Below are 71885 nucleotides of genomic sequence, written 5' to 3'. Positions count from 1 at the left end.
AGCTCTTTGAATCAACAATGTGAGGTTTACTAAAAGTTTGTAATAGGACTTAATCAATTCTTGATTCTTTAACAATACGGTACTAATCCGTAAAGTTTCTTATCAGATTTAACAGTATTTCTATCTCAATAACAAGACTAGCGCATAGTAGTAAACGGATGCCAATACTACAAAATTAATACAAAATACTACTCAGACTATGTTTATGATAATTAGTTCATGTTTTAATCTAATTACTAATGAACTCCCACTTAATACAACATCCCTCATAGTTGTTAAGTGGTACACGATCTAAATCCACTACACCAAAACCGATCATCACGTGAGATGATGTAGCTTCAATGGTGAACATCAACATGTTGATCATATCATCCATATGACTCGTGTTCAACCTTTCGGTTTCCGTTGTCTCGAGGCCATGTCTGTACATGCTAGGCTCGTCAAGCAAACCCAAGTATTCCGCGTGTGCAACATTGCTTACACCCGTTGTATGTGAACGTTGAGTCTATCACATCCGATCATCACGAGATGCTTCGAAACGACGAACTGTACAACGGTGCATACGAGGGGAGAACACTTTATTACCTTGATATTAATGTGAGGGATCATCTTATAATGCTACCGTCACGATCTAAGCAAAATAAGATGCATAAAGGATTAACATCACATGCAATTCATATGTGATATGATATGGCCTTTTAGTCTTTGTGCCTTCGATCTTCATCTTCAAAGCACGGACATGATCTCCATCATCAATGGGCATGATCTCCATCATCGTTGGCGTAGCGTCAAGGTTCATGGCGCCGTCTTCATGGTTGTTCACCTCATGTAGCAACTATTACAACTACTTTGAAATACTACTCAACATGAAATTTAAAGACAACCATAAGGCTCCTGCCGGTTGCCACAATACAATAATGATCATCTCATACATATTCATCATCACATTATGGCCATATCACATCACCAAACCCTGCAAAAACAAGTTAGACGTCTCTAATTTGGTTTGCATATTTTACGTGGTTTAGGGTTTTCGAGAGAGATCTAATCTACCTACGAACATGAACCACAACGGTGATACTAGTGTTGTCAATAGAAGAGTAAATTGAATCTTCACTATAGTAGGAGAGACAGACACCCGCAAAGCCACTTATGCAATACAAGTTGCATGTCGAGCGTGGAGCAAATCTCATGAACGCGGTCATGTAAAGTTAGCCCGAGCCGCTTCATCCCACTATGCCACAAAGATGCAAAGTACTCAAACTAAAGATAACATAAGCATCAACGCCCACAAACCATTGTGTTCTACTCGTGCAACCATCTATGCATAGACACGGCTCTGATACCACTGATGGATAACGTTGCATAGAAAACAAAAATTTTCCTACCGCGAACACGAAATCCAAGCCAAGATGCAATCTAGAAGACGGTAGCAACGAGGGGATTATCGAGTCTCACCCTTGAAGAGATTCCAAAGCCTACAAGAGGAGGCTCTTGTTGCTGCGGTAGATGTTCACTTGCCGCTTGCAAAAGCGCGTAGAAGATCTTGATCACTATCGGTTCCGGCGCCACGAACGGGCAGCACCTCCGTACTCGGTCACACGTTCGGTTGTTGATGAAGACGACGTCCACCTCCCCGTTCCAGCGGGCAGCGGAAGTAGTAGCTCCTCTTGAATCCGACAGCACGACGGCGTGGTGTCGGTGGTGGTGGAGAAATCCGGCGGAGCTTCGCTAAAGCTACGCGGAAGATATAGAGGAGAAGGGGGCGGCTAGGGTTTGGGAGGGGGTGGCTGGCCACTTCAATGGGGCGGCCAGCTTGTGGTCTTGGGGTGGTCGGCCCCCTCCCCTTGGCCCCTCATTATATAGGTGGATCCCCAAGAGTTGGTCTCCAAGTCTTCGAATAAGACCCGAACCAAAAACCTTCCATATGGTGGGGAAACCTAGCCAAGCTAGGACTCCCACCAAAGGTGGGATTTCCACCTCCCATATGGGGGGGTGGCCGGCCCCCTAAGGGGGAGTCCACTTGGGACTCCTCCCCCACTAGGGTTGGCCGGCCATGGAGGTGGAGTCCCATGTGGACTCCACCTTCCTTGGTGGTTTCTTCCGGACTTTTCTAGAACCTTCTAGAACCTTCCATAGAACCTTCCGCGACATTTTAATTTACATAAAATGACATCCTATATATGAATCTTATTCTCCGGACCATTCCGGAACTCCTCGTGATGTCCGGGATCTCATCCGGGACTCCGAACAAATATTCGAACTCCATTCCATATTCAAGTTCTACCATTTCAACATCCAACTTTAAGTGTGTCACCCTACGGTTCGTGAACTATGCGGACATGGTTGAGTACTCACTCCGACCAATAACCAATAGCGGGATCTGGAGATCCATTACCAACCTTCTTCAAATCTCCGGCCAAATATTCGCGTGGTGGTGTTGGTGTGGGGGGGGGATGCAGGGTCGGGGCTCGCGCATTGGGTCACGCTTAAGGTCCTTAGCCATTTTCGAGGGCCGAATTATTAGTCGTTTTTTGAGGGCTAAGGCAGATAATCTGGCCCAATCTTCACCCAGATAATCCGGCCTCGAGCTTCATTCTCAACCCTTTTTCACCAGCATCGTAGGATTCCACAATTTTTTGGGTTTGATGCTGACAAACCAAACTTTATACAATTATCCTGCACTGAACATATCGTTAGATCATCACTAATGTTGTTACCTAATACACAAAACCATAACAGTGGGGAAATGTTCTTTCACCAGTGGAGTTTCGTTGAACCCACGCAGGAACATGCACGCTCCATAAATTCCGATAAGCTTTAGTTAAAAATCATACATTGTACGCTTGCAAATTAACTCAAATATCTCCTGTGCGGTGTATATATCAAACATAGCAAAGAGGGAATATCCATTAGTGCATAATGAAATTCCGTAGCTCCCCGCCTCTGACGTGGTTGAAGTCAAATTATTTTGGACCCCAATACGACACGGTGATTCAAGGCGTGATCCAGCGGTCGTAACTCGCCATGTGGTAAGATCAAGGAAAAAAATAGCGCGCTATAACAAAATAGCGTGGGTCTAAAAATACGCTATTAGCATGTTATAGCGTGCTATTAACGCGAATAGCACGCTATAGCGCCGTAATAGCGTAGCGTCCGCTCTCCAGATATGCTATAGCGTGCTATTAGCGTTGGAATAGCGCGCTATTTTTTTCCATGGGTAAGATCAAAATTCAAAATTTCCATCTACCCGTTGGTAGCATGGAGTTTCGTCGCACCCACGATGGAATCGTGCACGCTCCATAAATTCCGATAATTTCCAATTACAAAATGCATACATTGAAGGATTACAAATTAACTCACATATCTTCCTATCTGGTGTACAATACTGCTAAGTTGAGCCCTAGAAAATTAAGACGTCTTGCTACTCAACACTAGTATACACTATATATGCATATCTCTACATCTCCAGGCTCTTTAGGATCATGGGAAGCCCAAACTTGGGGCGCAGCGTGATCACGTCCATGGGGGCATGGACGTACTTAGGGGACAGGGAGAAGGAGAACCTCTGAAGAATCACGGCGATCACGGCCTTGGCTTCTATCATGGCGAAGTTCTGCCCTATGCACGACCTCGGCCCACTGGAGAAAGACAGCAATGCATTGGGGTGCTTCGCAGCCATGGTGACGCCTTTCTCAAACCTCAAAGGCTTGAACTCATGGGCATCCTCACCCCAGACCTCCTCGTCACGATGTATCGTCGCGATGGGGATCGTCAGGACCGTGCCTTGGGGCACCTTGATGCCGCCGACCTCGAGATCCGAACCAGCCTTCCTCTGAATGACCGCTACAGGGGCGTATAACCTGAGAGTCTCCAGCAGGAACATGTTGACGAGCTTGAGTTTGTTGAGCATGTCGCCGGTGGGAACCTCGTTGCCGCACTCCGTCAGCACCTCCTCCCTGAGCTTCTCCTGCCACTCCGGGTGCGTGCTCAGCAGGAACATGGTCCAGGTGAGCAGGTGCGAGCTGGTGTCGTGCCCGGCGAAGAAGAAGGTCTTGCACTCGTCGATGATCTCGTCCATGCTCAGAATCGGGTTCTCCCCGTGCTCCGGCGCGCAGGCCTCGAGCATAAGCCCGAGCAGGTCGTGTCCGTAGCCCATGGTGTCTTTAGCGGCCAGGCGGCTCTTGATGATGTTCATGAGCATTGTCCTCACCTCCTTATCGAGCTTGGATATCTTCAGGTTCTTTTTGGTTGGAAGGTACCTGAATAATTTGATCAACACGGGCTGGTTAATTTTCTGCTGTGTGAAACTGTTTATGTATTTTTGAGTACATTTGAACTGTCAATGGTGAAAATGCAGGGAGTGAGTGAGTGACTAATTTTCCCAAAGCTGCTTGGAAAGGTATTGAGAATTACCTAAATCCTGGAATTTGGACGTTGAACACGGTGGAGAAGGCAAGAAACTGAAGCTCCCTCTGCGCGAGGAAGACCTTCTTCCCCTCCGTGTAGCTGCTCCCGAACGCCGTGTGTGAGATGACATCCGCGGTTAGCTCCTCAAACTGGCTGCTCAGCTCGATCTCCACCTCGCCGCCCTTCTCCAGCTTCGCCTTCCATTCCGACATCATTGACCCGGCGCAGTCGGACATGGTCACCGTCATCATCTGTACAGCCAATAGTCAACACACAATCCATCAGCGACAGTGACACTCCTAATTGTGTACTTAAGACGACTTTTAAAAAACTAGTTTACTTAAGAAATGCAAAACAAACACGTAGGCCTAAACCCCAATTGTCAATGCACAAAACATCAGCGAAAGAGACACGCCTAATTGTGTACTTAGTACTAAAAAAAATTACTCCCTTCGTCTAAAAATAGGTGTCTCAATTTTATCTTGATACAGATATATCACTAACTAAAATGCATCTAGATACATCTGTAACTTGACAAAAATGAGACACATATTTTTGGATGGAGCTATTACAAAACAATTGAACAGGTCAACGTAGGAGTGCTGCTAGATCTGCACACAAGCTAGTCTCATACCTTGAGCTTGTCCATGTTGAATGCGGGGTAGACGACCTTGCGGTGGCGCTTCCAGTCGTCGCCGTCGGTGAGCACGAGGCCGTTGCCGAGGAGGCGGGCGATGTGCGGGTTGCCGATGTTCTTGGGGTAGAGCCCGTTGCGGTCGAAGAGCACCTGCTTCACCATGTTCACGTCGGCGACGCACAGCGTCGGCCTCGCGCCGAACCAGTACAGGAACGTGCGGCCTGCAGATCGAGCAAGGAACCATTCACGTCAGAACAGGAGAATCATAGACGGCGTCGAATTATCGAAGGTCGAATTTGCAGGGTCGGTTTCGTACCGTGGATGGGGATCCATTTGCGGAAGTGGGGCTGCACCAAGGGGACGAAGTCGTGGGAGCCGACGTCCAGGGCGGCGTCGGCGGTGTCGGCGCGGAGCTGCTTGATCTCGGCGAGGTTGCCGGCGAAGAACTTGTAGCCCGGCCCGCCGACGCCCTGCGCGCGGAGCTGCCTGGTGATGGCGCGCGGCCGCAACACGAGGTACACCAGCGCGTTGAACGCCCACGACGCCAGCACCGCCGCCACGGCCGCGGCCACCATCCAGACGAGTCCTATGGTCATGGTGGTCGCCGAGGAGTCGCTGATCAAGGTCGGCTCGGAGACTCTTGGGGTACGGTGGCGGAGGAAATACCAGCGACCTGACTGTATGGCTGTGCTTTCGGTACGAATGGCTGGTTTGGGTTCTGCTTGTCAGTCGAGATTGGAAATGTGATGGATTCTGTCTGAGATTCGTCGATGAGGGTGATACTTATACGGGTTTGACCATCGCCGGCGTGTAGGTTGGATTGCTGGTGGCCATGCGCGTCTCCTCGCGGTGACATCAGCTGTGATGCACGCTCCTTGCTTGCAGCAAAAGGATGGTCTCCAGCTCGTGGGAACGTGTGTGGTTTTGGAGTTTGGTGGCCAAGGGCCGTTGGAGCTACGCAAATTGTCATTTTCACATGTGTATCACCACGTGCTCTTCTAGAGAAACTAGCTACCAGCCAATTTGCCGAGCGCGTCATTTTATTGGGCACCCGGACATCATGAATCTCGTTTTAAAAAAAACTTTGAGAAAAAAATTAAATAGTTTGCACGCTCGTAGTATACATAGTTGATTACATCCAGGTAGTATTTGTTTTGGATATCTTTCAAAACTTTGAAGTCAAGTTTTCAATTTATTTTCCTCATTTTTTTAAAAAAGAAGAAGGCTCCATGGAAAACTGCTGCTACTTGATTGCTCGGCTTCTAGAGCAAGAAAAGCAGACGTGAACAATTTTCACTTGTTGACACGATCCGGTGGCCACACGGAAGAAATGAAGACAGCTCCAGGGTCTACCACTTCATTTGTTTTCACGATTGACTTCTCTTCTTCGTTAGAATCCAATTTTCTTGTCAAACAAGCTCCTTGCCTGACAGGATAATACAGTAATAATAATGCACGCATACAAGTACAACGCGCTTGTGCCGTTCCAGTTAGTGCAGATTTAACTATTCGCGTAGTAAGAGTTAAGGCAGGTAATGGTGGGAGTACTGTAATGAGTTGCGGGAATGCCCAAAAATGCCTAACCACTGATCTTCTTCATCTCCTCGCGAAACATGTTATAAATGCGACAAGTAAATAACGAAGAACGATAAAAGAAAACGCAGCGGAAACACGAGATTTAACGTGGAAAATCTCTTCCAACACAGAAGGCGAAAAATTCACGGGCGCCAGCCAGCAAAACTTAACTATATCGGGAAGTGATTACAAACGCCGTGGGTTATCTTCTAATCTGATAAACCCTAGCCGGCGGCTTACAAGATGTATATATAGGCGGTGGCAACCATCCGTACCGCCCCTTCGCAGGCGTCCCTACAGGGCTTATACCAAATGCATATAATTTGGAAATATTTTTCATGAATGTTCTTAAAATATTAAAAAAATTATATATTTTTATTAATATACATGGTTAAACTTTAAAAGTTTGACTTTGACCAAACTTAATATGCAACTTATTTTGGGCAGGAGGGAGTATCTCACTGTCCAACAAGCCTTACACAATAATGCATGGATCCATAAATTCCTAGTAAATGACGATTTCTTATGGCATCGGGCTCAACAATTTATCGACCTTTGGGTCTAACTACAACATGTTTAATGATAAAGCCATTTGGACCTTCTTGAAGAGTGGTCAATACCTAGCAAAGTTCGTCTATAAGGCCCAACTTTTTTGGGTTACTCTCCCCAAGATGAAGATGACTCTTTTTCTTTTGAAAGGAATAAGACCTTACAGTAATTTTTATTGGAAATAATAAGAGATCTAAATCTGCGTCCCTAGGGACTTGAATCTGAGCGGCTGGGTTGTACATCTACTTCGCTAACCAAGTGAGCTAGGCTCACTTCTCGGAAGGTTTTAAATAGGCTATGGATGGTTAGTTGATACGAAAAAATAGGTTGGCCAAATTATAGTGTTTTCCCCCTCTGCAAGAGGCATACGAGTGACCTGCCTCCTAATAAGTTGTCAGTTCACCACTAGGCTCCGGAACCCTCTTAAAAGATTGGATTGGCCTACCCGCGCATGATCTTGACCTTTGGCCACATATGCCCAATGATGCAACACTAAACCGCAAAGATATGGACTCACCTCACAACTTGGGAGATTTGGAATGAAATGAATGCCCAGGTCTTCCATAATAACACTAGTAGGAAAAGCCTCATCAGTGGCGCACGAAAAATGGATTCTGAAACGTCGCCACAAAAATAAGGTTTCTGTGGCGCACCTGCCCATGCGCCACAGAACTAAGGTTTCTGTGGCGCACTTGTTCTTAGGTGCGCCACAGAAAAGGGTGCGCCACAGAATTGGTTCTAAGTGCGCCACAGAATTTGCTTGTATTATACACGATTTTGTGCTGCCTGCTATACATATGCAGTTTATACACAGCAATACAGATACACAATACAGATACACAGGTTATATACAGCAACATTCAGATATAATATAAATATCATGTACATTGCACAGATATAACATAGACATCATCATCACATTACTTAGAGCCCGATCGAGATACATATATAGTGGCAAGTGTCAAATGTTTTGCATACAACTCTTAATTCATACAAAATTCACAATTTCGAGATACAAAGTAGTCTTCATCCGGTTCCTCCTTTGCTCCGTCATCTCTACCCACCAGGCTCGCTTGCATCGGGGTCCTTCATCCAGTTCCTACTATGATGAAAATGGAAGAAAGTGAGACCAACAAGTCCGATGCACAAGAGAAATGGAATAAATGCCTCATACATTGTTGGTCAACACAAATATTAACATTCAGGGACGGTGTAAGTGAGACCAAGTCCGATGCACAAGAGATTGATATTTGTGCTATCTTACCAGACTCACTTACGCCGCCCCCGAGTGTACGGTGACCAAACATTTTAATCATCGGCATTTTGAAAATCTCAAAGCAAATGGAATGACAAAATGGAATAAGTGCCTCATACATTGTTGGTCAACACAAATATTAACATTTAGGGATGGCGTCAGTGAGGCCAAGTCCGATGCACAAGAGATTGATATTTGTGCTATCTTACCAGGCTCACTTACGCCACCCCCAAGTGTACGGTGACCAAACATTTTAATCATCGGCATTTTGAAAATCTCAAAGCAAATGGAATGATAAAATGGAATAAGTGCCTCATACATTGTTGGTCAACACAAATATTAACATTTAGAGATGGCGTCAGTGAGGCCAAGTCCGATGCACAAGAGATTGATATTTGTGCTATCTTACCAGGCTCACTTACGCGACCCCCAAGTGTACGGTGACCAAACATTTTAATCATCGGCATTTTGAAAATCTCAAAGCAAATGGAATGACAAAATGGAATAAGTGCCTCATACATTGTTGGTCAACACAAATATTAACATTTAGGGATGGTGTAAGCGAGGCCATGTAGGATGCACAAGAGATTGATATTTGTGCTATCTTACCAGGCTCACTTACGCCACCCCCAAGTGTACGGTGACCAAACATTTTAATCATCGGTATTTTGAAAATCTCAAAGCAAATGGAATGACAAAATAGAATATGTGCCTCATACATTGTTGGTCAACACAAATACTATGGTCAGAAACCATAGTTGCAGTATACACCGCCGTATACTTTGCAGAAGGGCCCCCTTTCCCCGGTCGGCGTTCCGTCAACGGGTGCTTGACGACACAACAACGCCGATCTGCATCTCCGGCGCAGAACCACGCCAGTCCCTCGCTGTCCAGTGAACGAGTCCTTGATGCAAAGACCGTGCCGGCCAGCCCAGCATTATGCCGGGCCGTGTTGCCGCGCTTCAAGCCGTGTGTCCCGCGCCCTGCAGGAGAGTGCAGGGCGCGTGATCGACACGGCACGAAGCGCGACAACGAGGTCGGCATGATGCTAGGGAGGCTGGCACCGTCTTGGCATTAAGGACTCGTTCACGTACTGGACGGCGAGAGAAGAAAAGTGGTGCTGCGCCGGAGAGGCATGTCGGCGTTGTTGTCTCGTCAAGGACTCGTTCACGGAACGGTGGCCAGGGAAAGGGGGGCTCGTCTACAAAGTATATTGCGGCGTATAGGTGACCAAACATTCTAATCATCGGCACTAAAATGGAAGAAAGAGCTAATGGAAATCAAGAACTAGTCTTGATCTCCAAATGGTGATTAGAGGGAATTTATTCATCTTAAGCAACATTAGGGACAAATGAGATCATGCAAGGGACTTGGGTCATTTGGATCATAAGGCATCAATTAAGGAGGCAACCAGGGACAAAGGGAAACATTTGATGATCCATTATCATAGGCAACAAAGCAGCAACTTTTTCCCCTCTAATCTAGCTAGAGTCCTTAAAAGAAATCCATCATAAGCATGGTCAAATACACATATATAGCATTTGGAGAGCAAACAAGCAGTAGCCATATCACTCAATCCAATAATATAGTAATTTGGATCATAAGGCATCAATTAAGGAGGCAACCAGGGACAAATTAAGGGAAACATTTGATGATCCAGTAAGTGCATGACACTTTGAGCTACCCAAGAATAAAGGCCAACAGTGGATAAACATCTGCTCAACCATTTCTTGCACTAGAGGAAAAGTAACCAACATTGAAACTTGAATAGTCAAGTGACACTACAAGCAGCTCACACACACATGCAAACACATGTGTTGACAGTAACTAATGGATATCAAGAACTAGTCTTGATCTCCAAATGGTGATTAGAGGGAATTTATTCATCTTAAGCAACATTAGGGACAAATGGGATCATGCAAGGGACTTGGATCATTTGGATCATAAGGCATCAATTAAGGAGGCAACCAGGGACAAAGGGAAACATTTGATGATCCATTATCATAGGGACATAAGTCAAGATGCTCAAACACACATAGCATGCATGGAGCAGATGCTCCAAAGGGATTATTCATCACTTGGTATATAGACCAAGTGATGCTGGCAAAAGAGAGGCCAATCAAGAACCAGTAAATCCAGTAAGTGATAGATATGCCTAAACAAGCAACAACACATAGCATATCCCAGCTAACCAGATGAGACAAGTCTTGGTAGCCAACTGAATCACCTAGCACCACCTAGCCTTTTAAAACCATCAGAAACAGTCCTTTTTCTTCAAAGGATACCACAGTGGCATTCATTTACATGATCCCCTACGTGGATATCTCTATTTTCATCAAAGCCAACACAAGAAATAGAAATTTATCATTACTCGGTTGAGTTCAAAACAAAGCTGGGGTACCATAAGGGATTATTCATCACTTGGTAGTAACCATCATAAGCATTCCATTTAAATCACACATTTTAGTATATGTTCTTATCCAAGTTTTTGCCTCGGCCTTTGCATCATTGGCTGAGCTAAGACATCAAGCTTCCGGCCGTGGAGCATTCTTTATTTTTAGGGAACTATATGAACTATATGCACATGATCCAAGTAAGCATCCCCACTAATCAGAGCATTATAAGCATACCATAAGCTCACAAGAATCCATCAAGTAAATCATCAGGGTCCAAAAACTTGGGGTCCGTAAAACTAATCCCAACGAGAGAATTACTTGGGGTCCAGAAAACTAATCCCGTGCCAACCAAGAGCAACTATAAATATGTATGTATACAAGCCCACCGTAGCATTTCATGCATTTAAATTCCTATGAACCAGTTAACCTCACTGAGCACAACAAGCATTTAAATGAACAGTAGCATCAAATTCCTATGAACCCATCAAGAAAATTGTTAACAGTTAACCTCACTGAGCACAACAAATGAACCAGTAGTAATAAGCCATCAAGATTAACGAGTTAACCTCACCGAGCACAACAAATGAACCGAGTAGCATCAAATGAACCAACCGAGCAGCAATGCATCACTAGCAAGAATGCATCCAGAGCCAACAAATGAACCGGTAGCATCAAGATTAACAGCTAAGCATCACTAGCAGCAATGCATCCGAGCCAACCGAGCGAGCATTTCGTCGAGCACGTTGTGCTCGCGCGGGAGGAAGAGGGAGGGGAGGGGAGGGAGCTCACCGACGATTTGGAGAGTCGTGGAGGAGCTCACCGACGACGACGGCAGGGGTGGAGGTCGCGGCGGCTCCTCCACCTTGACGCGGCGGCGGCTCCTCCACCTTGACGCCGCGCCGGCCCCTCCTCCTCCACGCCGCAGCGGCTTGTGCTGCTGGTGGCGGGGATGGGTGGAGCGTGGCGGCATCCGGCCCTCGCGGAGGAAGGCGGCGGCGGCGGCGACAGCGACGGCAGCGCTCGCCATGGAAGGCGGCGGCACGGGGAGAGAGGGGAGAGAGGGGAGAGGAACTGTGGCGAGGGAGGGGTACGGCCTTGATATAGGACACGTTATTTCTGTGGCGCACCGAGACAAGTGCGCCACAGAAAACATTATTTCTGTGGCGCACCGAGGCCAGTGCGCCACAGAATACGTTATTTCTGTGGCGCACCAGGTGCAGTGCGCCGTAGAAAAGGTAAGACCAATGGTTGGGCGTGACAGGATGTGGGCCCCACCAAGTTTTTGTGGCGCAGCGTTTCATAGTGCGCCACAAAATTAAGCTATTTCTGTGGCGCACCCAGAATGGTGCGCCACAAAATAATATTCTGTGGCGCATTTTTAGTGGTGCGCCACAAAACTAAGCTTTGCCTATAAGGGTTTTCCTACTAGTGTAAGCATGACACACCTCTTGTTCTACTTGCTAAGATTAAGGATGAGACGAAACTTTGGATGCTAGCTGGTGTCAAGCGGGTTTAGGTAAAATAATGCTGTTAGAATAGTCCGGTTGTATCACATCTTTACATTCTTCTAAACACTCTTGCTTCGGTACACCCCACCCTCCCCAAACTCAAACGCATCAAGAGCTAAGATTTCTTTATACCCAATGATTATGTCATCATGGAGTGGACCGCCATATCACATGGAGCTAATCCAATGGAGATATAGTAGAAGAAAATTTACCATCTCCAGAATTTTTTAGAGGTTGGGAAATAAATCGAAGTAGCCTCAATAAAAAGGAGAAACTACGATTGCTTGACATTATTGATAGTCTAGATATAAAAGAAGAATGCACACCTCTTAGTGTTCAATGTGTTAAATACGGTCTGTATAGGTGTATTTATACATGTATTGTAACCTGTTGATGTCTATATAAATAAAGCTGATCACGTGGTGGAGACACACCACGAAACCCTAAACCTATTCTCAAACTTGGTATCAGAGCCGAGCCGATCTCGGCCCTCTCGCTCCCGCCGCCGCCGCCGCCATGAGCTCCTCCGCTCAAACCTCCAAGGCCCTCGGCCCTCTCCTCGCACCGCCCAGTGCCACCACCACCGCCGCCGTCACCACCTCCGTTCCACCACCGGCGGTGCGTCTCAATCGGAGCAATTTCATGCTGTGGCGCACTCTCTCGCTCCCAAATCTCTCCGGGGCGGGACTTCACGGCTATCTTGATGGAACTACGGCCGCGCCGGCGAAGACCATCGTCGAAGGCACTGGTGATGCTGCAGTCACCGTGGCAAACCCCGCCTACGCCACATGGTGGACACAGGACCAGCGTGTCCTAGGGCTACTCCTCTCGTCCATGGACGAAGACATCGCCTGCCAGATGATCGGCAGGACTACGGCCGCCGCGGTGTGGGAAGCAGTCCACGCCATGTTTGGTGCCCAGAACCGTGCCAATATTCGGCACATCCGTCGGCAGATCCAATCTCTGCGGAAGAACGACATGACCGCCGGCGAGTACATGAACAAGGTCAAGGTTCTGGCAGACACCATGGCCGCCACCGGATCACCACTCAAGGACGACGAGATCATTGACTACATGATCACAGGATTGGGCTCCGACTTCAACCCCCTTGCGGCCTCCATGATCCGCGACAACCGCGCTGACTCCCTCGCGGACTTCTACTCGCACGTGCTCAGTTTTGAGTCCCTGTGTGCGGGTCAGACCCAGACCGATGACTGGTCCTCCTCTGCAAACGCAGTATCCCGGCCTGGCTCTTTCCCCATCGCCGGCCAGCCGTCGCAGCACCGCCCCTACGACAACAACTCTGGGCGCCCCGGCACCGGTCAAGGCGCTGGTGGTGATCGTCGCCAGAACAACGGCGGCAGCAACAACTACGGTGGGGGCGGCAACTACGGTGGGGGCGGCGGCAACGGCCGCTCCAACGACGGTGGCGGCGATCGCCGTCAGTACAACGGCGGCGGCAACAGCCGAAACAGCCGCAAGAAGCAGCGGCCACAGTGCCAGTTGTGCAACTACTGGGGGCATGAGGCGAGCGACTGCCGCAACCGCTTCAACCCTGAGTTTGTGCCCCCACGCCAGCGCTCCGACAACTCGGCGTCCACCAGCTCCAATGACTCCCACTGGCACATGGACACGGGGGCGACGGACCACCTGACGAGTCATCTCGAGCGCCTCCACATGGCCGAACGATACGGCGGGAAGGATCACGTGCAAGTAGCCAATGGTGCAGGTTTGTCAATTTCTCACATTGGTCATTCAACTTTAGCCGGTTCCTCCCTCCGCTTAAAAAATATCCTGCATGTTCCAAATATCCACAAAGATCTTCTTTCTGTATATCGTCTCGTTTCCGATAATTATGTCTTTGTGGAATTTCACCGTGATTTTTTCTGTGTCAAGGACAAGGCCACGAGGAAACTTCTTCTTCTCGGTAGAAGCAAGGGCGGTCTCTACCCTGTTCCTTTTAGTCGAGCCTCGTCATCATTGTTTCGCCATGCCCTCTCCAGCACCAAGACCACATCCGCGCAATGGCATCAGCGTTTAGGTCATCCTACAAATAAAATAGTTCAAACTCTTGTTAGGAACAATAATTTATCTTGTTCGTCGTCAGACAATATTGTGTTAGTTTGTGATGCTTGCCAGCGTGCAAAGAGTCACCAATTATCTTATACTGCATCTCATCGTGTTTCCACTATGCCTCTTGAGTTGATCCACTCTGATGTTTGGGGTCCTGCTATTGCCTCCTCCGGAGGTTTTAAGTACTATGTTAGTTTTATTGATGACTACTCACGGTTTTGCTGGATTTATCTTCTCAAACACAAGTCTGATGTTGAGCAGGTCTTCTACACCTTCCAGGCACACGTCCAACGCCTTTTGAGCACCAAAATCAAGGCAGTTCAGTCCGACTGGGGGGGCGAGTATCACAAGCTCCATCGGTATTTTCAGCGCACGGGCATCTCCCACCGTGTGTCCTGCCCTCATACGTCCCAACAAAATGGTGTTGCGGAACGTAATCACCGCCACCTCATCGAGACGGGCCTTGCCCTGCTCGCTCATGCCTCCGTCCCTCTATGGTACTGGGATGAAGCCTTCTTAACGGCGTGTTATCTTATCAATCGCATGCCTACCTCTGTGCTTAACAACGACACTCCTGTGCAGCGCCTCCTCAACATAAACCCCGACTATTCCTTCTTAAGCATCTTTGGATGTGCTTGTTGGCCCAGTCTTCGCAAATACAATTCCCACAAGCTCTCTTTTCGTTCCAAAATGTGTGTTTTTCTGGGATATAGTCCTATGCATAAGGGGTACAAGTGCCTGGATAGGTCCACCGGGCGCATTTACATTTCTCGTGACGTCGTGTTCGACGAGTCCGTGTTCCCTTATGCGACCCCCGGTGTTACCGTTGATATCTCCACCCTAGCCGAGTCCATCATCACTTTTCCTTCCACCGAACCGGCTATGAGTGCCCATGTGAGAAATTATGACCTGTCCTATTTGTCTACTGACCATGTTGTTCCAGATGATGTGTTCCCTGTGCAGGTCTGACATGGGCATACCCTTCGGGTACCCATTATTAGTATACCCGGCTCGGCCCAATATGGAGAAGACCCAATATGGAGAAGGCCCAACAAGGCAACCCGAAGAAGTAGTCGACTAGGACTCTTGTAAAACCCTAGGCTGGTTGCATATATAAAGCTAGCCAGGGCACCCGAAATAAAGAGGACAACATATAGACATAGAGATAGACAACATAGCTCCGCCGATGGCGACACCATGTAAACATACTGTGATCATATAGTGGATTGCTAGCAGCACGTAGGGATCCTCCACCGAGGGGACCCGAAGCTGGGTACGTCGTGTGCCTAATCTCGTCCCCGGAATCTCCATCGTCGCTCTTCCCGAAAACCCTAGTCTACAATATGTAGGCATTGCCGAGGTATTCCCTCGTCAATTGGCGCCGTCTGTGGGAAACGCGATGACTGGATTTTGTGATCCGGGCGGGATCCGTCAAGTTCGTCATCAACAATGTCTAGATCGCGCCTCGGAAAACAGTGTACTTCAAACCTCACGGATTCATCATCAACAATGAAAACAGCTTCCTCACCAACTCGATCAGAAGAGAGCGCCTTGGCTCCGATCTCTACAATCTTCCGTACCCGAGGAACATGGCAGCAAATTGTCCAAGAAGTTTCTGAGACCAATCTCGATTCGTTCGTTCTGCGGAACCCAATCCAAGGTGATCAGCGACTTGGACCACAAATTTCCATCAAGAAACAACGTACGGCGGCAGGAACAGGAGCTGCCTAGACTGACTTTCCAATCCAAGACAATTCCAGATCGGTTTGTATAAACGGATAGTATGGCGTGGTTCTCTCCAATCCATGTAAAAAGCAAGTCCCAAAGAAAGGCAGCAGCCACGTGACCCAATCCACGTAAAAAGCAAGTCCCAAAGAAAGGCAGCAGCCACGTGACCTTGTCTCTGCAATGGAAAATAAAATCCAATCAGACTTAGGTCGATCGGATCAGCTTTCATGAATCAGGATTGAAAATCAGTCCACGCACGGAATTCTCCAGGAAGAAAAAGCAAATCGGCACCCAAGTCTCATACATGGCGTATACAAGCTTCATGCAAAGCCGACGACGACAACAAGCCGTAAGATACCGCGTCGAAAAATCATCAGCACCGACTCCGTCCGTACCAACTCGCCATCCGACACATCAGGTGCTATATTTCCAGTTAATTATTGTTTGTAAAACTTATTTCGATGAAATATTTTTTCGGCTCCTGTTATTATTTGCGTGAAGATTTTTGCACTTCAATATAACATCAGATCGAAATAAGTTTCGATTACTTTGTTCTACCGACCCCGTTCACCAACGCGCATCCGCCATCCACGCTTGGGGGCTCATATGTCGAGGATCCGCCACATCTACTACGTCCACCGCTTCGACTGCATCTGCCGGACGACCTACTTCCACGTCGACTCCGCTGCACCCGATAAAACGCTAAGTCTTTCTCTTCCTCGAAGATTCAATCATTTATTACTTTCGCCACACCCGAATATTCGAATACTCGGGTGTTGCACCATTACGTTATTATAGCAAATTCACCCAAACACTGGCGGCTGCGCCATTACTTCATTACCACAAATATACTCGGTTACTTGGTGAATTTCTTTTCTTCGGCTCTGGATATATCTTCTTCGGCTCAGTGAAATTATTTTCTTCGGCTCAGTGGAATTATTTTCTTCGACCTAGTGGCTTTATATTCTCCGGCTCAGTGGATTTAATTTCTTCGGATTACTGGATTGGTTTTCTTTGGTTAATAATTGGTTCACTTATACAATATTACCCGATGCTTTTCCGGGTCAATGGATTCATCTTCTATGGTTATTACTGGATTCTTCGGATCAATGGATTCATCCTCTATGATATCAGCGGATTCATCTTCTATGAACTATTTTCTTCGGATCAATGGATTCATCTTTATGATATCAGCGGATTCATCTTCTATGATTATTACTGGATTCTTCGGGTCAATGGATTCATCCTCTATGATATCGATGGATTTATCTTCAATATATGCTCTATATTTAATGGCGTAATCCTCAATATGGACTCATCTCAAATACTTCATCTGGGATTCATCTTCATATATTATTGTCTATGGCTTCATCTTAAATGGTGTCACCTTATATGACGTCGCGATTCCATCAACTTATTTCGACATCACGCCTAACACTCGGGGGCTCGACAACGATTTCACCTCGGGTCACGACTGCGACACAACAATCATGACATCACCTCAGCAACGCTCGGGGGCTCGACTATTTCTTCACCAACAATTTCGCGGCATCCACTTTTGCTATTTGGTGGTTTCTACTTTGGCTAGATTTCTTATCTACACTCGAAGACTTCATCATGCATCGACTTCGTCGTGTCCAAAAAGCTAAGTGTTCTTTTATTTTGCACAAAGTTGATTACCGTTTACTTTCGCCGCACCCAACACTTGGGGGCTGCGCGGCATATATTCACTTTACATATCATCGAATCTGAGCATCTGACACCGCATGCGAAAAAGAGAGTCAAGGGAAAGATAGAAAAAGTTTGTTTATTTATGCAGGAGAAAGACGACGAAATTTTCTACAAAAGAGAACCCGACGAAATTGTCAAAGAGAGAACTCGACGAAATTGTCTTCAAGAAAGAACAGGACCCGAAAAATTATCTTCAAGGAGGTGCCGAAGAATTATCCTCAAGGAGGTGCCGAAGAATTATCCTCAAGGAGTTGCCGAAGAATTATCCTAAAGGAGGTGCCGAAGAATTATCCTCAAGGAGTTGCCGAAGAATTATCCTCAAGGAGTTGCCGAAGAATTATCCTCAAGGAGTTGCCGAAAAATTATCTTCAAGGGGGTGCCGAAAAATTATCTTCAAGGAGGTGCCGAAAAAATATCTTCAAGGAGGTCCCGAAGAATTATCTTCAAAGAGAACCCGAAGAATTGTCCTCAAATAGGACCCGAAGAAATTTTCCTGAAGGAGGAACCCGAAGAATTGTCCTCAAATAGGACCCGAAGAAATTTTCCTGAAGGAGGAACCCGAAGAATTGTCCTCAAATAGGACCCGAAGAAATTTTCCTGAAGGAGGACCCGAAGAATTGTCCTCAGGGAGAACCCGAAGAATTGTCCTCAAGGAGGACCCGAAGAAATTTTCGTGAGAGAAGAACTCGACGAAATTTTCATCAAGGAGAAACAAAAAAAAAGAGGAAAAAAAAGAGGACGGACAAATCTTCGGGTCCATTGACTCGTCATTTGTTCTGAGCAAGAGTATCGGCGATGTGCCTGACGACAATATAGAAGAACCAATATATTCGGCTGTCTCATAAAGCCCGAGAGAAAAATATAGAAGAACCCGCAAAATGGGTCATTGCATCAGCCGAACAAGGCACTCGACAATATATTCTCAGAACGCCAAAGTTGCGATCAATTTCTGAATGCCGCAAATTTGCGAAGGTAAGACCCCAGATCCGTTCTGCTGGGCGTGGCATCGCCAAAGACTGCGCTCTGCTACTTTTATCCGTATCAACAGATACGAAGAAAAATCCTAACGGACGCGTTAGGTACCCGATAAACATGACTGGGACTCGACAGAATGGTAAGACCTTAAGCGGCACCTGTCGAGTTAACACCAGTATCCCGAGATCATGTCCGGGGACGTGATCTTGAAGTAGGTTTTTGCGGATTGCCACTAGAGCAGTTAACTAGTACCTGATCCGTCAGATGAACTAGCCCCAACTACCATTATCCCTGTACAATATAGATATGGATGTCAAATAAAAATAGCAACGGCTTGGAGTCGATAAAAAGAGGGGCTGCGCCAAGTTCTTTATTGAGTAGTACAACTTGAGCCTATGCTAGGTGCAAGCACCTGTTCATAGGCTCGGGGGCTACTCTTATCGAGAGCATTGTTTACCCTCTCGATAAGATACAAGAAAGAGAAAAATTGTGGAGTCGATTAAAAGCAATTTGAGCCTACACCCAAGTGCAAACACTTGGCTGTAGCCTCGGGGGCTACTCCCATCGGGAGCACTGGTCGCGCACCCGATAGAAAAGTAACTTCGACAGCATCTACAATGATCAAGGTTTGTAGACTCAACTCGATTCTATGACTCGAGTGGAGCCTACTCCCATCGGGAGCACATGGATTTCATCAAGTCTTCCAGAAATATAGTTAAGTTCTTCATTGAGTAGTACAACTTGAGTCTATGCCCAAGTGCAAGCACTTGCCCATAGACTCGGGGGCTACTCCCATCGGGAGCGCTGCCGCGCACCCGATAATTTCAAGAATCGTCGACATCATCTACGCTACACATGATCTACGACATGGACCTCGCCTTGTATTTCTTCGACTTCAGAGATGGTTATGCTTGGAGTTTCTACGCAAGTCTTCGACTTCCCTATAAACTCGGGGGCTACTGACATGGGCATACCCTTCGGGTACCCATTATTAGTATACCCGGCTCGGCCCAATATGGAGAAGACCCAATATGGAGAAGGCCCAACAAGGCAACCCGAAGAAGTAGTCGACTAGGACTCTTGTAAAACCCTAGGCTGGTTGCATATATAAAGCTAGCCAGGGCACCCGAAATAAAGAGGACAACATATAGACATAGAGATAGACAACATAGCTCCGCCGATGGCGACACCATGTAAACATACTGTGATCATATAGTGGATTGCTAGCAGCACGTAGGGATCCTCCACCGAGGGGACCCGAAGCTGGGTACGTCGTGTGCCTAATCTCGTCCCCGGAATCTCCATCGTCGCTCTTCCCGAAAACCCTAGTCTACAATATGTAGGCATTGCCGAGGTATTCCCTCGTCAAGGTCCTCGTGCCAGCCTCGTCACCGTCGCCCGCTCATCCGATCGACGTGCATGTGCATGGGGAGACTCCCGAGGTCTCCCATGCAGCTCCGTCGGACGCGCCCTCCGCGCCTTCGTCGCCTGCCCCTGCTGGGCCTTGTTCGGCCCAGCCCGCGTCGCCATCCGCCGGCTCCGCACCGGCTGCGTCGCCCTCGGCCGGCTCCGCCCCGGCCGCATCGCCCTCCACCGGCTCCGCTCCGGCTGCGCCACCCTCGGCGGAGCCTTCGTCCGATGTTGCTACGTCGGCTGCTGCCCCTGTCACCGGCCATCCCATGGCGACACGTCTTCGCACCGACTCTCGCCGCGCGAAGCAATTCACTGATGGGACCGTGCGGTATGATCCTCGTCGGCGTGCCTTCTTTGCTGCTCCCGTCTCGCATCGCGATGCTCTCCGGGAGCCTGCTTGGCATGCTGCCATGACCGATGAATTTGTCGCCCTTCGCCAGAATAATACGTGGCGTCTTGTGCCCAGGCCCTCCGGTGTCAATCTGGTTAGCTGCAAGTTGATCTTCAAGACCAAGCACCGCCCTGATGGTTCTATTGACAAGCATAAAGCTCGCCTAGTCGCTCGCGGGTTCTCACAACAGCATGGTATTGATTATGGCGACAATTTCAGTCCAGTTGTGAAGTCTGCTACGGTGCGCCTGGTTCTCTCGCTCGCTGTGTCCCGCGGCTGGACTCTCCGTCAAATTGATGTGAGCAACGCTTTCCTCCATGGATTCCTGACCGAGGAGGTCTATATGCAGCAGCCGCCTGGGTTTGAAGATGCTCAGTACCCTCAGCATGTGTGCAAGCTGCAGCGTTCCATCTATGGCTTGAAACAGTCTCCCCGTGCATGGTATGCTCGTCTAAGTGCTCGATTGTTTCAGCTCGGATTCACATCCTCGAAGGCTGATACGTCCTTATTTATCTTCTCCCGGGATGGTGTTCAGATTTATATGCTGGTCTACGTTGACGACATTGTCATTGCCGGCTCTACACCTGGAGTTGTTGATCGTCTGGTCCAGTCTCTCTCGGACAGCTTTCCCATCAAGGATTTGGGTCCCTTGGATTACTTTCTTGGCCTAGAAGCGTCCTTCAATTCTGGGGGCATGACTGTGACACAACGCAAGTATGCACTGGACCTTCTGCATCGTGTCAACATGGAGAATTGCAAGCCCACTTCCACGCCTCTTGTTCCTTCAGAGAAGCTTTCCCGTCATGGTGGTACACTGCTACATACTGATGATGCGTTCCGGTATCGCAGTGTTGTTGGCGGGCTTCAGTATTTGACTCTCACAAGGCCAGACATCTCCTTTGCTGTTAATAAGGTATGTCAGTACCTTTCTCAGCCGACTGAGGTCCATTGGGAGGCGGTTAAACGCATCTTGCGATATGTGAAGGGTACACTTGATACTGGCTTGTGCTTTCGGAGGTCCCGCTCCACTGGCATTAGCATATTTACTGATGCAGATTGGGCCGGGTGTGTTGATGACAGATGATCTACGGGTGGTTTTGCCATCTTTGTAGGACCGAACTTGATATCCTGGAGTTCAAAGAAACAGCCTACAGTCTCAAGATCTAGTACCGAGGCTGAATACAAGGCGTTGGCAAATGGAGCTGCTGAAGCGATTTGGCTAGAGTCTTTGCTTAAAGAACTCGGAGTAACTCAGCAGCGCACGCCCATATTATGGTGTGATAACTTAGGGGCAACATATCTAACCGCTAACCCAGTTTTCCATGCTCGAACGAAGCACATAGAGATCGACTTCCACTTTGTGCGCGAGCGTGTTGCAGCTGGAGCTCTTCAGGTCAAGTTTATATCTTCGAGTGATCAGCTAGCTGATGTATTTACTAAACCAGCTACCCAACAGATGTTAGATCGTTTTAGATCCAATCTGAATCTTGTATGTAAAAGTTCAGATTGAGGGGGAGTGTTAAATACGGTCTGTATAGGTGTATTTATACATGTATTGTAACCTGTTGATGTCTATATAAATAAAGCTGATCACGTGGTGGAGACACACCACGAAACCCTAAACCTATTCTCAAACTCAATGAGGGGGCACGATGAGAGACGCATTTGAGCAAGTTGTTAAGCTGCGTAGAGATGATGAATCTAAGTGGGCACAGCGTGCAGAAGTGAAACACGTTCAAGAGGGAGGGAATAAAACAAAATATTTTCACTTAATCGAAAATTGAAAACATAGAAGAAAAAAAGATCTTTCAACTTGAGCAAGATGAGGGATCTATCTCAGGACAAGAAAAATATCAAGAATCATATCAATGAGTTCTACAAGAAAATGTTCAGTATACCGGCCAATAATCATTTCTCTTTGATAGAAATTGAGACCGTGGATATCTTGTTGTTGTGTGAGAAGAAAATAATATTATTATATCCGACTTTGTAGAGAATGAGGTATTGAGGTGTATGATGTTATCATGTAAATGGAAAAAGCACCGGGGACAGTCGGGTTCCTACATGAATTCTACTATCAAACTTTTTGGGATGTGACTAAACAAATTTATGATGAATAAAGTGTGAATATAGTATTTGTATATAGGACATTTCATGTATGTTTCTTTGACCCAATAAATAAGGAAATTCTCCATGGCGAATCTTCTTATATAAGTACAATACATGATCGTCTTTTATTGCAGAAAAAAATTGAATCTTTTTAACCCTTTTTTGAATTACTGATTTTTTTTTGCATGTATAGGGTGCGACCCAGGTGTACTAATGTGTTTTCCGAGTAATTAGCCCCTTCAACCAGCTAGTAGTACATCTGCTATTCGTATCTGCATTTTGCTAATGTACAGCCAAGCTCTGGATGGGAGCGGGCATCTTTTCATGACCAGAAGCCATGTAATGTTTGATATACACTACTACACTAGTAAAAATATGCCTTTGCACACGGGTGAAATAGACCGCCGCACACGTTAAATCTTACCGTTACTACGCGTGGGTGTGTGATGCGTCTCTACTACACAGGCAGTTTAGTAAACAGTGTGCGATAATGTGTGTGATAATGTCGATTATCGCAAACGTTTTTATGGACCTAATCGTTTGCAAATAGGGTGTTCTTGGAATACAACTTTTCGACATGGACCATTTACGTTTAATATGAGCATAAACGACCTTTCTTCTTTCCTTGTATGTTGATTGTATACATTGCAAATATTTTTGGACAAAACCGACTAGTTGTACATGCAGAACCATCATAGTAGCAGATGTATGCCCAAAAACACTAGTGCAAATACAATACTATATCTCAGTTATATTGCACATCTAACACATTATATGCATACGTGCATTTATGACAGATAAACAAATGAAGAGAAAGATACACAAAAGGAATAAAATATGTAGCCTATCTTTCTGACATCTTTGCCTTCGTGAGAAAAACAAGGTATAATTTATTTCTAGTCATCATCTTCACGAGGATACTAAATTTCTCCACTTATCTTTGCGAGGCTAGCATGCATGTCTCCGAAAGGATAGTAGATTTCTCCAGTGATCCTTGCAAAGACATGAATGTAGAAGTTAAAGGTCTGCCTTATTATTACTTTACAACGGTGTTCCTTCCATGTTGCTACAAACATACCACTGCAAATAATTAACAAAAAGTGAGAAAAGTCTAACATAAAATAATTAACAATAATGTAAGTCCAAATTATTTACTAATCGAGCATCTATACTCCATGTTTAAATCTCATAGTTGTCAGGAAATTAATAAAATACCTCTATATCTTTGCTGATGAGGATATCCCTACCAAACTACTACCTCCATCATTGCAAGATGAAGACGATGCTGCTGTGAAGCTCAAGTCCAATGAAGTCAGAATTGAACCTATGATAAGAGCTCGTGCGAAGCTACTAAAATAACATGTGAACTTGTTCCTAAATGATACTTTGATCGATGAGAAGTTTATACTGCTTAAGTCCTTTGATTTATGTATGATCAGGTACGAAGAGGGAGCAACCATCGCATGAGGAGAAGAGGAGCAGCTGGACGTGAAGCTAGACATGGAGCTGGACATGAAGCTGGACAAGACATCCCATGGACGTGCGAGGGAGGAGAGGAAGGCATGCGCGAGGGAGGAAGAAGCAGCTCAGGCCGGTGCCACGTCCGGTCCGACCGGCCGCCATGCCGGTCGGCCCGGCCCCAGGCCCGGTCCAACCGGCCCCCACGCCGGGTGAGCCCGGCGCCAGCCGGCTCGTGTGCCAGTTCCAACCGGGGGGTGTTCTGTTTGTCACCCCGGTGGCTCGGTCCCAGCCCGGTCCCAGGCCTGGTCCAAACCGGACCGGCCGGTTCCTGGCCCGGTCGACCGGCCCCCACGCCGGCCGTGTCCGAGTCAGTCTCGACCAGATCCCGATCTGGGTCGGTTATTATTATATTTTCTCGACTTCTGGTCGTCCTGAACCCCTATATAAGTGTCCAGGACATCCCCACAATAGGTTTAGACCACGTTTAAGATAAACCCTAGTTCATAGTTGACCGCTTTGCAACTCTATTAAATCTATACTCCAATTCACATCGATCTAGAGTTTTGCTACTGAAAGTTTTGTGTGATCTGTTGTTCCATTGGGAATTAGACGGTTCCAACTTACCGCTTCGTGGTCGGCGGCTACGTGCGCAAGTGTGTGGAGTTGCGAATATCTTGCAGGGTTGAGAGTTGTTGCATTGGCAACAGGGATCGATCGAGAGACTCGTCAGCGTCATACAAGTTTATCATCCACTTCATCATCGTGTATCTCCGCTGTGTTCATCGCTTGTTCATCACCACCCCCGTCGCTTACTGAGAAGATCGGGCAACCCCTTATCATCTTGGTATCACATTTCAGTGTTTCCTCGGTAAGCCATCCACAATCCACCCCATAGTGAGTTGTGAGCAAAGGCGGAGCTGAGCCCCAGGCAACACGGGCCATGGCCCGCGGCGTGGAAAAATTACCAGCCTACTATACTAGAGGTTGGCCTGGGGTGCAGCCCAGCCCAGTTAGGCCTGCCCATACGCGCTCGTTTTGCCCGAGCACATCGATGCAGAACACAGCAGACACGCACGCGCAGGACGCAGCGACGAAGCCCCGCCCGGTCGCTGCTGCCGCTCGTCCGGTTCAGCGGCCGGCCGCCGCCCTCCCGCCGCCGTCCGCCGCCCTCCCGCCTCCCGCGCCTCGACACGTGAACGCGTTCCCGCCTCACTGCTAGGTTCCCCTCAAATTTTCTCCTTTTGTTGCTCTGCCCCTTCTAAATCTTGATTTCCTCTTACAATTATTGTTTCGATTTCGCCTTTACATGCTCTGCCCTCTGCCTTGAGGTGCTTTAGTTAATTTTCCTTCGATTTATGTTTCATTGGGATAAAAAGACGAACAAACAAAATAGAATTGATAACTTTTTCTAAGTACAAAACACTGAATCAACAAAATCGGCCCCTTCAACGGGAGTAAGTGATAATAATCCGCGTCAACGGGAGTTCATTAGTAGGCCTGTTGGTGTTACAATTTTCGTATTTTGCATCCATTATGAACTATTTCACTTGTTGTTTATGTACTGATTGACATTTTAATATTTGAAGTTTTAGCTTCTTCTACTATTAAAGATGTAGTTATGGGAGGGTCAGGACAACTAGATCTTTCATTTGGTACCATCTTTTGTATCATGTATGATATATATTGTCTTATGTTATCTTACGTTTTGATTTGAAACACCATGGATAAAGTGTTTAAATTCGTATTAGTTACCCAACTGAGCTTGTATTCTGTTATGCCTTAAAACTACGGTAATTTTCTTGAAATTTTTTGGGCCCTTAGTTTTTGGCCCGGGGCGTAAACAATTCCTGGCTACGCCACTGGTTGTGAGTGTTTTCATATCCAGAAAAAAAGCCAAAAATAGTAGGGTTAGGGTTTGCCATAGCCTTAGATTGCACTAATTTTGAGTTTTAGTTGCTTTTCGTAGTTGTTTTTGCGTATCTTTTTCTTCCATCTAGTAGATTGTTAGAGTTTATGTTTCGCTATCATCTAGTTTTCAGTTTTTGTTACTCCGAGTCCACGTAGCGTACATTGTGCTTGTCCCAACCATAGACACAGTCTTTCGATATAAGTGACAGGCTGCTCATTAGGATTTTGGTGCTTTGCAATTTCTGTTGGTTTGTGTTATCAAGGAGTTGAGTCATAAAATAAAAATAAAGTGAAAAAAGCAAAAAGAGCCACATAGCTACGTGTGATAAAATCAAAAAAAAGTGAAGTGCTAGTAAGATCAAGTGAAGGCCTAGTTTACTTTTCTGCACCTGTAGTTGAGCAATCTTGTGCCTGTTCCATTGAACTTTGCTAGCGTCTCTCACGTGCATTGCAACCTTTTTCATCCATATAGTTGCATTGCCACATTTATCGCCTTGTGTGAGTATCATTGGTTGTCTACGGTTAGCGCTAGAGCTTGTTATTGGTGCAAATAGGTAGCATACCTACAACCCCACATATGTCCTGTTTTGTTGTGTGATTATTATTATACCCTTGATATTCGCTTCGTTACATCCGTGCACTAGTTGTCTCTACAAGTGGTAAGCAATATTAATTCACTTTGGAGCGGTAAGATTTACCTTTTCTTATCAGTTTTGAGTGAGTTGTGAGAGTACCACGACAGATTTTTGTTTAGTGCACTAACCTACTAACCATGTCTTCTAGTGATGCTAAAATTGTTAACCAGAAACAGAAGGATGCAGCTGATGTCAACAACACGAAGATGAAGATGCTGATCTTGAAGAACAACCTGCTGGTCGTGGTGTTGGAAGTGGTAACCGTGGTCGTGGCTTTGTTGAACTCGGGGCTCACCATGTTCCCCCTCAACTGCAAGACGATGGTTTGGGTAAGCCAAAGTTCTCAATCCCCAAATTTGAAGGAGGTGTTGATGTTGAAAAATACCTCACATGGGAGCTGAAAATTGAGAATTTATGGCGCCTACATGACTATACTAGAGATAGGAAGGTTAATATTGCTTCCTCAGAATTTGATGGCTATGCATTACGTTGGTGGGATGGAGTTGCACGTGCTCGTCAAGAAGATGGAGAATTACCAGTTCTTACATGGCGCGAGATGAAGGCAATCATGCAAGCTCGCTTCGTTCCCACTAATTATTTGCATTCTATATATGATAAGTTGACCCTCTTGAGGCAAGGTACTTTGACGGTTGATGCTTATTTCATGGAGATGGAGATTCTTATGCAGCGTGGCTGTGTCCGTGAGTCGCTTGAGATGACAATGTAGCGTTTTCTACATGGATTGAAGTATAATATCAAAGGCATTCTTCGTCATCACCGTTACACTACAATGAATGAGTTGCTACATCATGCAAGAGAAGCTGAATCACAATTGGCTGAAAAAGCGCAAATGAAGGGACATGCTACTGGTGCTGGGCGTTACACACCAAGGGCTCCGCCTCCTATGGCGCCGGCGCCGTCCTCGCGCCCCGCACCGTTTCCTACTTCGTCTAGCAAGCCGGTCTCCAATGTGTCTAACACAAAGAAGCTCGAACCTACTACAAGTGGAAGTGGGTCTAGCATGTCTACGGCGCACTACCGCGATATGAATTATCATACATGTGGTGGCAATGGTCACTTCAAGAGAGATTATCCTAAACGTAAAGTGATGATCATTAATGACAACGATGAGTATGAGACTGGAGATGATGCTGATCTGGAGGCTCCAGAAGATGATGATTATGACAGTGAAGGTGTAGATGCTTATCCATCTGAAGCTCGCACTATTGTTGTGTCACAGCGTGCTCTTAATGTGCAGCCGAGTGCATCTACTGAACGCTGCAATTTGTTCCAAACAAAGGCACTAGTTGGTCCTGATAAAGCTTGCAAGGTCATTATTGATGGCAGGAGTTGTCGCAATCTAGCAAGCAAGGAGTTGTGTGCCAAGCTGAAATTGATGTATCTACCGCACCCGCATCCCTACTATATTCAGTGGTTAAGTGATAATGGTGAGATGAAGGTAAACCACATGGTGCGTGTTGATTTTGAGATTGGACCGTATAAGGATTCCATTGATTTTGATGTGGTTCCTATGATGGTGTGTCACCTACTATTGGGTCGGCCATGGCACTATGACCGTTCTGTGCAACACAATGGCCGCGCCAATACATATTACTTGGAGTTCCAGGGAAAGAAAATTAACTTGGAGCCTATGTCACACAGCAAATTGTCAATGAATCTCATCAGAAAGTTGAAGTACACCTGGAGGATGCACCCATAGATAAGCGAGAGAATTGTAATGCCGTGAGTGATATAACGAAAAGTGAGAGAGTGAACTCCTTAGTTATACTAGCCACCAAAGAAGATATTAGAGAATTTAGTGAGGATCCTACAACCATGCCTCTTGTGCTCATGTACAAGGGTCAGGTTTTGGTTTCTAACGACATGACCCCTATTTCTCTTGGTGTTTCTAATGTTTTGCAGGAATTCAGCGACGTGTTTCCGGAGGAGGTGCCAGCAGGATTGCCACCATTGCGTAGCATTGAGCATCAAATCAATTTGATCCCCGGCGCCTCACTTCCCAACAGAGCGCCATATAGGACGAACCCCGAAGAGACGAAGGAAATTCAGAAACAAGTACAAGCGCTACTCGACAATGGTTAAATCCGCATAAGCCTTAGTCCTTGTGTTGTTCCTGTTATTTTAGTTCCTAGGAAAGATGGTACTTGGCGCATGTGTGTAGATTGTAGAGCGATAAACTACATTACTATTCGATATCGTCACCATATTCCCTGCTTAGAGGATATGCTAGATGAATTGAGTGGTGTTGTTGTTTTCTCTAAAATTGATTTGCATAGTGGTTATCATCAAATTAGGATGAAAGAGGGGGATGAATGGAAAACAACCTTTAAAACAAAATTTGGTTTATATGAGTGGTTAGTGATGCCTTTTGGATTAACTAATGCACCTAGTACTTTCATGAGACTGATGAACCATGTTTTGCTTGATTTTAATGGCAAGTTTATGGTTGTGTACTTTGATGACATATTAATCTACAGCCGCAGTGAATCTGATCATACTATGCATATTCGACATGTTTTGCAAGTGTTGCGTGATAATAAACTCTATGGTAATCTTGAGAAGTGCACATTTTTGCAAAGATAAGGTCATATTTCTGGGTTATGTTGTCTCTAAGCATGGAGTAGAAGTAGATGTGTCTAAAATTGAATCAATTCAAAATTGGCCTACTCCCATGAATGTGAGTCAAGTACGAAGTTTTCATGGTCTAGCTGGGTTTTATAGACGTTTTGTGCCCAATTTTAGTACTATTGCTGCACCTTTGAATGAATTGACTAAAAAGGGTGTTGCATTTGAGTGGAGCGTCGCCCAAGATCATGCTTTTGATGAACTCAAAAGATTGTTAACTTCTGCACCGTTGCTTGCACTTCCTGATTTCAATAAGCAATTTGAGATTGAATGTGATGCTAGTGGTATTGGAATTGGTGGTGTGTTGATGCAAGAGGGTCGCCCAATTGCATATTTTTCTGAGAAAATTTCCGGTGCTAAGTTGAACTATCCTATATATGATAAAGAATTGTATGCTTTAATTAGAGTTCTTGAGGTTTGGCAACATTATTTGTTGCCAAAAGAATTTATCATATATTCTGTTCATGAAGCTTTGAAATATCTGAAAGCTCAATCTACCTTGCATAGACGTCTTGCTAAGTGGGTTGAGTTCATTGAGTCTTTTCCATACATTATTAAGCATAAGAAGGAAAAAGATAACATTGTTGTTGATGCTCTATCTAGGAAAAATATGCTATTAACTCAACTTGATATTAAAATTCCTGGATTAGAAGTACTATGTGATTTGTATGCCACTGATCATGATTTTGCTAAACCATATCGCTTGTATGCTATTGGTAAAGCATGGGAGAAATATCACATACATGATGGGTTCTTGTTTAGAGCTAACAAACTATGTGTTCCAGAATCGTCTATGCGTTTGCTCTTATTGCAGGAATCACATGTTGGAGGTTTGATGGGTCACTTTGGGCGTGAGAAGACGCTACTCATGCTCGCGGATCACTTTTATTGGCCAAAGATGAGGCGGGATGTGGACAGGTATGTGAAGAGATGCATTACTTGCAACAAGTTCAAGTCCAAGCTGAAGCCTCACGGTTTGTATACTCCTTTACCGGCACCTACTACACCATGGGAAGATATAAGTATGGATTTTGTGTTGGGTTTGTCGCGTACTAAGAGAGGCCATGATTCTATACTTGTGGTAGTGGATAGATTTTCTAAGATGTCACACTTTATTTCCTGCCACAAAAGCGACGATGCGTCGCATATTGCTAACCTGTTTTTCAGGGAGATTGTACATCTACATGGAGTCCCGAAGACTATTGTTTCTTATCGTGACGTGAAGTTTATGAGCTACTTCTAGAAGACATTTTGGGGAAAGCTGGGGACGAAGCTACTTTTCAGCACTACTTGTCATCCCCAAACTGATAGTCAAACTTAGGTGGTGAATAGAACATTGTCACAATTGTTGAGATCCATGATCAAGAAGAACTTGAAGGTTGAGATCCATGATCAAGAAACACTACTTGTCATCCCCAAACTGATGGTCAGCTACTTCTAGAGTTTGCTTACAACTGGGCAGTACATTCTACCACAGAGTTGTGTCCGTTTGAGGTGGTGTATGGTTTCAAACCCATTACTCCACTTAACTTGTTGCCTCTAACCATACATGAGAGAGTCAATATGGAGGCATCAAAGAGGGCGTATTTTGTACGGAAGATACATGTGAAGACTAAAGAGTTGATAGAGAAGAAAGGCAAGAACAATGCTGCAAGGGTGAACAAGAGGCGCAAGAATATGTTGTTCAAGCCTGGTGATATGGTCTGGGTACATTTTCGCAAGGATAGGTTCCCGAAGCTACGGAAGTCCAAGTTGGTTCCTCGTGGTGCTGGTCCTTACAAAGTGCTTGCCAAGATCAATGATAATGCATACTCTCTAGATCTTCCAACTGATGAGTTTGGTGTCAGTAATTCCTTTAATGTGCCTGATTTGACACCATATGACGGAGAAGACCTTGGAGCGTCGAAGTCGACGCCTTTTGAAGGGGGGATGATGAGTACATCCCTACCAAACTACTACCTCCGTCATTGCAAGATGAAGACGTGTTGTTGAGCTCAAGTCCAATGAAGTCAGAATTGGACCTATGACAAGAGCTCGTGCGAAGCTACTAAAAAAATAGGTGAACTTGTTCCTAAATGATACTTTGATCGATGAGAACTTTATACTGCCTATGTTTTTTGATTTATGTATAATCAGGTACGAAGAGGGGGCAAGCATCGCACGAGGAGAAGAGGAGCAGCTGGACGTGAAGCTGGACATGGAGCTGGACATGAAGCTGGACAAGGCATCCCATGGACGCGCGAGGGAGGAGAGGGAGGCATGCGCGAGGGAGGAAGAATCAACTCAGGCCGGCGCCACGTCCGGTCCGACCGGCCGCCATGTCGGCCGGCCCGGCCCCAGGCCCGGTCCAACAGGCCCACACGTCGGGTGAGCCCGATGCCAGCCGGCTCCTGTGCCAGTGCCAACCGGCGGGTGTTCTGTTTGTCACCCCGGTGGCCCGGTCCCAGCCCAGTCCCCTGCCCGGTGCAAACCGGACCGGTCGGTTCCTGGCCCGGTCGACCGGCCCCAAGGCGGGCCGTGTCCGAGTCAGTCTCGACCAGATCCGGATCTGGGTCAGTTATTATTGTATTTTCTCGACTTCTGGTCGTCCTGAACCCCTATATAAGTGTCCAGGGCGCCCCCATAATATATTTAGACCATGTTTAAGATAAACCCTAGTTCATAGTTGATTGCTTTGCAACTCTTTTCAATCTATACTCCAATTTGCATCGATCTGGAGTTTTGCTACTGAAAGTCTTGTGTGATCTATTGTTCCATTGGAAATTAGATGGTTGCAACTTACCGCTTCGTGGTCGGCGGCTACGTGCGCAAGTGTGTGGAGTTGCGAATATCTTGCAGGTTTGAGAGCTGTTGCACTAGCGACATGGATCGATCGAGAGACTCGTCAGCGTCATACAAGTTATCATCCACTTCTTCATCGTGTATCTCCGATGTGTTCATCCGTGTTCATCACCACCCCCGTCGCTTACTGAGAAGATCGGGCAACCCCTTATCATTTGCCATTAATGACTAATTACCATGGAGATGTGGAAATCTTTTCTTCAATTGTTTCCTTTCAGGAATATACATTTTTATGGCAAAATCTAGGCAAACTAATGAAGAATCACGAGTTGCCAATACTCCCAAGTCAAAGGCCTCACGAAAAAGATCGATTAACAGAAAGTTTAACGGGCAGTGACATGGGCATAGCATGTCCGTATGGCCGCCTGTATCGGCTGCCACCGCCTCGGCCAAGTCAACCCGAACAACTTTCATGCAGGGACCCCTATATAATTCGACCCCCAGGCGCTGCAAAACAGGAGAGAGTCGAAGTCGCCAACACCACATCACATCTGAGGAGATCCATCGCCAAGCCGCCGCCGTCACCATCTCCACATACACGTCTCCACCTCCATAGCCATAGTACATCTACTTGTAATCTCGATCTCCGCGATTGGCGATATTGTAAGACGATTTAATATTTATATTGAATCCATCTTTGCAATGTTTATGATATTTTATCTCGTTATGGGCGAGTATTCCTCACAGGCTGCGGGCTTGGGTGAAGCCTTGCAGTGTTTATGTGCATCTTTTAACATGAAAATATTGTTTTGAGCTCAAATAAGGTTTTGTCATTGTATATCATCTCTTTACCTCGAATTAAAGACTTGTCAGGTACCCAAATTCCAAGGATCGATCATGGTATTAAGGGGGTATGAGTGGTGCTTCAACCTCCAGAACGAAAGCCACTGACGGAAGGGATTAGTAGAATAGAGGATCTGAGATCCACTTGGGGAAACGGAAAAGTCACTATGTGTAATGCTTTGGCTTGGTTAACTACTTAATGATTGTAGTGCACAAATGCATATTGTCACTTATTTGTTCTTACACATAGCCATTTCAGATCTACTCTAAGCTACCGACGGCACTCACTGGATTTATACACGACCAGAGGTTGATGTGAAGGCAGATGGCAGGTAAAAGAAGCGGGAAAGGAAAAGGATGCACCAAAACATGACACACAATTTGAGGGAAAGAATGGGTCTAGAATGAATAAAGTTGAGCATTGGAGAAGAACATTTGCATTAGTTCGCACACCCTTTATTTCTGGCTATCCGTGTGCTACGTTTTTGTGTTGCGGGCCGGCAGAGGCTAGACAGACGGTCGACTTTTTCGAGCATCAACGTTCGGCCACACAGTACAGAGAAAATGCCTTATGTGTGCCATGAGGAGCATTAAAGGACCTAATTTGTACTAGTGAGAACAAAACCAGTTGAGCTTCTACCAGAAAACTATATATTGTTTAATTATCTCACCATGCATCAATGCTGCCTATATTCTATGATGCTTTATGTTCACTTATATATTCTTCTTTTTGGTTCTTGCAAAACCATAACTCAAATACACCAGTACACAAACTATCAAACCACACACACAAAAAATAGTAAGAACAAATTGTCTATGTTCAAAGATTATCACTAACAATAGCAAGGGAAACCATTGTTTCTTATGCTTCAGTAACTCGGTCGGTCAATCGTATTATTATCACATTTATCATCCTAATTAATTATCCTTGTATGTAGTTTAATTTATTTAAAAAACCTAACCAGTGTAAAAGAATGGTGATTCAATCATGTTTACCGTTTTCATAGTTTAGTGTAACTTTTCAACACGATCTACCAAAATAAACACTACTACTTTTTGGGGTTAAAGGGAGAGTTGGGGTGAGTTAATCCCTGCCAATATTTTTTATTCATGTTTGTCGACGAGAGTTTACAACCTCTACAAGATAAGTTCAAATAAACCAGCGTACACGAAAATTATAAGAGAGAAGGCATAAACATAAAAATACATCCACAAACACAAAACTCTGAGAGAACTACAAGCTAATAACCCAGTGAGGCGTACCTGGACACAACAGCTCCACCAAGATAACTCAACAACGTCATTGAATGGCAAAACCTAGCCTAGGCTGCACTAAGGGCAAACAATTGCTACTATTACCTGTTTTTACCGTTATAATTAAGCATTGAATGGCATGAAGCATATCTTGAAAGCCTTACCTGTGTTTTACCTCTATGTCGAAAGATGGCCAAGTTGCGGTCTAGCCTTTTCGAGAACCTACGACAATGGCCCGGAAACATGTATGTCAATCTCGTTTAGCGTGTTTTTCTGTCATTCTGCAAAATCGTTATTTTTTCGAGAGTCAACCAAGAGCTTTTATTAATTCTGACCAAAGTTACATGCTTGTTCAGTACAATGAAGGATGTATTCCGGAACCTGGGATATCCAGGCACAGTCCGGGTCAAAAGAAGAAGCAAATTTAGCAATGTTGTGAGCACTTACATTTGCTTCTCTATTTACATGCAGAATATCAAAATAGCTACATCTTTCTACCAGCTCCTGGATCTATTTTAAAACAGGTAGAATACTAGCTCTATGATTGTTTCTTGATTTCCATAGCGAAACCAGCTCTAGTGAATCAGATTCCATAATACCTTGACTTATGTTCAGACGTCTGATTAATTTAGCTCCATCCCTACAAGCATATGCCATTATTATCTCTAGTCACCCCACCCGATTTTCCTTCCATACTATTGGCATTATAACCTGCATCTACATTTACCTTAAGAAAACCTTCTTGTGGTCGTTGCCAATGTGTTTTGATCTGCGTCTTGAATCTGGAATATGGTTTTGAGCTGGCAAGAAGATCTGCTACAGTATCATGCACCCATCTACAAGCTTGTGTGATTTTCACATGAGAATTGCCATGTAGACGGCCATTCGGAGCAGACAAAACCGACCACATGCCACAAAGAATATAACATGCTTTCTCTTCTTTGCAAATAGATGTATCAAGTAAATCTTGTGCCCAAGTTAAAGGATGTAATTTTGGAAGTTTAATGTTATAGAGGGATTTGAAAGTAGTCCAAAAAGCATTAGCATAGGGGCATTCAATTAGAGCATGGTATATTGTATCCTCTTTTGCACCACACTCTAAGAAATTACCTTGTTTCTCTATATGCCTCTGAAGCAACACCTCCCGAGCTGGTATGAAACCATGAATAACTCGCCACCAGAAGGTCCTAATTTTAGGAGGAACTGCAAGTCTCTAATGTTTAATCCGTATTTTGTTTCCATCGGTTTCAGAATTTCCCGCAGTGCCTTTTCGATAGTGCTCCTCATATCTTGCACAAGATGCTAGCAATCTGTATGCCGATTTGACTATATAAAGTCCATGCTTTTCCCCGTTCCATGCCCATAAATCTTCCTGAAAGCTTTTCAATGGGAATCTTCATTATTTCATTTGCTTCTAGGGGATTCATATTGTTATTTAACTTCTGAACATCCCATGCACTTCCCTCTGAATTAAGGAGTTCTGAAACCTTTGTTTTTGTTGCACTTCTCGTCTTGCTAATTGGTTTGCACCTAGGAACGCCTGGGATCCAGCGGTCCTGCCAGATGTTGGTTGATTGTGTCCATCACCTATTCTTCTCGCTAGACCAAGCTCTAGTACTGTTCTTCCTTTTAAAATTGCCTGCCACACCTGCGAGCTATTTCTTTTTTTTTGTTGCATTCATGAAGTCTGTATTATGATATATTTACCAGCTAGAATACGTGCACAAAGAGTGTCTGGTTTCGTTATTAATCTCCAACCCTGCTTTCCCAACATAGCTATATTGAATATATAGATGGAGATCTCTAAACCCCATACCTACTCCTCTTTTTTGGTTGCGGTATATCATTCCATTTTCTCCAATGCATTTTTTGTTTGTCTTCTTCACCTCCCCACCAAAATCTTGACATTGTCGTAGTCATCTTCTTGCAAATGCTTTTTGATAATTTAAAGCAACTCATAGGATAAGTGGGGATTGCTTGCATCACTGCTTTAATAGGAACTTCACGCCCAGCTGAGCTCGGTTTCCTTTCTGGCCCTCCACCTGCAAAGTAATTTACTTTTGTGCATAGCTTTTCATGCACCAGATATGTTTCTTCCAATAGCAGTTGGAAGTCCCAAATATTTCTCCTCGAGAGTCTCTTTGTTGATGCCAAGGATTTGTCTTACTTCATCCTTTATTTCTTAACTACTGTTTGTTCTAAAGAAGATAGCAGACTTATCTCTGTTGACTAACTGGCCTGAGCCCTTGTTATAGATGTTAAGGATTTCTTGTAGCCTCTCTGCCCCCCCGCTTTGAAGCCTGAGTAAACACAATGCTATCATCAGCAAATAAAAGATGTGATATCCAAGGTGCATGTATGCCGAAACGGAACACGAGTTTATCGGCAGTAGAACCAGAGACTTACGCGCTGATTGGGACACTTGTAGAACCGAACACCAGGATTGGCTTATGAACCGGATACCCACCATCGAATCCGGATGTAGCAGCACCTAGGGCACATGATCAAGGGCAGAGGCGCGGGTGGAACACGGCTGCGGCGAGAGGTTGAAGACGACTGGGACATGGCAAATGAGCTTTGGCACATGCAAGCAAGCTCTCGAGCTTTGGCACAGGCAAGCAAGCTCTAGAGCTCTCGAGCGGTGTACCTTGCCGGCGAGGAGAGCTATCACTTTTGAAATACTACCTCCATCCCAAGGCTTAAGGCTTATATTTTTTTCAAAAAGTCAAACTATGTTAAGTTTGACTAAGTTTTTATAAAAAATCATTAACATGTCAAATACAAAATTGATATTATTAGACAGATAATGAAATATATTTTCATGTGCTATCTACAAAATATCATATTTATTGATAGATTATTTTAAAATTTTGGTTAAACTTTACTTGCTTTGACTTTTCCAAAAAAAAATATAAACCTTACGCCTTGAGATGGAGGTAGTATGTGGGAAGCTGGCACTGTTCTTCTAGCTCATGCGCCCCTTCTTAAATAGTGCTCGACGGTAAAAATGTCTGTTGCCGGCCGTTATACAGTGCATCCACGATGGTCCATCCAACAACGGTCGCCATCGTCCTACGCTAAGATCAGTAGGGGAGCAGTGGCTGTCGGCCATGGACCATCTATAGCTACGGTACATCGAAACTTATACTCGCTCTATACATGCATTACTTGATTAAATCGTTTAGTGGTCCATGAAAGTGCACGAATCCTACTCTTAGCCTTAGATGCGCACGGCTCATATGCCCGGCGGTTCAACTAGGCGTTTTCCAGAAATAGGGTCTCCTTGTCTCATGCAAAATCGTTATTTTGCTCTAGCCACAGGCTACTTCTTCCATAAGATAAACAATGCGAGCAGAGTGTGTCGTTCAATCAGCCATCCTTCCTAGTCTTCTGGTCTAGAAGCCGAGAAATTAAAAGTTGTATTTCCTTTGTTCTCATTTAATCTACATCCTAGCTAGGCTCTGTTCCATATTAATCTACACTCTAACTTTTAGTCAACAAAAACACAGAAACTGAAAGAGTTTTCTCTCTCTATTAGATGTCATTATTTTCAATGTAGATTAGATTAGTTGAACTAGTAATAATAAATACAATGCTAGTTTATTTAATTTTTCAAGAATGTAGATTAAATTAGAATGAAAAAAGTATAGGAGTAGTAGTACACGGTTTGAATTCCGCTAGCAGTGTCCCCTACTCCAGCGGGTACCAGCAAAAGCAAAGAGAAGGTGCACATGGTCGCTTGGCTGCTTTGCAAGCTTCCCTAGAAGCGCTCGTGCGGCGATGTCGACCTCCAGTCCCACGTTCCCGCGAGCAGCAGATGCGCGTCGTGCCTGAATTGTGCTCGCGTCCATCACAGCTGATGTCACTCGCACAGCCGGAGCACGACGACCAATGGTCAAAGCGCAGCCAAAAACCCGTATAAATATCACCCTCATCGTCCCGACTCTCACAACAATCACATACATTTCCTAGTCTCGAGTCACAAGCAGATCAATCCTGCTTTACATACAGGTCACTGACCTGAACAACGAACAATCCCCACTAGCTCCCGACTCCTGGTAGACCACGATGACCGTGGGTCTCGTCTCAATGGTCGCCGTGGCCGTGGCGGCGGTGCTGGCCTCGTGGGCGTTCAACGCGCTGGTGTACCTCGTGTGGAGGCCGCGCGCCATCACCAGGCAGCTCCGCGCGCAGGGCGTCGGCGGGCCGGGCTACAAGTTCTTCGCCGGCAACCTGGCCGAGATCAAGCAGCTCCGCGCCGAGACCGCCGGCACCGCCCTGGACGTCGGCTCCCACGACTTTGTCCCCATGGTACAGCCGCACTTCCGAAAATGGATCGCCATCCACGGTACGAACTTACTGAACCTCTAATTCTACCTTTGGAAATTCGACGCCGTCTAGTCCTCACGACGTTGTGTGTACCATGATCTCCAGGACGCACGTTCCTGTTCTGGTTCGGGGCGAGGCCTACGGTGTGCATCGCCGACGTGAACGTGGTGAAGCAGGTGCTCTTCGACCGCAACGGGCTCTACCCCAAGAACTTCAGCAATCCGCACATCGCCCGCCTCCTCGGCAAGGGGCTCGTGCTCACCGACGGCGACGACTGGAAGCGCCACCGCAAGGTCGTCCACCCCGCATTCAACATGGACAAGCTCAAGGTATGTACTGACGTGTGTCCAGCTCCAGCAGAACGCCTAGGCGTTTGTTTTGCATTTCCTAAGTACTAGACAATTATACAGGCGTGTCGCTTTTCGCTGACGTTTTGTGCGTTGACATCTAATTGGCCACACAGATGATGACGGTGACCATGTCCGACTGCGCCGGGACCATGATGTCGGAGTGGAAGGCCAAGCTGGACAAGGGCGCCGACGTGGAGATCGAGCTGAGCAGCCAGTTTGAAGAGCTTACCGCGGATGTCATCTCACACACGGCGTTCGGGAGCAGCTACACGGAGGGGAAGAAGGTCTTCCTAGCCCAGAGGGAGCTTCAGTTTCTTGCCTTCTCCACTGTATTCAACGTCCAAATTCCAGGGTTCAGGTAAACTACAACTACTCACTTTTCCCTTTGTTAGTTCAAATCAAAGTTTAAAATGCTACGAAAGCTATAGCTAAGCTATTTAGCGTAGTTTTTCTAAATAAGAAAAATCCAGAAAAATGAAGCATCATATATTCATATATCATCAAGAAAAATATGTGCAGGAATTTAATAATTCAATGATACAAAAGTATATTGAACATCCATGACGATTGTAGTGCATAAATACATACTATCACTTTGTTCCATAAGCCGGCTTACACTATGGAACGGAGGTACATAACAAGGTTTAACTTTTAGATTCAAATTTGGAAATATTTGGTGGATGGGGGAGAAATAATGTTATTTTATAGCCTTTTAGCATGATTTAGCGACCTTGGGAGTTTCTATTTAGCCCTAAAAATGCATAGGATTAGCCGGAGTGCTCTGGGTCCGCTATATTGATATGCTATACTGAGGAGATAACACGCTATTTAAAACTTTGGTTCAAATCGACGCAAAATACATAAACAGTTTCACGAAGCAGGAAATTAATTGGTGCCTATTCATGAAATTATTCAGGTACCTTCCAACCAAAAAGAACCTTCAGATATCGAAGCTCGACAGGGAGGTGAGGACAATGCTCATGAACATCATCAAGAGCCGGCTGGCCACCAAAGACACCATGGGCTACGGACACGACCTGCTCGGGCTTATGCTGGAGGCGTGCGCGCCGGAGCACGGGGAGAACCCGCTTCTTAGCATGGACGAGATCATCGACGAGTGCAAGACCTTCTTCTTCGCCGGGCACGACACCAGCTCGCACCTGCTGACCTGGACCATGTTCCTGCTGAGCACGCACCCGGAGTGGCAGGAGAAACTCAGAGAGGAGGTGCTCACGGAGTGCGGCAACGACGTCCCAACCGGCGACATGCTCAACAAACTGCAGCTCGTCAACATGTTCCTGCTGGAAACTCTCAGGTTATACGCCCCTGTATCGGCCATTCATAGGAGGGCGGGTTCGGATCTCGAGGTTGGTGGCATCAGAGTGCCCGAAGGCACAGCCCTGGCGATCCCCATCGCGACGATACATCGTGATAAGGAGGTCTGGGGTGAGGACGCCAATGAATTCAAGCCCTTGAGGTTCGAGAAAGGTGTCACCATGGCTGCAAAGCACCCCAACGCATTGCTGTCTTTCTCCGGTGGGCCGAGGTCGTGCATCGGGCAGAACTTCGCGATGATCGAAGCCAAGGCCGTGATCGCCGTGATTCTTCAGAGGTTCTCCTTCTCCCTGTCCCCGAAGTACGTCCATGCCCCCATGGACGTGATCACGCTGCGCCCCAAGTTTGGGCTTCCCATGATCCTAAAGAGCCTGGAGGTGTAGAGATATGCATATTGTGTACTAGTGTTGAGTAACACTATGTCTTTATAGTTGTAAAAAAAACACTATGTCTTTATTCTCTAGGGCTTAACTTATATAGTGTACACCACATATGTGTGTTAATTTGCCAGGGTAAAATGTATGTATTCGTTTGTAACTAAAATAATGATATGCTGTATTTAAATTTTTTGTTGATTATTTTAATTCCAATTACCTACGAGCACAATTTCACAAACGTTTTCAATCAAGTCTCAACTCTCAACACATGGGATGGGAAAGATCTATACAACTCACTACGCTTTTGTCCAAATCCAGATAAAACTAACACGCTTGCAAAAAGGCAAATATATTAGTGACCGCTGGTGTTTACCGAGTTCTACAAAAAGAATAGAACTAATAGAAAATTTGCAAAATTATAAATGTGATCATATGAGTTTTGTTTCTCTTTACTATTGAAGATAAATTGTTGGCACCGGTGGAACATTGGAACTTCTCCCGAACTCACAGATTTGATAGATGGCGCTGTTGCGACGTGGTGTGGTGAGTGGTGACTCTCATCAGGTGGTAATAATATAGGTTTATAAACCGAAATAACTAGTTAAAGTAAGCATGAAAGGGTTAAATTAATAACTACTAATAAAGGAAGGAAGGTTTCTCCCCTCTTTTTTCGTCCGTTTTGGATTTACCCATACTTCTCAATGATAATTACAGGCACTGCCACCGCCAAGTCAAACGTCTCACCGCTTAGTAAAAAAACAGTTTGTTTCCGACGCGGTACTCGCCGAGGAGACCAAGCTCGGAAGCGGATGGCGCCAGCCTGGAGGCGGCGAGGTCGAGCCTGGAGACGGTCAGGGAAGTCAGTGACGCACGGATTCGATGAGGAGGGAGGCGCGCGCTCGTGTGCGTCGGGGTACGAGGAGCGGCGGGGTTGGGGATGAGTGGCGGCGGCCGGCCGGTCGGAGAGACACCTTCTCCCCGGCTGGACAATGAGTGGCAGCACTGGGGAAACATTCCTGCCGGCGTGAAGGAGATCGGGGACGACGGGGAGGGATGCGGAGGTCCGGTAGTAGCCGCCGCCAGCGCCCGTCCTGCGGGCCTCCCGAGACGACGTACTGCTCGTTCCTTCTGGAAGCAGAGAAAGGAGGCGCTCGTAGCAGATGAGGCCTCCGCGCGCGCCTCGCCTCCGTCCAGTAATCCCTCCGGCTCGCGGAATCCAAGGTCACGCTCGAGACCGGCGTCAAAGACGAAACCAATGCGCGCCTTGCAGGGAGAAGGGCCTACTCCCGAAGGTTTTTTTCCCTCTCTGATTCTCCAGGGCGAGGCGCGGCCGGAGGAAGGCCAACTCGTATTGGTCTTGTAGGTTCAGCGCCAGCAAGGTCAGCATTGCCGGGCCTGGTAGAGGCACCAATGAGCTGCAAGCCACACAAGTGGGCTTTATGAATCAACGAAAATAAGTTATCGGCATTCGGTTTGTTCATAGTATGAGTCAGGACCCCGAACGCTGGATGTCATAGTCCCACCTCGCTCCCTCATACAAAATAAGTCTGGTTTATATACCTTAATTTTCTGAATATGAACAAGCCTCCTCAGAAAAGAACAAGCATGGCAGCCGTCGGGGTCGTTGGGACTTGGGACAACACTGGAGAAGAGGATGGCGAGGAAGAGGAGCACATCAGAGGCAGAGGAAAAGAGGCGTGCCCGTGCACGGACGAGAGTCGCTGGCACAGCAAGGAGAGCTGCTCTCGTGTGGAGGCACAGAACCGCCGGCGCCGGTAGCCTGGGTCTTACAGCGGGGCGGAAAGAAGGGGTGGGACGCGGGTGAAGCCCCAGATGACCGCCGAGTTGCGAACAGTGGGAGGGGAGGATCCGCCATGAATTCGGCAGAGCTGAATAAGAAGATGGAAAACAACAGCTGGTGACTATATTCTATCCTTGTGTGTAGGTCCTGCTTTTTTTGGGCATAGTTATTTCTGAGGGCACCGCCGTTCAAGACGTGGTGACAGTTTATCCTGGCGATGAGACTGCAGCATCTACATCTACTGCTCACGTTTGGAAGCGATACGACCTTTCAATTACACTAGTGGTTGGGGCGCCCCATGGGGCGCCTCCTAACCGGTCAGGTGCAGCTCAATTACGTCCTAATTGAGGTCCAACTTCTAAAAAGTGGTGTTACATGTTAGTTATAATATACCGAGGCTCGGTGCAACTATTCACCCATCTCACCATAAATCCCATCATGCAAAAATGGCATCTACCCAAGATCCTTCAAATCTAAATATGGAACATATTACAATAACTGGTTATGTACAAAGGAACGGTTACATGGCTTATAAAGCATCCTTTCCATCAGTCATATATCCTTTCAATAACTATAACTTGTAGCAATCTAACATAAATCACCAAGTCAGGTGTTCATAGTTTATTCTTTCTGCGACTGCCAAGGTCATCATACGGAAGTTCTTCTAATTCTCTAAAATGTTTTTCCCAGCTTATTCTTGAATACCCATATCTATGATGTGCAGACCAATATTCAATGTTGAAAAATATTTAAAGCTGCATGTCCATCAAGGATCATTAGTAAGCTATAAAAAAAGTCTAAGCTTGGTCGATCTGCAAAGCATATTGCATGTCCATCGAAGGGTCATTAGTAACATGCCAACAACCGGAGACTAAGATCCATCTTGCATCACAAAGTGTGTAACCCCATATGTATGTCCAGTGCATAATTAGATACCTACTCTAGTAGTAATAGAAATGTCACTGAATGCATAATATACATATACATCAGTTAGTGGATGAACTAAGCAGTAGGTGGTAAAATACAAGCCCTAAGGGAGTTTGGTACTTTACCTGGTTGGATGTAATCTTTGGGTTCAAGCTCAGTTGAGCAGCTCTGAAAATTTAATACATCACGTCTGCACAGCATAATTTCCAGTACTCAAACCTGCTTATCCTGTAAGTAGAATCAACATGGCTGAATTGACGAAAATCCCATGTTTCTATGGCTAGTTGCAACCCCTGAAAAATAATGGAGTTAAGTATTCGACATAACAGCTGACACAAAACATAAGCAGCAAGTAACACCATGAACTCTATTTCTGGTCGCTGTTTCTTTTTAATAAAATGGTCTTTGTAACTGAATTTGTCGAGGGAAAGAGATTGAAAAAACATTAATTTTCAATTTTCATCACCACTGCAATATTTTAAGCATAGGCATTGGTTTATACAAAGGGAGAGGCGGCGCTACACATATAACAACAAGCTATTGTCGTGTGGAAGATATTAGGGCTAACCTGTAGTCCAATTGAGAGGAAAAACGGTTCACAAATGGTTTAATGTCAAGCTCAGTAACCTACATTTGAAGGAGAAATAAGACCAAATTATATGACATAAAACATGAAATTCTGAAGTACTTTGAGCACATAAGATTCACAATACACAAGTTAGCACATGAACTGATTAGTAACAGGTCATGATGTAATCTCATAAACTACCTGCATTTTTAAACCTGTTTCAACCCATTTGGATTTCGGAATGTTCAATGCATGCAACTCCCATATATATATATCTACTCTTCTGCTTCAGCAATGCAATGACTTTATCATTTCCAAGCACATGACTGACATGACGGCCGGTGGAATGAACTGAAACATGCAAAGGAGGGTAATGTTAGAACGAGTTACATGAGGTAATATATAATGCAAAAAAACATGGAATGTCTCAAAAAAATCCTATTCAACTTCCTAAACCAAATAAGAATATATGGAGTTTCAATTTCTAAGAAGCAGTAACATAAACCATTTGAAGCATGTCAAATGATGTCTGACTTTTAGTTTTAAGGATCTTACAATTGCTGTGACAAACGATGCAGTAGACCCGAAATTAAGAAACCTCCCTTGACTCAAGTAGCATTTTCATTTTAAAGGGACTTGACATGTACAGTAAAAACAAAGATTATAAGCATGCTTATGTATGTGTGCATGTGAGAGAGGAACCTCGATCTATAATGGAGTGCACACAACATTGTCTGTGCCACAAAATATTAATGTAATTATCATTTAATTCGACCATAAAGTTCAATAACACTGTGGAATAGCCGAATGGAGTTAAGTATTCGACATAACAGCTGACACAAAACATAAGCAGCAAGTAACACCATGAACTCTATTTCTGGTCGCTGTTTCTTTTTAATAAAATGGTCTTTGTAACTGAATTTGTGAGAGGAAGAGATCGAAAAATCATTAATTTTCAATTTTCATCACCACCGCAATATTTTAAGCATAGGCATTGGTTTATATAAAGGGAGAGGCAGCGCTACACATATAACAACAAGATATTGTCGTGTGGAAGGTATTAGGGCTAACCTGTAGTCCAATTGGGAGAAAAAAACGGTTCACAAATGGTTTAATGTCAAGCTCACTAACCTACATTTGAAGGAGAAATAAGACCAAATTATATGACATAAAACATGAAATTCTGAAGTACTTTGAGCACATATGATTCACAATACACAAGTTAGCACATGAACTGATTAGTAACAGGCCATGATGTAATTTCATAAACTACCTGCATTTTTAAACCTGTTTCAACCCATTTGGATTTCGGAATGTTCAATGTGTGCAATTACCATCTATATCTACTCTTCTGTTTCAGCAATGCAATGACTTTATCATTTCCTAGTACATGACTAACATGACGATGGAATGAACTGAAACATGCAAAGGAGGGTACTCTTAGAACGAGTTACATGAGATAATATATAATGCAAGAAAACAACATGGAAGGTCTCAAAAAATATCCTATTCAACTTCCTAAACCAAATAAGAATATATGGAGTTTCAATTTCTAAGATTCAGTCTCCCCATATATTCTTATTTCAAGCACGACAACACCAAATTGGAGATCTCAGTCTCCCCAAGACTCCTCTTCAACGACCTGTACCTCCAGATCCAACTCTGGCAATCCATCTCACACCCATCATGCTATCAAATCATCCACAACTGTTCCCATTGTTTACTCAAGACCACCAAAGCCATGTTTCAGTATCAATACTAAAACAGAAAGGAGAGAAATGTTGTTAGTACACACCTCTTAGCAGACTTCCAGCGTGATATAAATAAATAACATGCAGTACAAAAAAATAATGTAGAACAATAGCAGCAATGAGTAGGTTCCTAGAAACTACGATACGTCATACAAGAAAATAGGCCTACTACAAAACAATACATTGCCTGCCACAATCTCTAATATTGCTCTTCTGGTCTTCACAAGATGTGCAACTCCTCATGTCTGGACAACCAACCAACCAGAAAATTTAAAACAGAGGACTGGATGAGAATAACACATTAGAAGAAGAAGAAATCACCTTGATCTTGATCGAGATTTTAACAAATTATTTTTGCATCACATATTAGCAAAATAAAAATCAAAAAGCATCCCAAAAACAATTTTGTGTAAGAATAGCTTCAAGGCTATGAGAATTCACGCAACACATTGCACGCATGAATAGACATCTACAGAAAATAGAAAAAAACGAATCATTCTAGGTTTCTACCTTTCCATAGGCACAACTGCTGCTTCTTAGCCGTAGCAGAAACCTATAGAGCTTGCTGCCGTCCTCGGCCTAACCCCGCCACAACGCTGCAGACGCGACCCGCTGTCCATGTCCCACCACCACTCCCCTGTGGCGGCAGGTATCACCTTGTTCAGTAGAAAAAACAAAGAATGGGTATGTAAGACATGCCACTACAGAGGTTGAACATACCACATTCAAGATGACCACTGAATCAAAGTGAAAAAATGAACAACAATTGTTCATCATGTTCACCATATTTGTTTTGAGTTACTTGATCATTTCAACATGGTTGAACAAAAGTTTATATTGTTTGTATTGATTTATAGTATGACTATGAAACTTACTTTTGTTGCTATCAAGACAAATGATGCATGTATACATAGAGGTGGAAGTGGAACCATAAATCTAGCTATGTTTAGCCCATGCTACTATTTAAGCCTGTGAGTGATGCTAGTGTTATGTCTATGTTCAGATCAATGAAAGTCTAATTCAAACAATCCTGTAGCTGCAGCTAGTGCATCAATAGGACACACGTCTCATCCGAATATTCCTCTAATGTTCACACTATGCATGCCATATGCCAGTGTAAGTTCCTTTAATCAACCCACGCTTACCCACATTGGATTTCTCTTGCAGCTTCCCCTTTTTCCTTCAGATTAAAATATCTGCAGTATGCCCAGAATCAATTTGGCAAATAAATCACCAAACACTTCCGTACAAATAGTCAAGGGCAAAGAAACCTGCACATTTGATCCTAAACTACGAGAGAACAAAATCCTAGCTCAGATATGTCTATGAGAGTCCCGGATGGGAAAATTCCACATCACAGCTGAAACCAGAGCACACAAATCCAAACACAAATATGCTCCGCATGAACAAACTTCGGAATCTGAGAGCCAAGGGTTTAAAACTTGTCTCACCTCAACTTGCATTCAACGGCCCCTCTCCCCGGAGGTCGCCCAGATCAACAAGCTGCGTCCGCCTCCATGTGGTCGCGTGCCCTCCGCTTAGAATAGGTCAGGTCAACTCGTCCTCACGGATCGGCAGATCTCGCCACTGTCAACATGGAGATAGGAAGCAATGAGTAAGAGGACGACCACACGATTGATCTTTCCAAATTCATATTTCTCACCTTGTGCTTGTAGACAAGGCCGCCTGCCAATCCGCCGTGCTCCAGCAACACACGAGAAGCACCGGCTCCGCCACCATCGCCTAGGTCACGCCGCTCTTGCCGGCGAGCCGCGGAGTTGGACCCTGTCTTATTCCACCTGCTTGCCCGCACCATGGACGCCGCTGCCGTGTGAACGAGTGGTGGAGGGGTGCCAGGAAGAGAGAGGCGGCGGCAGCAGTGAGGAAATGTGGATAGGGTTTCTCTGCCCTGGACGCGATCTCTTTTCCCCTCCCTGCAATCTTTTTTTTAATGCGCCGCCACGTGGTCCAATCGGTAGAGATGAAACAAGCCAGAACGTCCAACCCTCACGCGCTACTCGGTATCGTGGAGAGCTCTCAGATAGGGCAAAGGGGTACGCACTTGCTTGTACTCAATGAGAAGCAGAAGCACGTTCGATTTGCTAGAGGAAACAACATGTTGCGAGTTATTGGGTTGATGCTGATAAATTTTGTGAATCTGGCAACCTTAACTTTGTCCTCTAATCTTGCGTTTCAAAATTCAAACACGATTTATGTTGGATCGAGCATATGAAAATGGCCAGTTTTGTTGATATAAAACTGTTTGGTTTGGGTAGAGAGCTGCCTTAGCAGCCCGACACATTTTTTTCCGATAATAGTTCGAACCTGGTTTCATATACGTCCTTACCCGATGCCTCTCACGAGAAATCTTGTCTCGTTCATGAAAATTTCCTCCCGTTAATTTTTTTTCTGGAGTAGCAGTGTGCCTATCATAAAAACTTCCTCCCGTTAATAAAATAGTACTAATTTTCAGTAGTGATATTTCTCATACCATAAAAAATGTAGTGATATTCTTCAACGCCGTTCAATAAAATTAAATTGTAGCAGTAAATTTGTTTGGATATGTTAGTAAAATTAATATAAGAATGGTGCCTGTTAGTATTATAAGTCGATGTAGCGAGTAGCTCGTAATCTTTTTGTTAGGATTGATTATGTAGGCTGTGAAAAGAAAAATACGTGACCAATATTGACGAAGGCCAAAAAAAGAAGAAATATCAACACAAATGGTTTACGAGAATTTTCTAAGTATTGGTTTTTCCCGGTGCAACGCACAGGCACTTTTACTAGTATATATTTAAACTTAATAACTGTCACAGGTCATATAATGCATCCAAAAGATCTTCAAGAAAAATAAAGAATACATGCCAAAGAAGGCAAGCAATATATAATGTGTAGCAGCCCGCATGATGCATGCTCACTCACTTTCGAAATAAAAATAAGATTCTTAAATGTGCATGGCAACTCCGCCTATGTTGTCTCAACATAGCCGGTCCCAAGCCCGGATAAAGGAGGAGGGTTGTGATAGCCGGGGCGAGCCAATGTAAAAAAACCCAGCCACTCTTATGGAGATGAAACCCAAAGGAACCTCGTTGGGGCGTAACCCTCTTAGCGACGCGCCACATCGGAACCCGGGTGTGGTGTCAAATGGGCAAGGGCCGGGCCGTCACCCCCTTGGTGGCGCGCCGTATCTTGATCTGGATACGGTGATAAGTGAGCAAGGGTCGGGTCGCCGCATCCTTAGTGGCGCGCTACACCGACGCCCCGGTGTAGTGAAAAATGAGCAAGGGTCTCCGCATTTGACTCGACGAGTGCGGAGGGTAAGGAAGTTAGCCGAGCCTAGGAGGATACACTTAGGTAGCTGGAACGTAGGGTCCCTGACGGGTAAGTTACGGGAGTTAGTTGATACGGCGGTGAGGAGGCGTGTTGATGTCCTTTGTGTCCAAGAGACCAAATGGAAGGGACAGGAGGCGAAGGAGGTGGAGGATACCGGTTTCAAGTTGTGGTACACGGGGACAACTTCAAACAAAAATGGAGTAGGCATCTTGGTCAATAAGAGCCTCAGGGATGGAGTTGTGGACGTCAAGAGGCAAGGGGACCGGATGATCCTTGTCAAGCTGGTCGTTGGGGACTTAGTCCTCAATGTTATCAGCGCGTATGCCCCACAAGTAGGCCACAATGAGAGCACCAAGAGGGAGTTTTGGGAAGGCCTAGAGGACTTTGTTAGGAGGGTACCTATTGGTGAGAAGCTCTTCATAGGAGGAGATCTCAATGGCCATGTGGGTACATCTAACACAGGTTTTGAAAGGGTGCATGGGGGCTTTGGCTATGGCATCAAGAACCAAGAAGGAGAAGACGTCCTGAGCTTCGCTCTAGCCTATGACATGATCGTAGCTAACACCCTCTTTAGGAAGAGAGAATCCGATCTAGTGACGTTCAGTAGTGGCCTACACTCTAGCCAGATTGATTTTGTCCTCTCTAGAAGAGAAGACAGACGCGTCTGCATCGATTGTAAGGTGATACCTGGAGAGAGTGTGGTCCCTCAACATAAGCTGGTGGTTGCTGACTTTCGCTTTAGGATCCGTGTCCAGCGGGGTAAGCGTGCCAAAGTCGCTAGAACAAAGTGGTGGAAGCTCAAGGGTGAGGCATCCCAGGCTTTCAGGGAGAGGGTTATTAAGGAGGGCCCTTGGGAGGAAGGAGGCGATGCAAACATGATGTGGACGAGTATGGCGACCTGCTTGCGGAAGGTCGCTGTATAGGAGTTTGGGGTGACTAAGAGAAGTAGAAGGGAAGCTAAGGATACCTGGTGGTGGAACGATGAGGTCCAGAAGGTTATTAGGGAGAAGAAGGACTGTTTCAGATGCCTATATCTGGACAGGAGTGCAGCTAACATGGAGAAGTACAAGGTGGCGAAGAAGGCTGCAAAGCGGGCGGTGAGTGAAGCAAGGGGTCGGGCGTATGAGGACCTCTACCTACGTTTAAACACGAAGGAAGGCGAAAGGGACATCTATAAGATGGCCAAGTTTAGGGAGAGGAAGACGAGGGATGTCAACGAAGTCAAATGCATCAAGGACGGAGAGGATCAGCTTCTTGTGAAGGATGAGGCGACCAAGCGTAGATGGCGGGAGTACTTTGACAACCTTTACAATGGAGAGGTTAAGAGCTCTACCATTGAGCTAGACGACTCTTTGATGATACCAGCATGTGCTTTGTGCGACGTATCCAGGAGTCTGAGGTTAAGGAGGCGTTAAGGAGGATGAAAGGAGGAGGCGATGGGCCCTGATGGTATCCCCATCGAGGCGTGGAGAGGACTTGGAGACGTAGCGATAGTATGGCTAACTAAGCTTTTCAACCTTATTTTTCGGTCAAACAAGATGCCCGAAGAATGGAGGCGGAGTATTTTAGGACCAATCTTCAAAAACAAGGGGGTGTTCAAAGTTGTACTAATTACCGTGGAATCAAGCTGATGAGCCATACTATGAAGCTATGGGAGAGAGTCATTGAGCACCGCTTAAGAAGGTTGACAATCGTGACCAAAAACCAATTTGGTTTCATGCCTGGGAGGTCTACCATGGAAGCCATCTTCTTGGTTTGACAGCTGATGGAGAGATACAGGGAGCAAAAGAAGGACCTTCATATGGTGTTCATTGATTTGGAGAAGGCCTATGATAAGATACCTCGGAATGTCATGTGGTGGGACTTGGAGAAACACAAAGTCCCAATAAAGTACATTACCCTCATCAAGGATATGTATGATAATGTTGTGACAAGTGTTCGAACAAGTGATGGCGACACTGATGACTTTCCAATTAGAATAGGGCTACACCAAGGATCAGCTTTGAGCCCTTATCTTTTTGATTTGGTGATGGATGAGGTCACAAGGGATATACAAGGAGATATCCCATGGTGTATGCTCTTTGCGGATGATGTGGTGCTAGTCGATGATAGCCAACGGGGGTTAATAGAAAGTTAGAGTTGTGGAGGCGAACTCTAGAATCGAAAGGTTTTAGGCTTAGTAGAACTAAAACTGAATACATGAGGTGCAGTTTCAGTTCTACTAGGCACGAGGAGGGAGAGGTTAGCCTTGGTGGGCATGTGGTACCGGAGAGAGCCACTTTTCGATATTTGGGGTCCATGTTGCAGAAGGATGGCGATATCGATGAAGATGTGGGCCACCGAATCAAGGCTGGTTGGATGAAGTGGCGCAAAGCTTCTGGCGTACTCTGTGACAAGAGAGTGCCACAAAAGCTAAAAGTCAGGTTTTATAGGACAGCTATCCGACCTGCGATGTTGTATGGCGCGGAGTGTTGGCCAACGAAGAGACGACATATCCAACAGTTAAGTGTAGCAGAGATGCGCATGTTGAGATGGATATGTGGCCACACAAGAAAGGATCGGGTACGGAATGACGATATACGGGAGAGAGTTGGGGTAGCGCCGATTGAAGAGAAGCTGGTCCAACATCGTCTCAGATGGTTTGGACATATCCAACGGAGGCCTCCGGAAGCGCCAGTGCATAGCGGACGGCTAAAGCGTGCTGAAAATGTTAAGAGGGGTCGTGATAGACCAAACTTGACATGGGACGAGTCCGTTAAGAGAGACCTGAAGGTTTGGAATATCGACAAAGATTTAGCCATGGACAGGGGTACGTGGAAGTTAGCTATCCACGTTCCGGAACCATAACTTAGCTTCGAGATCTTATGGGTTTCAACTCTAGCCTACCCCAACTTGTTTGGAACTGAAAGGCTTGGTTGTTGTTGTTGTTGTTGTTGTTGTTGTTGTTGTTGTTGTTGTTGTAAATGTGCATGGCACTAGATTTCTGAATCCTAACCTCACCTGACTAGACTATATTTTTTTAATCAAGGCAAAAGAAAACATACCTACCATTTTCATTAATAGAGAAGGAATTTCTTAGAATCAATTGCTTTGGACAAGCTCTAGGATTTTAATACTAGCAAAAAAGCCTAATCTGGTGTTATTACCTTACGCAAAAAGGATGTCCCAGCTAAGCTCCACGCTCTTGCCTCATCTTTCATTTTCGCAATGACCGTAGCCGTGGTAGAGGAGTGGTCGGAAAACTCTTGCATTGCATTCTTTCCAAATTTCCCAAAAGACTAGCATGATGAGCGAGGTCATAGCTTTCCTTTCCTTTCCCATATGAAGAGAAACTTTCGTCCACCTATCATCAATGGATGGTTTGGTGGCCCCGAGCTCCTCCGCTCGTTCGACGATCCCGTCGAGGGTAGCCGCCGGTAGTCGCCTCTGCGAGCACCCTAGCTCCAGATCAGACCCGCCCACCCCCTCGTCGCCCACCGCAGCAACCACTTCCTCCGACTCCCAATCTTCCACGAGCGGCGCAAGAGCCCCGGACCTGCCCTGACACATCCCCTCCCCGGGGACGGCGCCGGCATAGGCTCACCACCGCCCACCTCCTGTCTCATCGCCGGGCTCACCGCCGGCCGCACCGGGCGGGGGGCTCAAAACTCAAATCGCCTCCCCCGAACGGAAGAGACTCTTCCTTCCGGTGCCTTCATCGCCGCCGCCGCGGTTGCCTGCCTTCTTGTCGCGACCATCTTCCTTGTCGGGCTCGCCGCTGGACTTGCCGGCGAGGCGGATTCAAAATTTGAATCGACCCCGCGTCACCCGCTCCTCATCCCCACCGTCTTTTTCGTCAATGCCACTCACCAGGATGAACAAAGTGGTTGTCGAAAAAGTGTTTGAGGTATTCCATGTATTTGACCCATTTGATGGAGGATGGACCAACCACCCCTCTAGGGCACCAGCCTTTCCGGATACCATGCCTCCTTGATAAGAATCTAAGATCTTGCCATGGAACAAGAAAGAAATAGTAATCAAATCAAGGAGTTCTATCTATATAACAAATAGTAGACTAGATTGCAAAACCCAGCCGCAAAACCCAGAACGGAACAATTGGAGGCACTTCCTTGTGAGCGTAGTCCCCATATTCTTTGATGTGAGAAATCCAACTCTGATCTTCTTCCAAACCGTTCGCAATCAGTTAATCATCAAGGGGCTCAACTTCGCTGGCAGCGCAGGCTGAGACTGCCATGTTTGGTGATTTGGGAGCACTGGTCGTATGTGCCTCACGGGATTGGGGATCAAGGGTCTCTCAGATGCGGTATTGAGGAGGACGAGGCGGCGTCCTGTAACTGTAATTCGAGCTTCTGATGCGGCAGCGGGAGATGGCGGACGACGGGAGATACGCTATGGCCATCACGAGATTTTCCTTTTCTGGGCCGTTTATATATGGGCTACAGCGGGCCATGCCATGACTGGCTCCGTTTAGGAGCGGAGCGGACCGGGCCGTGCTGTGAAATGAAACGAAACGTTCCCCGCTTCACGCTGTCGGAAAAAAAGAACTTTTGCCTCTGAACTGAGGAGTGAGGACACGCGCGGTGACGAAAGGTCTGGCTTCGATGCTCCACTCCGCCGTCTCCTGCTCCCAAAAACTAAAAGCTGAAAGTTTGTTGTTTTTATTTAGAATCTTACGAATTCAAAAAATTATCTAAATGACTGTAAATGGTTGAAATTGGATAGAAAATTTTGCTTAGATACACTTTCATATAAAAAACATTTTCATCGGATGTAGTATGCACCAAAAAACCCGTTTTACAGGTACATGAAGCAATTTCGAAAAAAAAAATGAAATTCATTTTTTAAATTTTTCTTAAAACTAGGAACATCTCGAATGATTTTTTGAATTTTCTATTATTTTCTTTTATTTTTCTCTGAAAAAGCGATATCAATTCAGGAGGTACGTGGAGAAAAAAAAGAGCTTGCGTCGACGGCTTTGCCTTCATCATAGGGACTAGTTGTAACGTCGTTTATCTCTCTATCACGACGAACCCGCCTGTGCTGACGGGATTTTTTTGTGCCGATGGTCACTCTTGGCACACGAAGAAGCTATGCCGACGGTGGCCATGGGCACAAGTGATCCTATGCCAATGGCGCAGTTGGTGGACTGGCAGGACCAAATCCTGTGCCAACGGCCCCAATAAAGAATCGTTGGCACAGTTTTTAGCCATCGACACATCATCTGTTTCCTGTAATGGGGGAGGGGGTGGCATGTCTATTTTGGCCTCCACTAAGGGCATGTTTGTTTCTGCAGCAGATCTCCACGTTGGCTAGAGACGTCTTACACACACGATATGTATAATAGGTGATATGTTTACGGAAATTCAATTCGGCTCCCGGGTGAGTATGCACCCTCTACCGAAAAATCATATTTTAAAATATCGAAAAAATTTAACAAATTTTTTTGCATCTACATCTTCATAATATATGTTTGTTCGTCAAGTTTCATAAAAAATAATATTTTTTTGGTCTATATAAAAAAGAGAAAACTTATATTGTGAAAAGTATTATTTTTAGCACTGAGTTTTGTCTTTTTTACACACGTCACGTGATAAGTCGATTTTTTATGAAACAACTTTGTAAGCGTGTAGCACGAGAAGATTTACATGCTAATTTTTGGTTTCAATTTTTTTGAAATTTAAAATATGTGTAAGATGCATTTCAAAATAGAGGGAGCATATGCTCCCATGTTCCAAAACACCACTCCCGTTTACGGAAATTCAATTCGGTTGCCTCGTCGATCGCCATCAGGTTGACAAGTGAGAATTATCTGTTCTGGCGTGCCCAAGTCGGGCCACTTCTTCGCAGTCATATGCTCATGGGATATGATGATGGCTCCCTTCCGTGCCCTAGTCCGCATGTTGTTGTTCCCCATGCTGGTGTCATGCATCATGCGCCAAATCCGGCTCACCAACACTGGACTCAGCAGGATCAAGCTTTTCTCTTTGGGTTTGTCTCCTCGATGACTGAAGGCGTCCTAGGCATGATTATGTTTTTGGGTACCTCTCGCGAGGCTTGGGAGACCCTAAGTGGAGCCTTCGCCTCCACCTCTATTGCTCGGTCCTCTGAGATTCGACAGGAGATGGCTGAACTGAAGAAAGGAAACAAGACAGTCAACACTTATTTTCATCATATGAAGGCCCTCTCAGATTCCCTCACCAACATTGGCGAGCCCCTGCGCGATGCGGAGTTTGTCTCCTATATACTTGCTGGACTTAATGAAGAGTATGACGCACTCTACCAAGTGGTGACCAATCGTACCACTCCTATAGCAATCCGCGACTTGTTCTCTCAACTTCAGGCTACAGAACAACGCAAATTGGCTCAGAGTCGCTCCAGTGGCTCCTCACAGTACCTTGTTGCACACCTTGCTGCACCCCCTGCACATGACGCCGCCTATGGGGCTGGTCGTGGTGGACCTCATCCCTCAGCGCCCTCCGCCAAGACCACACCTGCAGCCACCACACCCAAGCAAAGTGGTGGGCGTACACCTGTCGTCTGTCAGTTGTGTGGGACTCTGCATCATGTGGCCTCTCGGTGTTACAAGAGGTTCAACCGTGATTTTCTGGGACTTGAAAACGATGGGAGTGTTATAGAAAAAGCAGCTTGCCATGGCGATGTCTGCCTCTCATGGCTCTCAGGGTGCTTCTCAGTCCGTAGACCCGGTGTGGTATGCGGACTCCGATGCCACTCACCACATTACTAGTGAGCTCGACAAGCTTACTTCGCGCGAGCCCTACCACGGCACCGATCAGGTCCATATAGCTAATGGAACAGGTATGCACATTCATAATGTTGGTCAAGCTATTTTATCCACTCCGTCTTCTAGGTCTCTAGCTCTAAATAATGTCCTTCATGTTCCTAAAGCCACTCGAAATTTGCTATCTATGAGTAAGTTTTCCCATGATAATAATATGTTCATTGAACTTCATCCTCATGATCTTGTTGTAAAGGAACTGGACACGAGAGCACCCATTCTTAGAGGTCGTTGCAGTGGAGGTCTCTATGAGATTAAAGCACCTATCATCAAGCAAGCCCTCTCCAGTGTCAAGGTGTCGCGTGATACGTGACATCATCGTGTAGGAGTCGTTCAACATGTTCTTCGTAGTCATGAGTTACCATCTACACATGAGTCCAATAAAATTGAGTCTGTTTGTGATGCATGTCAGCAAGGGAAGAGCCATCAGTTGCCCTTCTCTTTGTCTACCCGTGTAACACAGTTTCCATTAGAGATTATTTATTCTGATGTGTGGGGTCCTACCTAAACCTCTGTTAGTGGACATCGCTTTTATGTGAGTTTTGTTGATGCTTACAGTAAATTCACTTGGCTCTATTTACTCAAACATAAATCTGATGTCTAGTGAATGGATCGTAGCGAACAAGAGGGGGGGTGAATGGCGCTACGACAAGTTTTAGCCTTTGTCAATTTTTAGTGCAACGGAAGGTAAAGGTGATAGCTTTAGCGATAGCGGTGATCATACAATGATTCTAGGACAAGTGCAACAAGCAAAGGAATCAACAAGATAGTAAGAGTAAGGAGCGAGACAACCGGAGGGCGCGGAGACGAGGCGAGGTTTGTTTCCCGCAGTTCCTTCCACAATAGGAAGTACGTCTGCGTTGGGGAGGTGCTAGTCTCACACAAGAGACTAGACGGCCACACCACGAAGGAAGGCCTCACCTTCTTCCTCGAGAGAGCTCCACGAAGGTGCTCCCCCTTCTCCACTAAGGCACCGGTCGAGGCGGTGATTCCTTCACAAGGTTGGGGCGAGCTCCACACACAAGGATGCTCCCAACACCCTATGGAGCTAGTACATCACCAAGCTAGCCTCCATAGCTGCACTTTATCCAATGTCCCACCATAGGAACCCTACCACCAAGATCCACTAAGGAATAGCTAGTATTTGTGAAATCTCTCTTGGTAGAACTATAGATCGGGGTCTCCTCCACCACTCCTCAAAGTTTGGGCAAGATTGGTTGGATGGTTGGGGAGATCCTCAAGGTTTTGGCTCAACAACAATGGAGTAGAGAGAGAGAGAGAGGAGAGATGAAAACGAGTTGGGGAAGAAGGGGCCCTTAAATAGGCTCCTCCAAATCAAACTGTTATGTCCAGTTTTCGCCTAAGAGGTACTACCGCTTTTGGGAAGCGGTACTACCGCTCTGAGTTCGAAATCCCCAGATCTGATCCACGTGGATGCAGAGCGGTACTACCGCTCGCGGTACCTCTCAAGGTACCGCAATAGGGTCCAAACCTTACTGGACATGAAGCGGTACCAGAGCGGTACTGCCGTAACTAGTTACGGTACCTGGGCGGTATCGTGGGCAGTACTACCGCTCGTGAGCGGTACTACCGCTCCAGGTACTGCAGAGGTACCGCAACTCGTATTCTGGGTCAATATCAGCACAGAACTCAGAGCGGTACCATGGGCGGTACCTATAGGGGTAGCGGTACTACCGCTACAGGTACCGGTAGTACCGGCCTGGCTAAAACTGGTTTTCTCCCATTTTTTCTCTCCAGCCATGTCACCTCGTGATAAACACACAAAACCAGAAAACCTATAACTACGCTTCAGTCTTCCGATCTTGACGTGTCCAGCGAGGTCACCGTGCACTTGCAAATCTAACAATGATACTCAAGGCACACAGTGAGATTACTCAAGTGTTGTCATCGAACACACAAAACCCGGGGTTTAGACTTTGCTCTTTCAATCTCCCCCTTTTTGGTGTTTGATGACAACACAAGACTTTACAATAACATATGATATTATGATGAGATACTTAGATTTGCAAAAACTCGATGGAGCTCCCCCTACACATGTGCATATCATGAATATGTATTTGAACACAAATACACATGTTCTAGAGACATCACTCCCCCTAGTTTTTACAAACCAAGCACATATGCAACACGGATAATTGACATGTTCAAATAGCATATGCACAATACGGAGGCAACATAAGATCATGTAAGGAGATTTGGGTGAAGTTATCATACCATAGCCTTGAGAATACCCAAACTCACCATAAGATGCCTCCATAGAGTTGTTGATGTAGCCACAAGAAAAGATAAGCAACTAGGACCAAAAGGCTACAAACAACAAAGGTCCCCATCCACATAGGAACTTCTCCCCCTTTGGCATCGGAACACCAAAAAGGAGGGTAAAGAAACTAGAAGGATGGAGAAAAAGAATATACACCCAAGCTTGCAAAAACCAAAAGGGAAAACAAGCTTGAATGAGGTTCTCCAAAAACATGATGAAAAAGAAAGCAAAGAAGAAGGACAAAAAGAAGGTCACAAAGAAACACAAAGAACCGAAAAACTCCTCAACGAGGAGGTTGGTGGCCGAAGCCACCGTGTAAGAGTGTAGTAGTGTGAGGTCGCGTAGATGTATCTAGGACTCACGGACTACAACTCAACATGAAGCTCATAAGTCACTCAATTGAAGAATAGCATATGTTTTGGATTTCTTTATGCATTATGGGGGAGGGATAGCTCAATAGATTTAAACCGCACTCCCCCTATGTTCATGCGTGCCTTTCATCTAGATATAAAGGTTAGGAGTGGTATGTGCGCACAACGGTCAAGCAAAGTTTGATGGATCAATGATATTTAGCTCATGCCTCAACTCAATGAAACGCTTCTCATCCAAGGGCTTCGTGAAGATGTCCGCCAATTGCTCCTTGGTACCAATGTTGGATAGTACAATATCTTCGCGAGCAATGTGATCCCGGATGAAGTGGTTCCGTATCTCAATGTGCTTCGTCTTGCCATGAAGAACCGGATTGTAGGCGATCTTGATTGCGCTCTCATTGTCACACAAAAGAGGCACCTTGCTATACTCGAGTCCATAATCCCGCAAGGTTTGCCTCATCCACAAGATTTGAGCACAACTACTTGCCGCGGCAATATACTCGGCTTCCGCGGTGGAGATGGAGACACAATTTTGCTTCTTCGAGGACCAACACACCAATGATCTTCCAAGAAAGTGACAAGCTCCGGATGTAGACTTCCTATCAACCTTGTCGCCCGCCCAATCGGAGTCGGTGAAACCAACCAAAGCAAAGTCCGTGTCCCTTGGGTACCATAGTCCGAAGTGTGGGGTATCAACTAAATATCGAAAGATCCTTTTGACCGCCACAATGTGGCTTTCCTTCGGGCTCTCTTGAAATCGTGCACAGATACCAACGCTTAACATTATATCCGGGCGAGAGGCACAAAGGTAAAGAAGCGAACCTATCATCGAACGGTAGAGCTTGGGATCCACCGCCTTGCCGGTCTCGTCAAGGGAGAGTTAGAACTTGAGATGCATCAGAGTTCCAATGCCTTTGGCATCCTTCATATCAAAGCGCTTGAGCATGTCTTGGAGGTACTTTGCTTGATTGATGAAGGTGCCTTGTCGCATTTGCTTGATCTCGAACCCAAGAAAGTACTTGAGTTCACCCATCATTGACATCTCAAACCTATTTGTCATCAACATAGCAAGCTCATCATTGAATTTTGTGTTAGTCGAGCCAAATATGATGTCATCTACATAGAGTTGGCATACAAAAAGCTCCCCATTGACCTTCTTAGTAAAAAGAGTGGGATCAATTTTCCCCACTTCGAAACCACGGTCTTCAAGCAACTCCTTTAGATTCTCATACCAAGCTCTAGGAGCTTGATTGAGTCCATATAGGGCCTTTTTGAGCTTGAAGACATGGTCCGGGAAATGGGGGTCCTCGAACCCCGGGGGTTGCTTCACATATACTTCCTCATGTAAAGGACCATTAAGAAAAGCACTCTTAACATCCATTTTTTTCAACTTGAAGCCATGATGAGAGGCAAAGGACAAAAGGATACGGATGGACTCAAGCCTTGCAACGGGTGCAAAGGTTTCACCAAAGTCCACGCCTTCGACTTGAGAATAGCCTTGTGCCATGATACGTCTCCGACGTATCGATAATTTCTTATGTTCCATGCCACATTATTGATGATATCTACATGTTTTATGCACACTTTATGTCATATTCGTGCATTTTCTGGAACTAACCTATTAACAAGATGCCGAAGTGCAAGTTGCTGTTTTCTGCTGTTTTTGGTTCCAGAAAGGCTGTTCGGGCAATATTCTCGGAATTGGACGAAATCAACGCCAAACCTCCTATTTTTCCCGGAAGGCTCCAGAACACCGAAGAAGAGTCGGAGAGGGGCCAGGGGGCCACCACATCATAAGGCGGCGCGGGCCAGACCCTGGCCGCGCCGGCCTAGGGTGAGGCCACCCTGTCAGCCCTCCCGCGCCGCCTCTTCGCCTATATAACCCCTTTCGACCTAAAAACGCAGTACCAATTGACGAAACTCCATAAAGACTCCAGGGGCGCCGCCACCGTCGTGAAACTCCAATTCGGGGGACAGAACTCTCTGTTCCGGCACCCTGCCGGGACGGGGAATTGCCCCCGGAGCCATCTCCACCGCCGTCTTCACCGCCATCTTCACCGCCATCGCTGCCTCCATGATGAGGAGGGAGTAATCCACCCCCGAGGCTGAGGGCTCCGCTGTAGCTATGTGGTTAATCTCTCTCCCATGTACCTCAATACAATAATCTCATGAGCTGCTTTACATGATTGAGATTCATATGAGTTTTGTATCACTACTATTCTATGTACTACTCTAGTGATGTTATTAAAGTAGTTTTATTCCTCCTGCACGGTGTAATGGTGACAGTGTGTGCATCCGTGTTAGTACTTGGCGTAGGCTATGATTGTAATCTCTTGTAGATTATGAAGTTAACTATTGCTATGATAGTATTGATGTGATCTATGCCTCCTTCATGGTATGATGGTGACAGTGTGCATGCTATGTTAGTTCTTGGTGTAATTGTGTTGATCTATCTTACACTCTAAGGTTATTTAAATATGAACATTGAATATTGTGGAGCTTGTTAACTCCGGCATTGAGGGTTCGTGTAATCCTACATAGTTAGCGGTGTTCATCATCCAACAAAAGAGTGTAGAGTAGTCCTATTATGTGACATTGTTGAGAGTGTCCACTAGTGAAAGTATGATCCCTAGGCCTTGTTTCCTAAATACTGCTATCGCTGCTTGTTTACTGTTTTACTGCGTTACTACTGCTGCGTTACTACTGCTTGTTTACTGTCCTGGGCAAAGCACTTTTCTGGTGCCGTTGCCACTGCTCATATATATTCATACCACCTGTATTTCACTATCTCTTCGCCGAACTAGTGCACCTATTAGGTGTGTTGGGGACACAAGAGACTTCTTGCTTTGTGGTTGCAGGGTTGCATGAGAGGGATATCTTTGACCTCTTCCTCCCTGAGTTCGATAAACCTTGGGTGATCCACTTAAGGGAAAACTTGCTGCTGTTCTACAAACCTCTGCTCTTGGAGGCCCAACACTGTCTACAGGAAAGGGAGGGGGCGTAGACATCAAGCTATTTTCTGGCGCCGTTGCCGGGGAGGAAAGGTAAAAGGCACTCATACTCCGGTTCCAGGTAAAGTACTTTTCTGGCGCCATTGTGTGTGTGCTCGAAGCTATTTCCTTTAGATCCTGCAATTGCATCTTTTTGTTTCTTGTTTTACACTAGTTAGGCATAATGGACAACAATGAGCTTCTTACTTTATTTCCTGATTTAAGACATGGATGGGTTGATCCGAAAATTAAAAAACCCATGGAACATATTAGTATGAACGCAATCGCTGCTAATACTATGGATAAGTCTAAGCTTGGGGAAGCTAGTTTATATAAAAATAATCTTTTTTGCTCCTCAGCTTTGGAAGAAATATTTTGCTCTGATAATGCTTTATCTCCCATATGCGATAACTCTAATGATGCTTCTGATATTTTAAATCCACCTGCTAAAAGTATTCCGTATAAAATACCTATGAAAATTATTGAACGTGTTATGGACAACCACTATAAAGGGGATGGAACTGTCCATCCTAGAGATCATTTACTATTTTTGCACGAATTATGCGGGTTATTCAAGTGTGCAGGTATCTCTATGGATGAAGTGAGGAAGAAGCTATTCTCTGTTTATTGTCCGGTAAAGCGGCGCATTGGTATAAATTGTTGGAGAATAGACATTCTCTTGGTTGGGAGGAAATTGCATCTCTCTTTTATTCTAAATTTTATCCTCCTCATGAAGTGCATATTGATAGGAATTATATTTATAACTTTTATCCTCGTGATGGAGAGAGTATTTCTCAAGCGTGGGGGAGACTGAAGTCACTAATGCTCAAATGTCCCATTCATGAGCTCCCCCGTAATATTATTGTTAACAATTTTTATGCGAGGCTTTCAGGACAACACAAGGACTATATGGACGCGTGTTCGGAGGGATCTTTCACAAGCAAGGAGGTTGAAGCTAGGTAGGATCTTCTTGATCGGATTAAGGAGAACGCTGAAGGATGGGAGAACAATGAAGGTAAAGAGTCAGGTATAAATTATGATTATGAATGCATTGAAGCTTTTATGGATACCGATAAATTTCGAAATATGAGTGCTACTTATGGTCTTGACTCTCAAGTTGCTGCAAATCTTTATAAAGCCTTTGCTTCTCATTTTGAATTGCCTAAAAAGAATTTTGATAAGTATCATGAACCTTTTAAAGAGGCTTGCATGAAGAATGAAATTGTTGTTAATTATTGCAATAAGCATGCTCAAACTCCTAAGAATGCTATTTCATATAAGCATGTTAATTTTTGTGGAATACATAGACCTTGTGGAATTAATCAAATCAAAGATGAATATTGTGTCCATCATGCTAATGAAAAAACTAGAAAGTGGCTTAGGGCTCTAGATGATCTTGGTAAAAAAGTTTGTGCCCTCTATCCTTTTATTTGTGAAGTTTGCCATGAAGTGGGTCATTTTAATTTTCAATGCTCCTCCAATGATAATTTGAACCCAATGAGTGCTGCAAATTTGTATTGTGATGGTGAAATTACTCCTAATCAGCATGATGAACTTACTTTATTTTTGGGGTGTGAAGAACTGTCGAGAAAAATCTCTTTGTTACATATGAGTGATCTTGATATTGATGATGTCCTGCATGGGTGTTTTTCTTATTGCATTGATAATAGCCATACAAATACTTACATACAAAATATTTTAGAAGATGACACCTTGCCAAAATATGATAGGACCGCTGTGTGTTTTCAACTAATTAATGAAAAGGAGGGATCCTCCCAAGTTTCTTCTATTGTTTCTGAAAGTAAATTAGGTTATGCGGACAAGCCACCCTTCAAGCCTCTTCCTCCTAAAGAAGGGAACGAGGAGAAGGAAGAGAAGAAGAAGAAGAAGGGAACGAAGAAGAAGAAGAAGAAGAAGAAGAAGAAGAAGAAGAAGAAGAAGAAGAAGAAGGAGAATAAAAAGAAAGAGGTAACGGCGTATCCCCGCGTGAATGAGATAACGCTAGGTAACCGTAAGTATGTTGCTCCTAATGATTATTGTGATAATGAATCTGAATACGATGATCTTCCTATGCCCTTTACATACATTAGCAATCATGATTTGAATGAGCACACTACTTTTGATATTGCAAATCTCTGGGAAACTAATTCTGAAAATGATGATGACAATAATTGCCATAGTGTCAGTGCTATCCATGCTTTCTCCCATAATGATATAGAAAGCTCTAAGCTTGGGGAAGAGGTGTTTGAAAATCCTTTTGCTACTGGTCATTATGTTCTTGATACATCTCCTTCTAATAACAATGATGGTATGGACACAGATAAACCGACTGTGAAAGATAACTATTATATTTCTTATGATGACACTGTGCCTCCGATCTTTGATGATTATTATAAAGAATGCTATGATATAGATTATAACTATCCTTATGAAACTTGTCATAGTCATGATTGGATTACCAAAAACAATTCCCTTAATATGCAACTTGTTTACCATGTTCAAATTCTTGATAATAATCTTGCTCCAATTACTATTAATGAGAATAACTTTTCTTATGCCAAATTTAATGATACTTCTATGCATATGAACCATGATAAGAATGTTTTAAGTGATGGGTATATTGTGGATTTCATCAATGATGCTACTGAAAGTTATTATGAGAGAGGGAAATATGGTTATATGCATCTTAATAATATTAATTTTCCCCTCTTTATGTCGAGAATCTTGAAGTTACTCGTGTTTTATCCTCTTATGCTTGTCACTTTGTTCTTCATGAATTCATTTGTGTACAAGATTCCTCTTCATAGGAAGCATGTTAGACTTAAATTTGTTTTGAATTTGCCTCTTGAAGCTCTCTTTTGCTTCGAATACTATTTCCTGCGAGTGGATCATTAAAACTGCTGAGCCCATCTTAATGGCTATAAAGAAAGAACTTCTTGGGAGATAACCCATGTGTTATTTTGCTACAGTACTTTATTTTATATTTGTGTCTTGGAAGTTGTTTACTACTGTAGCAACCTCTCCTTATCTTAGTTTTGTGTTTTGTTGTGCCAAGTAAAGTCGTTGATAGTAAGGTTCATACTAGATTTGGATTACTGCGCAGAAACAGATTTCTTTGCTGTCACGAATCTGGGCAAAATTCTCTGTAGGTAACTCAGAAAATTATGCCAATTTACGTGAGTGATCCTCAGATATGTACGCAACTTTCATTCAATTTGAGCATTTTCATTTGAGCAAGTCTGGTGCCTCAATAAAATTCGTCTTTACGGACTGTTCTGTTTTGATAGATTCTGCCTTTTATTTCGCATTGCTTCTTTTGCTATGTGGGATGGATTTCTTTGTTCCATTAACTTCCAGTAGCTCTGGGCAATGTCCAGAAGTGTTAAGAATGATTGTGTCACCTCTGAACATGTGAGTTTTTGATTATGCACTAACCCTCTAATGAGTTTGTTTCGAGTTTGGTGTGGAGGAAGTTTTCAAGGGTCAAGAGAGGAGGATGATACAATATGATCAAGGAGAGTGAAAGCTCTAAGCTTGGGGATGCCCCGGTGGTTCATCCCTGCATATTCCAAGAAGACTCAAGCATCTAAGCTTGGGGATGCCCAAGGCATCCCCTTCTTCATCGACAACATTATCAGGTTCCTCCCCTGAAACTATATTTTTATTCGGTCACATCTTATGTACTTTACTTGGAGCGTCTGTATGTTTCTTGTTTTTGTTTTTGTTTGAATAAATGCTTGTGTGGGAGAGAGACACACTCCGCTGGTTCATATGAACACATGTGTTCTTAGCTTTTAATTTTCATGGCGAAGGTTGAAACTGCTTCGTTAAATTGTTATATGGTTGGAATTGGAAAATGATACATGTAGTAATTGCTATAATGTCTTGGATAAATGAGATACTTGGCAATTGTTGTGCTCATGTTTAAGCTCTTGCATCATATGCTTTGCACCCATTAATGAAGAAATACATAGAGTTTGCTAAAATTTGGTTTGCATATTTGGTTTCTCTAAAGTCTAGATAATTTCTAGTATTGAGTTTGAACAACAAGGAAGACGGTGTAGAGTCTTATAATGTTTTCAATATGTCTTTTATGTGAGTTTTGCTGCACCGCTTCATCCTTGTGTTTGTTTCAAATAGCCTTGCTAGCCTAAACCTTGTATCGAGAGGGAATACTTCTCATGCATCCAAAATACTTGAGCCAACCACTATGCCATTTGTGTCCACCATACCTACCTACTACATGGTATTTCTCCGCCATTCCAAAGTAAATTGCTTGAGTGCTACCTTTAAATTTCCATTCTTCACCTTTACAATATATAGCTCATGGGACAGATAGCCTAAAAACTATTGTGGTATTGAATATGTACTTATGCACTTTATCTCTTATTAAGTTGCTCGTAGTGCGATAACCATGTTCCTGGGGACGCCATCAACTACTCTTTGTTGAATTTCATATGAGTTGCTATGCATGTTCGTCCTGTCTGAAGTAAGAGCGATCTACCACCTTATGGTTGGAGCATGCATATTGTTAGAGAAGAACATTGGGCCGCTAACTAAAGCCATGATCCATGGTGGAAGTTTCAGTTTTGGACATATATCCTCAATCTCGTATGAGAAAAATAATTGTTGCTACATGCTTATGCATAAAAGAGGAGTCCATTATCTGTTGTCTATGTTGTCCCGGTATGGATGTCTAAGTTGAGAATAATCAATAGCGAGAAATCCAATGCGAGCTTTCTCCTTAGACCTTTGTACAGGCGGCATAGAGGTACCCCATTGTGACACTTGGTTAAAACATGTGCATTGCGACGATCCGGTAGTCCAAGCTAATTAGGACAAGGTGCGGGCACTATTAGTATACTATGCATGAGGCTTGCAACTTGTAGGATATAATTTACATGATACATATGCTTTATTACTACCGTTGACAAAGTTGTTTCTTGCTTTCAAAACCAAAGCTCTAGCACAAATATAGCAATCAATGCTTCCCTCTGCGAAGGGCCATTCTTTCACTTTTATGTTGAGTCAGTTTACCCATTTCTCTCTATCTTAGAAGCAAACACTTATATTAACTGTGCATTGATTCCTACATACTTGCATATTGTACTTATTCTATTACTCTATGTTGACAATATCCATGAGATATACATGTTACAAGTTGAAAGCAACCGCTGAAACTTAATCTTCCATTGTGTTGCTTCAATACCTTTACTAAGAATTTATTGCTTTATGAGTTAACTCTTATGCAAGACTTATTGATGCTTGTCTTTAAGTACTATTCATGAAAAGTCTTTGCTATATGATTCACTTGTTTACTCATGTCATATACATTGTTTTGATCGCTGCATTCACTACATATGCTTTACAAATAGTATGATCAAGGTTATGATGGCATGTCACTCCAGAAATTATCTGTGTTTATCGTTTACCTGCTCGGGACGAGCAGGAACTAAGCTTGGGGATGCTGATACGTCTCCGACGTATCGATAATTTCTTATGTTCCATGCCACATTATTGATGATATCTACATGTTTTATGCACACTTTATGTCATATTCGTGCATTTTCTGGAACTAACCTATTAACAAGATGCCGAAGTGCCAGTTGCTGTTTTCTGCTGTTTTTGGTTCCAGAAAGGCTGTTCGGGCAATATTCTCGGAATTGGACGAAATCAACGCCAAACCTCCTATTTTTCCCGGAAGGCTCCAGAACACCGAAGAAGAGTCGGAGAGGGGCCAGGGGGCCACCACACCATAAGGCGGCGCGGGCCGGACCACGGCCGCGCCGGCCTAGGGTGAGGCCACCCTGTCAGCCCTCCTGCGCCGCCTCTTCGCCTATATAACCCCTTTCGACCTAAAAACGCAGTACCAATTGACGAAACTCCATAAAGACTCCAGGGGCGCCGCCACCGTCGCGAAACTCCAATTCGGGGGACAGAACTCTCTGTTCCGGCACCCTGCCGGGACGGGGAATTGCCCCCGGAGCCATCTCCACCGCCGTCTTCACCGCCATCTTCACCGCCATCGCTGCCTCCATGATGAGGAGGGAGTAATCGACCCCCGAGGCTGAGGGCTCCGCTGTAGCTATGTGGTTAATCTCTCTCCCATGTACCTCAATACAATAATCTCATGAGCTGCTTTACATGATTGAGATTCATATGAGTTTTGTATCACTACTATTCTATGTGCTACTCTAGTGATGTTATTAAAGTAGTTTTATTCCTCCTGCACGGTGTAATGGTGACAGTGTGTGCATCCGTGTTAGTACTTGGCGTAGGCTATGATTGTAATCTCTTGTAGATTATGAAGTTAACTATTGCTATGATAGTATTGATGTGATCTATGCCTCCTTCATGGTATGATGGTGACAGTGTGCATGCTATGTTAGTTCTTGGTGTAATTGTGTTGATCTATCTTACACTCTAAGGTTATTTAAATATGAACATTGAATATTGTGGAGCTTGTTAACTCCGGCATTGAGGGTTCGTGTAATCCTACATAGTTAGCGGTGTTCATCATCCAACAAAAGAGTGTAGAGTAGTCCTATTATGTGATCATTGTTGAGAGTGTCCACTAGTGAAAGTATGATCCGTAGGCTTTGTTTCCTAAATACTGCTATCGCTGCTTGTTTACTGTTTTACTGCGTTACTACTGCTGCGTTACTACTGCTTGTTTACTGTCCTGGGCAAAGCACTTTTCTGGTGCCGTTGCCACTGCTCATATATATTCATACCACCTGTATTTCACTATCTCTTCGCCGAACTTGTGCACCTATTAGGTGTGTTGGGGACACAAGAGACTTCTTGCTTTGTGGTTGCAGGGTTGCATGAGAGGGATATCTTTGACCTCTTCCTCCCTGAGTTCGATAAACCTTGGGTGATCCACTTAAGGGAAAACTTGCTACTGTTCTACAAACCTCTGCTCTTGGAGGCCCAACACTGTCTACAGGAAAGGGAGGGGGCGTAGACATCATGCCACCAATCTTGCTTTGTTGCCGATGACCATGCCACTTTCATCTTGCTTGTTCTTGAAAACCCATTTGGTGCCGATAACATTGCGGCAATGATCGGGTCGCTTCATGAGTGTCCACACATCATTCCTCTTGAAGTTGTTGAGTTCCTCTTGCATTGCATTCAACCAATCGGGATCTTCAAGAGCTTCATTAACTTTGAGTGGTTCCGCCATAGAGACAAAGGCGTGGTGCTCACAAAAGTTTGCTAGTTGCCTCCGGGTGGTTACTTTGCTCTTTAGATCACCAATGATATTACGCAAGGAATGAGACTTGAGACGCAAGTGTCTTGTAGTAGGGTCTTCACGACGAGTGTCGGCCAAAGGAGAAGATTCTTGTGAGTCCTCTTGGCCTTCATCACGGTTTAGGTCCTCGCCTTGACCTCCATTGTTGTTTAAAGAGGCATCATCATCATGAGAGCCGGATGGCTCGGGGGTACTAGGAATAGTATTGTCCATAAAGATTATCCCCGAACCACTCGGAGAAGAACTTGAAGCTTGGCCATGGTCACTTGATGTTGGTTGTTGTGGTAGATGAGCTTGCGGTGAATGTTGTACTTGAGCTTGTTGAGGTGAACTTGGACTTGATTGTTGTTGTAGTTGTTGAGGTTGAACTTGAGGTTGTTGTAGAGGTTGACTTGCATTTGTAAGATCAACGGAAGAAGCTTGTCCTTGTGGTGTAGATGGCTCCACTTGGGTGGAACTTGGTCCTTCCCCGGTACTCATAGAAGGTAGCTCTTGAGGTCGGCGAATGCCAACACCCATCCTTCCTATGGTATCCGGGGGAATTACATCTCCTTTCTCACAAGAAGCACTTCACTCCTCCAAAGATCTATCATCTTCGTCGAATGTCACATCACAAGATTCTACAACTCGCCCACTTGACTTGTTGAAGACTCTATAGGCGTGAGAATCCGTAGCATAGCCAACGAAAATTCCTTCTTGAGCTCTTGAATAAAACTTACATAGGCATGTGTCTTTGACAAGCACATAGCATTTGCATCCGAAAACCTTGAAGTATGACACATTTGGCTTGTTGCCGGTGAGGATCTCATATGGTATCTTCTCAAGACCTTTGCGAAAGTAGAGACGATTAGTAGCGTGGCATGCGGTAGAGATAGCTTCCGCCCAAAAATTGTAGTTAGACTTGTATTCCATCATCATGGTTCGAGCGGCTTCGATCAAGGTTCGATTCTTCCTTTCGGCGACCCCATTTTGTTGGGGAGTATATGGCGTGGAGTATTGATGTTGGATTCCTTCTTCGCCGAGGAAGTCATCCAAGGTGTAGTTCTTGAACTCCATTCCATTGTTGCTCCTTATTGCTAGGATCTTGTTGTCGTACTTGCGTTGAACTTGGTTGGCAAACTCCATAATGGTCCGTTGAGTCTCACTCTTGTACTTGAAGAAGAATACCCAACAATAGCGTGAATAGTCATCAACAATGACGAGGCAATACTTCTTTCCTCCAAGACTTTCATGAGACGGTGGACCGGAGAGATCAACATGTAGGAGCTCCAAGCATCTTGTGGTAGAGATGATAGTTTTGGCCTTGTGAGGAGCTCCATGCATTTTTCCTTGTACGCAAGCCCTACAAACACGATCTTTAAAAAAAAAAAATCTTCTTTTAGTCCGAGAATGTGGCCACCCTTGTGGAGACTTTGCAAAGTCCTCATGTTGACATGGGCTAGTCGGCGATGCCATAACCAACCCTTGTCACCTTTGGCGAATAGGCAAAGAGCGGAAGATGTTGTCTTTCCGGAGAAATCAACAACATACAATCCGTTCTCTACATATCCAACAAAAGCTACATTGAGTGTCTTGCTCCACAATAGGACCACCATATGTTCATCAAAGAAAGTACATAGACCCATACGAGCAATTTGATGAACGGAGAGTAAATTCTAACCAAAGGTCTCGACAAGGAGGACATTCACAAGTGAGATGTCGGGTGTTACCACCACCTTGCCAAGACCCAATACCTTAGAGCACGTGTTGTCGCCATATGATACGGTAGAGTGAGAAGGCTCGAGGTCGACAACAATATTCTTGCTTCCGGTCATATGACTTGTGGCTCCACTATCAACCACCCACTTAGCGCCACCGGAAGCATAGTCCTACAAGGAATCAAGTCTTGGATTTAGGTACCCATTTTTCAATGGGTCCTAGCATGTTAGTAACAAGGGGTTTGGGAACCCAAATAGTCCAATCAACATTGTCCTTTTGAGGACCAATAAAGCGAGCATGAATATGTCCATAGTAATCAACAAAAAGAACATGAGAAGGGTTGTTAGAGTCGGCGAAACCCTTCGAGGCGGAGTTGGGTACTACATCCCTTCTTGAGCTAGCATCGCTCTCCTCAAGGTTGATCTCCATGTTCTCCTTGTTCTTCTTCTTCTTGGTCCTCTTATTCCTCTTCCTCTTTGGCTTGGTAGCCACTCCTCCTTCATTGCAAGAGCCCTCTTTGGCTCCATCTTTAGATTTTGGTGGGGGATCCTCGGCACTTGCTTTAGGATCAACGATGGGTTCGGTTTTTGTGCAACCAACTCCATCATCATCATCGCCTTCATTTGGTTAACGATGGATGACTCCAATTTCTTGAGGTCATCCAACGTAGCCGTTGTGGTATCGATGGGAGATGAGGGAGCAGGTGGCACAAGGGAAGGTGACCCATTCCCATCCGTCTCTTGTTCGGCCATTTCTTAGGCGGTAAAGCCCGATCAAGAAAACCTTGCTCTGATACCACTTGAATGGATCGTAGCGAACAAGAGGGGGGGTGAATGGCGCTACGACAAGTTTTAGCCTTTGTCAATTTTTAGTGCAACGGAAGGTAAAGGTGATAGCTTTAGCGATAGCGGTTAACCTACATTGATTCTAGGACAAGTGCAACAAGCAAAGGAATCAACAAGATAGTAAGAGTAAGGAGCGAGACAACCGGAGGGCGCGGAGACGAGGCGAGGTTTGTTTCCCGCAGTTCCTTCCACAATAGGAAGTACGTCTGCGTTGAGGAGGTGCTAGTCTCACACAAGAGACTAGACGGCCACACCACGAAGGATGGCCTCAACTTCTTCCTCGAGAGAGCTCCACGAAGGTGCTCCCCCTTCTCCACTAAGGCACCGGTCGAGGCGGTGATTCCTTCACAAGGTTGGGGCGAGCTCCACACACAAGGATGCTCCCAACACTCTATGAAGCTAGTACATCACCAAGCTAGCCTCATAGCTGCACTTTATCTAATGTCCCACCATAGGAACCCTACCACCAAGATCCACTAAGGAATAGCTAGTATTGGTGAAATCTCTCTTGGTAGAACTATAGATCGGGGTCTCCTCCACCACTCCTCAAAGTTTGGGCAAGATTGGTTGGATGGTTGGGGAGATCCTCAAGGTTTTGGC

General features: G+C 45.1%; 3 protein-coding genes, 1 long non-coding RNA gene, 1 other non-coding gene and 1 pseudogene across 5 annotated transcripts; 4 read left to right on the top strand and 2 right to left on the bottom strand.

The window, feature by feature from the left end:
* Window positions 1-3286: 3286 nt before the first annotated feature.
* LOC127331988 (cytochrome P450 709B2) lies at window positions 3287-5820 on the bottom strand. The gene is made up of 4 exons (XM_051358237.2): window positions 5364-5820; window positions 5045-5268; window positions 4417-4661; window positions 3287-4262 (listed from the first exon to the last, which is right to left on the bottom strand). Exons 1-4 carry the CDS (start codon window positions 5641-5643, stop codon window positions 3461-3463), a joined length of 1551 nt encoding a protein of 516 aa, XP_051214197.1. The 5' UTR covers window positions 5644-5820; the 3' UTR covers window positions 3287-3460.
* Window positions 5821-13374: 7554 nt separating this feature from the next.
* Window positions 13375-13513, top strand: LOC127337291 (small nucleolar RNA Z247). Its single transcript, XR_007873705.1, has one exon. It is a non-coding gene; the product is annotated as a small nucleolar RNA Z247 (small nucleolar RNA).
* Window positions 13514-38213: 24700 nt separating this feature from the next.
* Window positions 38214-40870, top strand: LOC127331986 (cytochrome P450 709B2). The gene is made up of 4 exons (XM_051358234.2): window positions 38214-38626; window positions 38713-38936; window positions 39071-39315; window positions 39874-40870. The coding sequence occupies exons 1-4, from the start codon at window positions 38347-38349 to the stop codon at window positions 40673-40675; spliced, it is 1551 nt and encodes a 516-aa protein (XP_051214194.1). The 5' UTR covers window positions 38214-38346; the 3' UTR covers window positions 40676-40870.
* A 3907-nt stretch (window positions 40871-44777) lies between these two features.
* On the bottom strand, window positions 44778-47789 carry LOC127331987 (uncharacterized). The gene is made up of 3 exons (XR_011751565.1): window positions 47168-47789; window positions 45239-46912; window positions 44778-45096 (listed from the first exon to the last, which is right to left on the bottom strand). It is a non-coding gene; the product is annotated as an uncharacterized lncRNA (long non-coding RNA).
* A 976-nt stretch (window positions 47790-48765) lies between these two features.
* LOC139835469 (uncharacterized) lies at window positions 48766-50464 on the top strand (annotated as a pseudogene).
* A 4706-nt stretch (window positions 50465-55170) lies between these two features.
* On the top strand, window positions 55171-55925 carry LOC139835468 (uncharacterized). The gene is made up of 3 exons (XM_071825323.1): window positions 55171-55584; window positions 55685-55865; window positions 55918-55925. Exons 1-3 carry the CDS (start codon window positions 55171-55173, stop codon window positions 55923-55925), a joined length of 603 nt encoding a protein of 200 aa, XP_071681424.1.
* The last annotated feature ends 15960 nt before the right edge of the window (window positions 55926-71885 follow it).

This window comes from Lolium perenne, chromosome 2 (genome assembly GCF_019359855.2).
Source record: "Lolium perenne isolate Kyuss_39 chromosome 2, Kyuss_2.0, whole genome shotgun sequence".
Taxonomy (NCBI): Eukaryota; Viridiplantae; Streptophyta; class Magnoliopsida; order Poales; family Poaceae; genus Lolium; species Lolium perenne.
Note: the sequence above shows the minus strand (reverse complement) of the source record. Positions and strands in the feature narration are given on the sequence as shown.

What these genes read in the sequence shown, in the direction of transcription:
- LOC127331988 (XM_051358237.2), bottom strand. Translation starts at nt 5,643, where the DNA reads ATGACCATAGGACTCGTCTGGATGGTGGCCGCGGCCGTGGCGGCGGTG. An exon ending in TCAACATGGACAAGCTCAAG is followed by an intron (nt 4,662 to 5,044) that starts GTATGAGACTAG and finishes TTGGCTGTACAG; the next exon opens with ATGATGACGGTGACCATGTC. An exon ending in GTCCAAATTCCAGGATTTAG is followed by an intron (nt 4,263 to 4,416) that starts GTAATTCTCAAT and finishes CAAATTATTCAG; the next exon opens with GTACCTTCCAACCAAAAAGA.
- LOC127331986 (XM_051358234.2), top strand. Translation starts at nt 38,347, where the DNA reads ATGACCGTGGGTCTCGTCTCAATGGTCGCCGTGGCCGTGGCGGCGGTG. An exon ending in AAAATGGATCGCCATCCACG is followed by an intron (nt 38,627 to 38,712) that starts GTACGAACTTAC and finishes CATGATCTCCAG; the next exon opens with GACGCACGTTCCTGTTCTGG. An exon ending in GTCCAAATTCCAGGGTTCAG is followed by an intron (nt 39,316 to 39,873) that starts GTAAACTACAAC and finishes GAAATTATTCAG; the next exon opens with GTACCTTCCAACCAAAAAGA.
- LOC139835468 (XM_071825323.1), top strand. Translation starts at nt 55,171, where the DNA reads ATGGCTGAACTGAAGAAAGGAAACAAGACAGTCAACACTTATTTTCAT. An exon ending in GTGGTGGGCGTACACCTGTC is followed by an intron (nt 55,585 to 55,684) that starts GTCTGTCAGTTG and finishes GGAGTGTTATAG; the next exon opens with AAAAAGCAGCTTGCCATGGC.